General features: G+C 39.6%; 2 protein-coding genes and 1 long non-coding RNA gene across 3 annotated transcripts; 2 read left to right on the forward strand and 1 right to left on the reverse strand.

Moving 5' to 3' along the window:
* Positions 1-4,103: 4,103 nt before the first annotated feature.
* Positions 4,104-6,238, forward strand: LOC107042769. Its single transcript, XM_015263954.1, has 3 exons — positions 4,104-4,122; positions 4,273-4,471; positions 4,579-6,238. The coding sequence occupies exons 1-3, from the start codon at positions 4,104-4,106 to the stop codon at positions 6,236-6,238; spliced, it is 1,878 nt and encodes a 625-aa protein (XP_015119440.1).
* Positions 6,239-14,371: 8,133 nt separating this feature from the next.
* LOC107042775 lies at positions 14,372-18,515 on the forward strand. The gene is made up of 3 exons (XR_001461182.1): positions 14,372-14,560; positions 16,982-17,063; positions 18,126-18,515. It is a non-coding gene; the product is annotated as an uncharacterized LOC107042775 (long non-coding RNA).
* A 21,425-nt stretch (positions 18,516-39,940) lies between these two features.
* Positions 39,941-40,864, reverse strand: LOC107042770. Its single transcript, XM_015263955.1, has 2 exons — positions 40,512-40,864; positions 39,941-40,286 (listed from the first exon to the last, which is right to left on the reverse strand). The coding sequence occupies exons 1-2, from the start codon at positions 40,862-40,864 to the stop codon at positions 39,941-39,943; spliced, it is 699 nt and encodes a 232-aa protein (XP_015119441.1).
* Positions 40,865-72,089: the final 31,225 nt, after the last annotated feature.

Genomic DNA, 72,089 nt, shown 5'->3' on the forward strand with positions numbered 1-72,089 from the left:
TATTCGAGTTCTGCATATTATTGCCCCGCGTTACTCAATTCTGTGAACTGCGATAATAAATTTGTGACCCACGCTAATATTCTTGACTTTCTCAATTAACTAAAGCTAACTTTTGTATGTTTTTGACTTTTAATTAAACTGACTGAGTATGACCAACGTGTACGTATTTGATTATAGACCTTCTCACACTCCCGTAAAAATCCATTTGCATCTCGCTCATCATTCGCTCATTTCACAGATCTTAAACCTGACATTGAACATTTTAGTCCTTCGGGCCGGAGCTGTGGAATATTTTTCAGTTTTTCGCGTTTTTTAAGTGATTTTTGGGAGTGTTTGTGAACAGCGTGCATTCGGACAGTGGTGCTCAACGGCGGCTTCTCGCCATCGAGTTGACGGGAAGCGAAGTTCGACTGCAAGCGGTGCTCAACCAGTTCCTCTCACAATGCTTCAGAGATCTGTAGTACCGACCAGGCGGGGAATTGAAATTAGACAGCATTCTCTAAAGGAAAGTTTATTGTTTTTCTTCCCTTTATTGAAATTTTATTGGATTTCTCGTGCCTGCAACCATTCGGACCTGCGTCGGAGATTGATTTTTCGTAATTTCGAAATTATTCGGGATTATTTTTGGAATATTATTGTTTTTTAATCCTATCGCTTTTTGAAACCATCGAACCTGCGCCTTTCAGTCTTCAGTTGTTTTGAGCGGCTCTTTCCCGGACAATCGAGATCAATTATTAGATTTTTTGCGCGACTGTTTTTTTTGGAGTTTTGAGTTTTTTTTTGGATTGCGCTTTGCTTTTTTTTAGTGTCACTGTACTTCTCTCGTTGAAGATGACTTCTCTCGAAGCAGTTATTAACCTACAGATGTCACGTGTGATTCTCATTGAAGAAATCCTCTCGGATACGAAGAAGACGGATGCACCGCAGCTCGGGGTTTCTGCGCTTGAGTCAATACTCGAAATACTCTTTTCATATTGGAAGAAATTCGAAGTTGCTCACGAGAAGCTCATAGCAAGCGGTGGTAAAGTGGAAGGTCTTTTGGAAATTCCGTATTTCAAGTCGCAAGTTTTTGATAAAATACTTGCAACTTTTCGCTCTGCTGAAGTAGCACTCGCTCAGTTAATGGAGTTAAAAGGAGCTCCTAAACTAAACCAATCTAGGAGGGGCTTTCAGCCAGGCGCTAACTCGTCTCACGTACCGGAAATTGAACTGCCGAAGTTCTCTGGAATTTACAGAGAATGGAGGCTATGGCGTGACTTGTTCCACTCACTGGTCGGGAACAACTCTGATATTCCGGGAGTAGAGCGCATGCATTACCTACGTCTCTGTCTATCCGGTGAACGTCTTAGAGTGATTTCAAATTTGCCCGTCTCAGAGGAATCCTTTTCGATAGCTTGGGGGATCCTTACCGATTGCTACGAGAACAAGCGTTTGTTAGTTGCAGCTCATCTTGATCAACTCTTGAGTCCTTCCCCGATATCCTTTCACAACGACACGGAACTCAACCGATTGACCTCCGAAGCTCTCAGCGCGCTCAAGGCTCTGGATCAACCTACTGATCCGTGGGATCCCATGGTTGTCCATGTTATTGTTTGTGGGCTATCCAACAAGCTTCCTCAGGCATGGGAGAATAAGATCGGTGCCTCTACTAAGTATCCAACTCTCGAGCAACTCTCGAGCTTACTGAGTTTCTTCAAGGCCGTTCCAGGGCGATGGAAACTATGGATGTTGGGTCTGGGTCTCTCAACTCGAGCTCGACGAAATCCACTCAGCCCAGCGTGCAATCTCGCCCTGCGTCGAACCCCAGCAGAACGGTCAACATGACTTCCAATCGGCTAGCTCACCTGCCTTCTCAGCAGTCTCAAGGTCCAGCTCGAAAGTTACAGTCCACTCCAGCACAATCGTGGGCTGAGGCTGCCAGTATCCTGGCTCGTATTGCAAGGGGGAGCACTATATTGCCTCCTGCGATCAGCTCAGGAGTCTCTCGCCAACTGGTCGAAAGGAAGTCGTGGACCGTCTCTATCTGTGCGTTAACTGCCTGGGAAAGCACAGCATCAGGGTTTGTCAGATGATTCGCACGTGTCTCCGATGCCAAGAGAGGCATCACACCCTGCTGCACCTGGATCGTTTTCGTCGCTCAGCTAAACGTGGTTCTGCATCTCAGCAAGCTGCTTCCAGAGACTCAGAGGGTCAACAAACTGGGACTAGCTCTGCTTCACTGACCAGCGTACCTGTTGTGACCTATACTCACACAAGTGAGTCTACGCCATCTGTGTCTTCAATAGCGCCACAGCAATGAAGCCAATCTTCCCAAACGGCGATCTCTTGCTCGGCTCGCAGTTGTTCTGCGTAAACCTCTCGGCCTGGAGTCCTTCTCGCGACCAGTTCAGCTCAGCTTCGACTTTTATTGGAGCCAGGCTCCGAGCTCTCGCTCATCTCAGATAAGCTAGTTCGGAAGTTGAAATTGAAGAAGCAGCGTAGTTCCATCCACATCTCAAGAGTAGGTGAATCATCGTTTGGGACAACGTCTGGCAAAGTACATCTCACGCTTCAATCGATTCACTCGGACGAAAGCATTAATGTTTCGCATCACGTTCTTGATCAATTCACGTCTTCGCTGTCGACCTTCTCAGCAGAGGATCTCGAGTGGGACCATCTCGGGGATTTGCAACTCGCGGATTTTCATTTTCGAGTTTCTGCGCCAGTTAATCTTCTCATCGGAGCTGACGTTTTTGGACAACTCATTAAGCCCAGCGTAACTAAAGGAGGAACGCAGGCTCCAGTTGCTCAGTTAACCAGCTTTGGCTGGATCGTTTTTGGATCAACGGGATCGACTCAAGAGACCACTTGCTCTACTCATCACGTCAGCGTTTCGAATGAAGAGCTCCATGATCTTCTCAGCAAGTTCTGGGTTCAGGAGGAAATCCCTGGGAACAGGGGCTCGAGCCTCTCAGAAGTGGAATTGAAATGTGAACAGCACTTTCGTCGGACGCACTCGAGAGACAGCTGAGTTCGTTTGCCCTTTCCGCTCCAGTTTCGTCATTAGGTAGTTTATATCGTCTAGCTCTAGCTTGTTTGCATCGGATGCTCGGAAGGATCTCGAAAGATCAGCGCTTTCTCGAGCTCTACTCTGACTTTCTCAGGGAATATGCAGATCTCGACCACATGAGGCTGGTAACTCGTTCTCACTTTGCTTCTTCATCTTCGGTTCAGGCGGAGACTGCCTGTTGTTCTGACGAGATGACCTTGGCACGTGAAGCGCAAGCTTCAGGAGAGTTGAAGGTCTCCGAGGAGCCTCAGGTAGGCCCGTCTGGCATTCAGGGGAGTACCTACCTGCCTCATCATGGTGTTGTCAGAGAGAGAGCAGCGAAACGACGAAACTGAGAATAGTGTTTAGTGGATCAGCGAAGACTAGATCAGGAAAATCGCTCAATCATATTCTCCACACAGGGGCTAAGCTTCAGCGGAACATCACTGATGTACTTCTCTGGAGTAGACAGCGTAAAGTCATTTTCATGACGGATATCACCAAGATGTTCCGTCAGATCAGAGTACATGAAGATGACTGGCGCCTGCAGCAGATATTATGGACCAACTCACGTGAAGAAATCGGGACATATCAATTGATCACCGTTACTTATGGCACTAGATCAGCTCCATTTCTCGTGAATCATATTCTTCTTCAACTTGCTGAGGACGAAGGACACAGATTGCCACTGGCCGTCTCGCCCATCGTAAATGGAAGATATGTCGACGATATTTGTGGAGGCGCAGACTCTCATGACCAACTCATAGAAACCGCTCGTCAGGTTCGTGATCTCTGTGCTGCTGGAGGAATGCCTTTGGCAAAATAGCATAGTAATAGTCCAGCGCTATTTGAGTGGCTCGATTCCGATAGTACCTCTAATGACCAGCGAGTTTATGAGGATTCGGAGACCCGGATTCTTGGTTTATCGTGGCAGCATAGCTCAGATAGTTTCGTCTTCTGAAGTCGGACCAGCGATGATTCGAAAGTCTCTAAGAGGAACATCCTATAAGAGATCGCTCAGATCTATGACCCGCTCGGATTTCTATCTCATGTAGTGATCAGAGGGAAACTGCTCATGCAGGAGACCTGGATTGGTAAGCTCGGATAGGATGAGGAAGTCCCAAAACAAGTAGCTCAGCGTTGGAAAAGTTTCCGTAGTGATCTCGCTCTGCTTTCAAAGCTATCCGTGCCAAGATGGCTAGGCTTGCTCGAGAATTTATCGATCGAAATCCATGGATTCTTAGATGCTTCTACTCTCGCGACTTCAGCTGTAGTCTATCTCAAAGTCTCCAATGGAGTAGGAGAGCCTCGGATTTCTTTGGTCTGCGCGAAAACGAAAGTAGCCCCTCTCAAGCGGCTGACAATATCAAGACTAGAGCTCACAGCTGCTGTTCTTCTTGCCAAACTCGTGAAGTACGTCAAAGATCAGCTTAATCTCTCCGTGTGAGCTGCGTTCCTCCATGCAGAGTTCTGAGATAAGTCCAAGTTCCGACGTACTTATGGACCGACTCGTCAGTTTCGCTCACATGGATCAGCGTACACCCTTCCAGATGGAAGGAATTTGTTAGAAACCATGTCCAGCTCATCCAGGAGATTACGAACGTACAATGGAAACTCGTTCCTGGCAAGGGGAACCCCGCTGAGTGTGCATCTCGTGGTCTAACCACAGCTCAGCTCTCGTCGCATAAGCTCTGGTGGCAATGTCCATCGTGGCTCAAGAAAAGCTCATCGTCGTGGCCATCTCTACACGTCTCCCCAGTGGTATTAGACGACCTGGAGGAGAAGCCAGGTATCATGTTCAATGTGAAAGTCCAGAGCCCAGAAATCTGGGATCTAGTCCATCGTTACTCCTCGCTCATTAAGCTGCTCAGAGTCACAGCCATTTGTCAGCGTTTTATTGCACCGCTAAACCCTGGTGGCATCGAACAAGCTCGACTCTTCTGGATCAAGGCCAGTCAGTCAGCGTATTTTTCGACTGAGCTGACAACCTTGTCCAGAGCACAAAAACTTGGCGCATCGCATCCTCTCACTCGATTGACAGTGTTTCTTGATCACCAGGGAGTCCTTCGTGTTGGGGGAAGGCTAGATTTTGCTCAGCTCGACAGCGAAAACAAGCATCCAGTCATTGTACCGAAGGAGTCTCGGTTTGCCCAGCTTATCATTAAGGATGCTCATCTCAGAACTCTGCATGGAGGAACGCAGCTCACACTTGGCCAGCTCAGGCAATCTTACTGGATCTTCGGAGGAAGAGCTCCAGTTAGGTCGTTCATCTTGAGTTGTGTTGCCTGCGCTAGACAGCGAGGAATCGGAGCTCAACAGCTTATAGGTCAGCTCCCCATTGCCCGTCTCACCCCTGGCCACGCGTTTCTCAACACTGGAGTTGATTACGCCGGACCAGTATGGCTTCGCTCATGGAAAAGACCTGGTCATAAATCATACAAAGAATGGCTCGCAATCTTTGTTTATATGGCTACGTCCGCGGTGCATCTCGAAGTCGTCTCCGACTATACGTCTGACGGCTTTATGTCCGCGCATCGTCGTTTTGTTGCTCGGCGCGGGATCTGCAAGAACCTCTTCTCGGACTGCGGAACAACTTTCTTAGAAGCCGACAAGGAGTTGAAAAAACTCTTCCCGATGGCGTTCAAGGAATCTGGTCGTATGGCTCATCTCTTGCTCAGCGACGGAACTCGGTGGTCATTCAATCCTTCAGGTGCTCCGCACTTTGGAGGGGAGTGGGAAGCCGCGGTGAAGTCGGTGAAGTTCCACCTCAAGCGAACGATCGGCGACACTCTTTTGACCTTCGAGGAACTCACCACTTTGCTCGCACAGATCGAAGCAGTGCTCAATTCACGACCACTTGAGCCTCTTTCAGAAAATCCCGACGACATTAGTGCGCTCACTCCAGGAAATTTCTTGATTGGTCAGGCGTTGACAGCGCTATCTGAGCCTTCTCTGGACGACTTGAACATCGCTCGTTTGTTTCGCTGGCAACTCGTTCAGCAGAATGTCCAGCGCTTTTGGAAATGGTGGTCCACTAGCTATCGTCAGCATCTACAGTCGAAGTTGCACCACCACAGAAGATCGTCTCGTCCTACGTTCGCTCATCTCTACAACTGGAGTCATCTTCAACTTCATTCTCGACCAGACCTAGGCGAAGATTTACGACCTTGGTCTTCGAACCTGGCCGCTGAGTGGAGGCGGGTCTGCTGAGGTCTGTGGAATGTACGCCTCCAACGATTTTGGATGTACTTGCACCTTGACTATCGCAGATGAACTGCAGTGGTGAAGTCGCTCTTCAAGAAACTATTGTTTTCACGATTAATCTCTTTTTTGTTGTAGACCTGCGCAAAGAGGTGTCAGCGACTGCTGACGGCGGGGAAGAATGTTCGGTTTTTCACCGAATATTTATTCCTTACACACACGCAAACTCACGCACACTCTCGCATGCTTGCATGGCTTCGCACAACTGACCTGCGCAACCGCCTCAAATGACCAGTGGCCTCTCACCTCTGACACGTGAGGCGCCACTTGATGGACAGGTGTCCGGCGAACACCCCCATTTAAATTGGGGCACGTTAGGACCCTCGATGATCGACACTTGTCACCTTGCGGTCCTTTAATCGGCCTCATTTACATATCGGCCTTCGTACTGTGTACATTGTGTTCCGCGAATATCTTATTATTTCAATTGTATTCGAGTTCTGCTCGAGTTATTGCTCCGCGCTACTCAATTCTGTGAACTGCGATAATAAATTTGTGACCCGCGCTAATATTCTTGACCTTCTCAATTAACTAACGCTGGCACGTGTATTTATTTTACTTTTAATTAAACTGACTGAGTGTGACTAACGTGAACGTGTTTGATTATAGACCTTCTCATGCTCCCGGAAAAATCCATTTGCATCTCTCTCATCGCTCGCTTATTTCACCGATCTTAGACCTGGCATCGAACACACCCTTGTGATTACTCAATTCATCACTGCTATTGGATCTTTGCAATAACTACGTTTACCTCTCCCGTCTGACCCTTGTCATCATCCGACCCCCCTCAATAAATGTTGGCACAGCAATGAGGCCATGGTACCCCCCAGATTTGTGGTCATGGAAGGTGGAAGCTAACTCCTAATGGAATTAGTAGAAATGAAAAAAAAATGGCTACAACACAAGTATATAACTTAATCTTTCCCTGTTATCTCATCGAGTGCAGTGTCTTATTTAAAATGAATATTTATGCGCCCGTTGGAGATTTTGAAGAGTAGACCTTACTGTTTTCAATAAGCTATATGTCATGTCTGGGAGAGCTGTATAACTTCACAAAACAGTAGTATATACCATGGCGACCGATACGTAGCACATTAGGTATTGTGTTCTTTACGAGTTCCAACTAAGAAACAAGCAGTTGACCGCTTCTGTATTGCAGAAGGCCTGTGACTGTTACTTTATGTGTTATTTGTATTTTAATTTTTTATTTTCACCAATTCCATTGGTAGTAAGCTTCCGAATGGATCAAAAGGAATTTGCTTTTTCAATTTACAGGAAAAATTATTGTCTCACGTCACATTCCTAGCCCAATTTTTCCGCATGTTATTGTGCGAACAAAGAATTTAGGGAACACCAAAAATGTAAAATCGCTTATACGAAGTTGATTAATTGAAACTAATCTCCAAAACTTTGTATAAACGTGTACATATATTTTGATTGACATAGATAGATGACATCGAGACGAGTATTTTGAAAAACAAGTGGATATCTCGATTTTTGCACACGTTAGCGCGCGTACAAGGATTTTGATGAAAAAACAGAAAAAGGGGAATATCTCGAACACTTTGTATAAACAGGTATAGATGTTTTAATTGATCTCAGTAGAGGACATCAAGAAGAATATTTTGAAAAAAAATAGAATCGTTTGGGAAGCTTTAAAGATATTCAACATAACAGATTTTCAGAAACAGTTGAATATCACCGAAACTACTGGTGGGATTGAACCCATCTACAATACGAACCTTTGTTATCACAGGAGCAAGATTCTCTCCAAATTTCATGTCAATATCTCAATTTTTGCACACGTTAGCGCGGGAACAAGGATTTTCATAGAAAAACAGAAGGGGAAATATCTCAAAAACTTTGTATGGATGGATATATATGTTTTTGTTGATCTAGGTAGAGGACATCGAAACGAATATTTTGAATGAAAAAAAATCTAAATCGGTCCAATAATTTTAAAGATATTCGTGAAAAACCATTTAAAAATGAATCGCTTTATCTCAAAAACTACTTCATGGATCGGGCTGAAATTATGCACAGGGTTACTCCTCATTAAGTCCTATAATATGACAAAATTTAAACTATTTTCAATCATTTTAGCCACTTTATCACTCAATTTTCAAAAAATTAACTATCGGGAAGGTGGCAGTGGACATATTCACATACAGACATGGTCGTAAAAACTTCGTATTTTTACGTTTCAAACCATTCTACATCATTTCCAATAAAAATTAGAGAATGTGAAAAGCGGACGATTACAAAGCTTCCATTCGGAAGCAAAAATGGCAATATCTCGAAAATTTTGTATGAATGAGTATATATATTTTGATTGTTCTAGGTAGAAGCCGTCAAAACGAGTATTTTGAAAAAAGAAAAAATCAAATCCATTGGGTAGTTTGCAAGGTATTTAACAAAATATATTTACACAAAAAGATTGCATATTTCAGTCACCGCTGGGCCGATTGCGCTTATCCAAAATACCAACTTTCATTATTATAAAAGATGGCATTATACCAAATTTCAACTTGCTAGTTCTTTTTTTTCTCAAGTTATGATGCCTACAAACTTTTCATGAAAAACGGTAAAACGGCAATATCTACCAACTGTGTATTAAAGAGTCTATATATTATGACTGATTCGCATAGAGGCCATCGAGACGAGTATTTTAAGGGGTTAGTCGCCTTAAAAGGTTCAAAAAATCGATTTTTTTTCTAACATTTTATTTTTCCCTATTCTTTTAAAAATCTATTACAAAAAGAATTTTCGTGTAATTCACAAAAATACCCGAGATACGGGGGTTTGAAACCGAGCGCGCACAGGTAGGCAAGTGTTCCAGCGTTGCACCACTCAACAATAATAGGATCCCTCCGATGGGGCCAATAAATCCCCGAACTCAAAATCCGCCAAATTTCCCAACTTCCCCAAAATTTGTCTGAGGTAGATTTTCTTGACTAAGGCGTTAGTCTATTTTGAACTCTCAGGCGAAGTGTTGATTGTTAGTGAAATATGGATAGAAAAGGATCCCGTACAAATCGTGTCAATCCATCGAGATGGAAAAAACGATACTATCATGGAAAAAATAGTACTTCAAGCTCAAGTACAAGTTCACCAGAGAGTGCATCAGCAAAAAAAGTTGAGAAAAGGTGATGATTCTGACAATGGAGTCTCCATTTCAAATGTTGATAACTGTTTGATAAATTTCGCCATGGTGTTTACTGCGCTCAGTAATTTTGTAGTTTGTAGGGAGTGTCAGGGAAATATAGAATTTAGAAAAGGGGATCTCATTGGCTTGGGGTTTAAAATTTTGTTAGATTGCAAATGTGGCCAAAGTGCGATTCGATCCTCGCCTTACAGTAACCGAACATATGAAATAAATCGTCGCATGATTCTTGCTTTCCGACTACTGGGCATTGGTTTGAAGGGCTTCAATCTTTTCTGTAGAACAATGGATATGGGGCAGGGTGTGAGCGATAGATTATATTATCGAGGTATGAAGCTCATTTCCGAGGCATGCAAAATAATATACGATAAAGTGACACGCAAAGCAGTTCAAGAAGAACAGGAATTAGCAAAGGAAGATGAAAAAGATGAATTGACGGTATCAGGTGATGGCACTTGGAAGAAACGCCGGTTTCAGTTCTCATTTCGGAGTTTCAACTACTATTGGCAAGTTGAGTGGCAAGGTTTTTGATGTTGAAGTACAATCAAGTTTTTGTCAGGGCTGTAATCTGAATAAAAATAAATTTGACTCCCAAGAAGAACTTGATGACTGGACGGAGGAGCATAAAGAAGAATGTACTCTTACCCACACTGGTAGTGCAGGAAAAATGGAAGCTGATGCAATCATTGACATGTTGAAAAGATCTGAGGAAAAATATAACGTCAAGTATACTACCTATATTGGCGATGGTGATAGTAAAACATTCGCTGGACTCCAAAAAGCAAAGCCATATGGGGAAAGAATTAAAATTAGGAAGAAAGAATGTATAGGTCACATTGAAAAACGAAAGGATAGACGCATACGCAGTCTGAAGAAGATAGTAAAAAATCTTGGGGGGAAAGGAGTTGGAAAACTCACAGCACAAGAGTCAAAAAATCTTACGTTATATTATGGATTAGCGATCAGACGGAATCCAAATTCGGTGGAAAACATGAAAAAAGAAATATGGGTAACTTTTTACCACAAGAGTTCAACTGATGAAAATCCACAACATCACTCATGTCCTCCTGGACCTGATAGTTGGTGTAAATGGCGTGTGGCAGAACTAAATGGAACCCAGGATAATTTCAGGCATAAACCACCGCTTTCCGATGAAGTATTTACAGCTATAAAGCCAATTTATGAAGACTTGAGTGAAGATAAGTTACTAGAAAGATGTTTAGGGGCGAATACACAGAATAATAATGAAAGTTTGACTTCTTTAGTTTCGACTTTTTCTCCGAAGCACATTCATTCGGGGAAAACTGTCGTAGAAATATCGACACATCTTGTAGTCTGTAGGTTCAACGAAGGATTTGGCACTATTTTGCAGATCATGAACCAAATGGGCATTAGGATAGGTCTACAGACCAACACATTCGCTTCTAAGAGGAACCAGGAGAGAATTGAACTTTCGGAAAGGCGCGTGTCTAATGTTGCGAAAATGGCAAGAAAAGCTAGAAGTTCAGAACAATTGAAAAGGGATGAATTCTATGAAGAAGAGGTAGGCGTCTTGTATGGTGCTGGGATTGCAGATTAATAGTGAGTAATTACATATTTTCTTTACACAGCACTCCTGCAACTCAACGCACTCTTTCCCTCAGAGCGGCGAGTTTTCCTCGCCAAACACATCAAAACTTTGGGGGCGCTTTTCTCGAAGCTGCACGTAGGTTCACACGATATTTATCAAAGTTATTGACCAATTGACTTGAATTTTTTAAAAAATTCTTCACTTCATTGATCATCGCTCGAATCAACTTAAACATATAATTTCCTGTTTTTTAAGTTTACTATCAAGCAATAACTGATGAGATGAATCGTGAAAAAATCGAACGCGCTCTCCGTCGATCGATTATTATTATATACGTGAATTTATATCATTGAGCAACATTTCGACGAAGGTCACATGTCTATAGATTATATAAATGTCAAAATTTTTCATTTCAGATCGTTGAGAATATCACAGTCGTGTGAACTATGGCAGGTGCAACGGTAGGACGGTGTTAATTCAAGACCTGATCATATTTATTGTTTTGTTTATTTATCAATATAATATTTTTACTCATGTAGTGTAAACATTAATAAAGATATTGTAAAAAAAGCAAAGTTCTAAATTGATTTCTTCAATGAACAAAAAATTCTGGAAAATCAACTGTTTTTACGTCCGCTAGAGGCGAAAATCCTCTTAAGAAAAAAAATCGAAATTGGTACAGTAGTTTTTGAGGTGTTGACGAAAAACGAAATTTAAACAAGTTGTTAATATATCTCAGGAACTACTGGACCGAACGGGCTCAAACAGCGCACCAAAGTTGAACTCAATAATACCTATAATGGGCGGAAATGATAGATTGTTATGTAAAAATTCCACGGTATTTATGTTGAATGTTCTCAAATTAATCAGTAGTAATACCACGAGTGCTTCAAAATTATCGAATATTTTCCGATAGCTTCGTCGCCTAGGAACGATTGTGTCAAATCTTGCAGATTTAAGATACCGAGTGCGAAGCACGAGGGATTTTTCTGCAAAATTTGACACACTAGTTGCTAGGCAGAGAAGGTTGAGGAAAATATCCGATTAATTTTGAAGCAGGAGTGGTATTTGATGGATTATTTTTCCACTCGGATTTCCGCCAAGCAGAGTGCAGTGAACAGCATCCGGATACATTTACACAGCCATACATTTACAACCCACTTTTTTGTTTATCTGTCACACAGAATATTAAACGTGAAATGCGCTGTAAAATGAGAAACATTTGAAAAGCTAGTAGTGAATTTCCGTCGGAAATTTTTTAGAAATTTCCGAAATAAAACTGTTTGACAGCCTTAAATACTGCACTCTGATTGGCTGAAATCCGAGTCAGAAAAATAATCACCAAAAAACCATTTTATCGGATACATACATATAGGCATGACCCTAAAAACATCATTTCTTCACGTTTCATAACATTCTGAACGATTTGCAATCAAAATGAGAGAATCGAAAAATCACTCAAAAACAAGGCTTTTATTCGGAAGCAAATATAAGGGTCTCGACTCTCGAATTGTTTTCCCCATATAAAGCTTTCGCCTTGTATATGAACCCCCCATACGTACAACCCTTCGTATTCAAGTGATTCCATGTGCAAAACCCCCTTACATCTAAGCCCATATATGATCCCCTCATACATGAGACCACCAATAAATAAAAGTGTCGATAGAAACCTCCTCTCTAGTGATGCCATCGAGACTAGTCGAGAATTATTTTGAAGAGATCATCACGGTGTGGAAAAACATCGAAAGTTTTGGAATCGTCGCAATCTCGAAAGACATTGGATCGGTGCATCTCGTCACAATTCCGGGAGGATTTATCTTGCCTGGATCTCGAGATTTTCGGTTTTTCAAGTTCACGAGACGAAACGAGACAGATATGGAGACAAACATTTGAAAAACAGAAAATAATAAAACTCAGACGTGATGGATTCTTGCAAGTTCAGGGCGAGATGCACCAATCGAATGTCTTTCGAGATTCTGATATTTCCTAAACTTTCGATGTTTTTTTAGACTGTGATGATGTGTCCAAAATAATTATCGTCTAGTCTCGACGGTGTCACTATTCCTCTCCCTCTTGATAGAACCCTTCATAAAAAATCTCTACATATGAAATCCTTCATATTTGGCCACTCCTCGCCATGTATAGGGCACTTACATCCATGAAATAGGTCGGCCACGATTTTTGAGTTCAATCTAATAATTTCTAAAATGGGAAAAAATTCAGCATTGGTTTAGAAAATATTTGTTCTTGAAAACCCTCCATAAAATCGTTAGTTTTTATTGATCCACTAAGGATAAAGGATAAGAGGAGTTTCTAGAATCTAGAAACTTCTTCCTGAAGTTAATTCACTACTTCTTTCTGTGCGTCATAATGAGTTAATGATTCGTCTCCCTCATTTTCTATTGTGGGGCATCAGCAGAAAGATGAATTTAATGCGATGTGCTGCTGGAGCCCCGTAATATCATTCACATGAAATAATGTAGACAATGCTAACATGTTTATGATTTGATTCTTTGTCGATGATAATTTGATAAGTGATTCTTCGTTGCATACCACGGTTATGGTGCTAATATTTATTAATGTAGCATTAAGCGCAATGAATAAATGCAAAAATAAGAATAAGATTCAATTTGAGCAATTGATAATAAATATTAACATATCTCTCATTCCCTGAAAAGCATATAATATTATATTTTTTTTATTTGGAATGTCCAGGTGGAAGGTCATGACTATAAAACTATTCTCGAGAGGGTCCACGCGTGACACTCAGGTCTGTTTTTGTCTTCCTCTTCATTCATCTCTCATTATTATTTTCTTTTTTAACGAGTCACCTTTCTGTTGCCCCCTGACACCCACGTCGTTTCCGGTCGGATCCACCTCTTTTTCCTCTCTCTTCACAATCATCCAAAAAGGAATGACGAAGATGATGATACGAAGATTCAGAGAAGTATCATCGTAAGAGAAATAATAAGAAATATTCAAGAAAAAAAAGATTTTTTTTAGGACCACAGGGTCCGTTTTTTGATGCGCCTCGCCGGTCACTGATAATTGCCCAGTGCTCTCCAACTGTTATTATTAAGCCGATATTTTACCAAGGGGACACACGTTTGCGCATATAATTTGTGAAAGCCCTCTAATTATGGGTTAGTGGCACATACATGCGCAGAGACAGTATATAAAGAGACTTGCGGTGATACGAGGGATGGTACGTTGATATTGGAAGAGAGGATTGGTAGAGAAAAAGGAAAGAAAAGATAAGAGAACGTGGAGTGATGAACGAGGAGTGGGGAAAGAGGATAGAGAGAATGGGCGAGGCACTTGGAGGCCTCACTCGATTCGCCTACGCGTCAAACTGTGGTTCCATTCCTTCGTACTTTATTATTAGCAAGGGCTGTTTTTATTTTCTTTTCACAATTTTCTCCTCCTCTTGTACGGTCTCCATCCAACACTCGAGGGCTCCCCTCCTTCATTCTGGTGCTCCGTAGAGACTAGCCCTCTCTCGCACGAATCCTTCTTCTGGCACACGTGGAGAAAAATTGTAAGTGAGGCTAAATAATAATAATAATGTCTAGAAGATGAAATACATTGGATCGAGATACGCGATAGCATATCGGCCAAGAAAAGTTTTGACCGACTGATCAAAACATCAGGCCGAGCGCACCGCGTATCTATACACAACAGAACTTCCCCCTCCACTACTTCTAAATGATTTACATTCGGTATAATGAAAACTGGACGATAAATCGGGAAAGTATCGTTAGTTATATAAATCGCCTATGAGATTTTCAACGGAGTAACTATGGTATTTTTTGGATTAACGGTANTCGCCTATGAGCTTTTCAACGGAGTAACTATGCTATTTTTTTGATTAACAGTAAAAAAGATACGAGCATAGCAACGGGTTGATATTTACATTCTCGCGATTCACATTATAAAGTCGAAGAATCAAGTTTTGTAACGTTGGCAGCGCCGGTCCAACTGAGCCTCATATCCAACGTTGAAGTGTTGCCACCAGTGCATTTGAATGTGGGTTGTGATGTTGTTATGGAGAACGACGGGAAATTTTCTTCTTCACGTTAAATCACTTATTAGAATCGAATGGAAAATCGACTCGATGTTCTATTTTGTTTTCTTTTGTTTTTGAAAATTCGAATTTCATCCCGCCCTATCCATATTCATATGCGGACCTCGGACATAAAGGTAGTTTATGCACTGTTTGTGAGGTTGTCGGTTTATGTTTGGAATGTGACAAAAGTGAGATGTATCGAAAATATTGTGTCATAAACTATTAAATGTCCATGAATAGTTAAAGTCGAAAAGAAAATATTTATTTTTCTCCAAGTGTAACAGAAAATGTTTTCATTCCGTGGAAAAAAATTCTCTAAATTAAGTGACAGTGAAATGCGAACAATTTTGTGATTATTTAGGAAAAATTAGTAGGAGACGGTGGGATTAAATGGACACTTTGAACCCTTTTCAAAATGTTGATGTCTTATTTAAGTGTTGATGAAATAGATTTTTTTTTTAAATTAAAGTACAGTCAGCCCCTTTGTAATGAGCTTAGACTGAGCTCAATCGATAAATTTGTTCCTTGGTTATAAATATTGAAACAAGAAGTCAGAAGAGTCCATTTCACCCAATGTTTCCCTAATATTTTTAAAAACAAAGAAAACAAAAACAGATGTTTTCAAAAAGAATTCTTTGTAAACATTTTGTTCGACTATTCCTATAAGGAAATCAATTCATCTCTCCAAGAAATACAATCCACATAGGAATCATCAGAGCAAAAATTGAATGAGAAACTGAATCAAGTCAGAAAATGATTAATAGATGATTAAAAATTGAAATTCGGTGGAAACAATAAATCTGGAGTAGAACTGTTTAGTTCCCTTCAATTTTCGATTTAAAAAATGTTCTATCTTATGAAAAATTAATGANTTTTTTCAACCCCCCCCCCCCCCGAATACATCGCGAGGGAACCACGGGTTCTCAACGACAATCGTAGATCCAACGATTCGTCGGGGTTGGCCACAGGTACTATTATAATAAAACACAAAAACAAATGTTTTTGTAAAAAAACTGGGCCAAGAAAAAATTTTGTTTGATTCCTACTGGGAAGTCGAAATTTTTGAAAAATACATAGAAATAAAAGAGGAAGCCAAGTCAGGAATTTTGAATAATTGGTGATAGTGCACAATCAGGTTTCCATAACGTTCTTGGTGGGGAGTTTTTCAACTCACTGTCTGTATCAATCTAATCCTCCATCCTTTGATCCGCGCCAAGGACGTTGGTCCTGCTCCTACTGATTTTTTATTTCATGGAGAATTTTTTTAGAATACTTATTCCATTGAGAACTATTTTTCTAATAGAAACCTGATTGTACACTAACACAATTTATTCAAAATTCCTGACTTGGCTTCCTTTTTTATTTCTATGTATTTTTCAAAAATTTCGACTTCCCAGTAGGAATCAAACAAAATTTTTTCTTGGCCCAGTTTTTTTACAAAAACATTTGTTTTTGTGTTTTGGGGGGGGGGGCGTTCGAAAAAATAAAATTATGGGGAAAGTCTTTATCATGTCTATCGTTCCAAAGTGAGTTAAGAAATGATTGAATGATCAAAACAGATTTTACATTTTCCATTCAATAAAAAAATCATCTGATCTCGAGGAAAACCTATTCAAAAGTTTTTTTTTACTTCTGAGTAGTTGAGAGATTATGGTGAGAATGTAACTGAGATAGGGTGATAATGAAATTAAGAATACGAGTAGGTTCCATTATAATCACTATTGAAGAGTTTCCTGGAGTGAAGATGCCCCTTGCAATCGCGGCAGTCCATTTAAAGCTCTATCTGACACGAATATCAATGTTTGATTCTTTTTCTCCTCTTTCATTTCTCAACTGCACTCTATATTATCTTTGACGATTATAAATGATAGTCTCTGTGGTGTTTGTCCATAGGCATCTGACACAGTAGCAGGGTCCAAGCGGTGAGAGGTCCAATGGTGAAAAGTTCGGACCTTTCACTTGGAGTTTGATTGACGTGAGCATAATGACAATATTCCACTGAGTGGTTGTATCCTAAATGATGGTTGAACCTTGCCGTAAATTACGTACGCTCCAGGTTTTCAACGAGTTTTCTCTCATTTATCGTTAAAAATCACGCGGCGATCGTTTCACTCTCGAAAACGGTGAAATAATGCTGCGAAGATAAAAATGTTGGGATCGATGATTACTAAAAGTCTAAGCGCAAAAAGAGAATTATTTTTGTCATTGTTTTCCCTATTTTACTCCTGACGAAAAATGAGAGTAATTAAGGGCCATCGATAGGTATTCCTACAAAGTGGGATTGATTTCACAGAGTTCCACAAAAATTTAACCCGAAAAGAGTATTTATTAGTTCTTATGAGATAAAAATGGCCAGAATTCTATAAATGGTTTTAAGAAACACAGGATTATATATTTTTTGTTTTGATTGCATAACAAGTGAATGTGATTGCAACTTCGCAGCGTGAGATTAACAGACACCTGCGGGCGGATCAAGTCCGAGTCTGCGATAACACCACATTGCACCTGAAACGAGAATACGTGCGACTAAAATGTGCGTGGGGTTTGCCATATGTCGTTCTCTCTTTAACACCTGAAATACCATTCAAAGTACATGTCTATATGGACCACAACTTGATCAAAGAGTGGTGGCCCTCTTAAATCAGGAAACGTTGTTAGAAACACTGACAGATCGTGAATAACACTTTCACTTCAATCCGGCCAATGCTAGTCTCATTCGATTTAATGAGTTATGTTATTTCAAAAACATAATGAAAATAAATAAAAAATCATTCGACCATTCTAGTGAGGCGTCCAGGGCAATTGATAAAACTTGCACGTGGGTGTTGACCATAAAATCTATACGAGACGAAACTGTGTGAAATCAATTACGTTGCACTCATGGGTAATAGATCCAGGCGTGGTACTGACTAATAGAATCATGGTTTCCAAAGGAAAAATCACGGCTCAATATCATACCATCACTTGGGCTATTCTAAAGTTTTTAAATCTTTATTGCTGTTTCATCCTTTCCTTTTAATCGTCAAGTATTTCTCAGACATCCTCGCTCTAACTCATCATCCAAGTGTCTGAACAAAGTCTACGGGCGTTGGGTATACGGCTGAGTCCTACAACCGTACGGTCCATCAGAGAAAGGCAGAAAAGCATGGCTGCAGGGGCGAGGAGTCGAGTGAGGAAAAAAAGTAACCGAAGCGAAAAATTGACCAAGAAGATCGCCTTCGAAACTTCAATATACTGACGGTATGTTTGTTTTCTGGTGGGCGGGTCCCAGGGGCCAAGAGCGCACGCGCGGGATTCTCCGGGCCCAAGCTGCAAGTCACGAGCCAACAATACTACAAATAATAACAAACCAGAGGCCTGTGATGTTCGAAGATGAAAAAAAAAACGGCTGAAAAACAGAGAGGCATCTTCTTAACCGGCTTGTGGCTACTAGGCTACCCCCTGGTTAAGCTTTAACCACACTAAATGTCTTATTTGAATCATCAAATTCAATTGGAAAAAAATTATCCAATCTATTTCTCACTATGAACAGACCGAATAAATATACTGTCTGAATATATTTGGTTCAATTATTCCATAGAAAATCAGCTGAATCAATTTCTTCTCGTGGAAGTTTCTAGACCACTGGCTTGAGTATGTTGTATAGAAATAAGGAGTCACTGTGAACGATCCTTAAATCGAAATAGCCAGCATGCGTTGATCTTCCCCGAGCGTATTGCATTCCCATGGTGGCTACTACCGCGGTCCCCGTTGGCCACAGCACCGTGAGTACAGACTGTGGCTACTGCCGTCATTGCCAGAGCCTGCACAACGGCCCACCCACCACGCACGATCTCCACCGGGAGCGCTTTGCTACTGGTATTGAATCCGGCGTATTGTTTTTGCCCCGGTCATGAGCGCAGAAAGATTATTTGTATCTTCAGTGAACCACAACTTCTCTTTCATTTTTTTCTGGAAGAGGTAGCGTATTCCACTTGATATGAAATAAAAAGTAGAACAGAATAATGTGGATATTAATTCACGACAAAAATAAACTATGTGAGAAAAGGTAGACTATGATGAGCCGGTACAGATGAACATGAACGAGAACTAAATGAAATAAAATAAATGGACAAAGGGTAAGAAATATAGGGAGTCAGAAACAGAGGAGGAAGGTGAAAAAGTGTAAGTGTACTCCTGTATGGTCGTAATGGTACCTAATACGGCAACTTATACATATATATATATATATATATATATATATATATATATATATATATATATAAAAGTTGCTTCGGTAAAGAAGGACGTATAGTTTATAGTGATTACATGGGGTCAGGTCCTGGCAATAAACCATGGTGGACACAGCGGTCCAGCACAAACTCATCTTGCTCAACTAATACAAGCGCAGTCCCAGGTATATTCTCAGTAACACCGAATTTCCCACCACTGGCAAATGATCGGGATCTCAATGTTGCGCTTACGCTCTCTCCACTGAACTCCCCATAGGCCAGTTTAACAAAGGCAAAAAAGGCAGTAACACTCTTAGGCCAAGAACAAAAAGCAGACGCAAAGTACTCGATGCTAGATGACTCCGCACATGTGGGTACAAAACCGAGACGTGAAAAGGAGTGGAGGGAAGGAGTATCAAGTGCATGAGGATGATGGGAGATGGGAAGAGTGAGTCCGTTGGCCACAACACCAGGAGCCATCCTACTGGAATTTAAATAATAATTATAGTGTTTAGTATCATGCGAGGGAGAATATGGGTGAGTTCCATCGCTCCTTTGGCTCTTTCCCGCGTCATATTCGTAAGGGAAGATATTACTATCGAGGCATCAACAATCTCTCACCTCTACCCGTTGTACAGCAGACCATCTTCTCTTCCAGTAGCCACTTCAGATAATAGTATGGTTCATATACTACCTTTTTCTTGGGGTCTGGGATCACATCAGAATCTTTATCGAATTACCAACGACTGAATGATGATCGTATTTCTCCCAGCTGTTTGGTTATCGATTTTTTCGGTAGATTCTTATTGTAAACTAATATCGAGAATCATGCTGGGTCCCCTCTTACCTACTCCAAAATACTATCCAACAATATTCTGTGACGTCATAAGATGTAGAATGCTATATCAGTAGTGAAGTGGTAAAACGACTTAAGTCGACTCATCTTCCAGTTGAATTTTTGAGGAATAGACGGAGAGAAATTTTTTTGAAAAATTCCAGTGCTAGCACGGGAAAAGAGGCGCTAAGTAACGGCCAGGAAAAAATTCGAGTGCCGGCACTAGAAATTTTATTGGAGAAAACGTGAATTTTTCCCTGTATTTCGGTGAAAATTTCACAGAAATCCCCAGAAATTTTACCAGAAATACCAAGAAATTTTACCTTAACAGGACTAGAATTTTTCACAGTCGGCGAATTGTAATTTTTTCCAGTACTCGTACTAAAATTTTCTTGAAAATTTCTCTCCGTGTATTTTCGAATCTAAGGGAGATAGCGAAATTTTCGTAATTACATTTGTTATAGCACTAAATCGCCTCTACAAAAAAGATTTCAACAATAATTTTGCTACCTCCCTTGAATTCCGAGATATTCTTTGAAAACTGGTCAATACTCAAAATTGACTTGTACCGTTTTCCCACTTCGGTACTAATAAAAACTCCGGTCTTTTGGGGGTTTATATACCCGCGTCCCCCTTCGCCGTCTCACCCGTCAACTTTCCTCTCAAATATAGCTCGCATATTTCTTGGATATTGTATATTTTGCCGTAGACATAACGAACATATTTGAAATATATCTGCGGATATATTTTTTTCTCATGAGGGACATTTTTCTATGTTTCATGACATTTTGAGTCATTCCCATAAAAAATAACACTAAAAAAATTACGTTGACAAAACTTACATTCAAAAGTAAAAATCATAAAACTAATTTACATTCGAGTTATTTTATCATCTAGATAGAAGGGATGAAACATACTCAGTAAGGGTTGACCCACATTCTTTATTTGTTTTTCATCAATGACTTGGAGTGAAAGATTTCCTCCCGAAACCATTTCAACAAAATGCATGAACAAACTAATAATGGCAATAAAAATCGAGAGGCCATTCACAGGCGTAATCGTGGTGTCACTCGCTAATGTAATCAATTCTAATCCCAGTGAAATCAATTTAATCATTGTAATCACTGTAATTATTTGTAATCAGTGAAATCTTCTGTAGTTGCTCCTGGTGAGACCGTGAATTTTTTTTTTAATTTTCGAGCGCGGCATTTCTACCAACGGTAAGTCTCAGAGATCCCTGGATCAATTTTTCTTGAAATCCCAGATGTTTAAGGTTCAGAACCTTGCATAGCCAATGCGTTTTGCAAAAAGCATTTGTCCGTAGAAAATTGATTCAAAACAGTTGAAATTTCTTCTTATTCTGGAGAACCAATGCCTGAATTATCTCTGAATTATTTGCTGATAAGTTTCATTCTCAAACAATGGTAGATATTCAGTAAATTGATTTTGCTGATAGCACTTATAAATGCCCAAATTTTTGGATGGAGTGATGGAGACTGCATTCTTCTGCTCTAATCCCCGCCCCTCTTTCTTCATTTCTTTGCAGGTTCTAATAATTAATTATTCCATGAATTCATATTTAACGATGTTCAGGTAAAAAAATGCAGCCAATGTTTCGAAATTTTTTAAGTACATTCTTTGATATATCTCGATGCTGTGCGTAGAGTTTCAGATTGCTGAGGTTAATGGTTCAAATGGAATAAATTATTTTAAAAAACGCAATTTAACTCGTGTTCTTATGGGGAATGTGGAAAAATGCATAGACTGAATGTAAAAATGCAGCCAATGTCACGAAACTTCGTCCACGTGCAACATTTTAATGAATACATTTTCTGCAAAAGAAAACATCGGTTGGATTCGTTTTTTAGCCAAAATTGACAAAAAAACACTAAAAATCCGAATTTTTACGTGCGCAGCTGTGAGTTGCGACAACGTAGCACGTGCCGATTGTGTGGGGGTAAACGCGATAAATGCAAAGATGAATAAAGGATCGTTGTGGACATCATGATATCCGAAGATAATTTTCCCGATAATAGATATCAATGAAATTCATGAAATTTTTGCTCTTTAACAGACTTTCCCTTGAGAGAAACCATTATTTCTGCAGTAATCTCTGTTTGAGATTAAGCCGAATACAGAGACACCACTTGATACTGTCACTCATGTAAAAATCATTTGTGAGTCCTCACTTCACACAGAAATCCTGGAATTCATTCACTATTATTTTGCTCTTCGATAGTAAATTATAACGACGTGGGTGATGAATTTTTTGGATAACCGTATATCAATGGCAAAAATTGATATGTGTTTATGCATGTGACTACGTACAGCGAGAACCCTCCATAGAGTATGGCAGGCCGACCAACTCTGAGAAAAAACAACTGGCGTTGGGCCGACGTTGCCACATTTTTTACACAAATTAATTATTTTCCATTTATTATTAAAACTGCGTATAAAATTTTTTTGACGCATGTAGGATGTAGGAAAAAAATTAAATAGTTATAAAAAATATTATATGACTACAGAAGAATGTGAATATGGTCGTATTATTCAATTAAAGGGAACCGCATTTTCGTGTTCAGGAATTGGTTTTCTGCAGGAATACAATCGATTCCCTTCCGCCACACCTCCTACATTCCGTCGTCGCCTAGACATCGTTAATAAAAGGCTATTCTTTGTGATTTCAATGATTACAGATTTTTGGTAATCACAGAATGTAATCGTCGAAATCATTTGTAATCATGAAATCACATTTTGTGCTCTTGGCAATCTCGGTTATCACATAGGCAATGGTAATCAGTGTAATCAGTCCGGCAATCCTGGGTAATCGATTACATTTTGTAATCGCGGTGTCACCCAATTCGCCTGTGAATAGCCCCTCGATAAAAATTTAAAATGATCATGTAACCGTTTAAACATTACATTCATCCCTATCCACGCACATGAAGATTTCACTCCCGGATTTATGGCGCATTAATCATTTGTCTTCCATAAACGTCTAAATTTTCCTAAGAGGAAATCATGATATGATTTAAAATGAATATCCTCCCCCGAACAGGCGTGCGATCCCACAGGAATTCAGGAAGCCACCACATCACACTGGTCACTGTAGCTTGAGTACAGCAGTGAAACTCATCACCAGACTGACAGCCCCGTCTATTATCGCTCCACGTGCAGTTTAATAGTTTAGCCATTTTTATTTGAGCTCAACAGGGCCTGCCTCTTTCGCACCCAGAAGGTGAGATTCTATTGCCCCACGGCCGCAATGCCTGTATGTGATGTTACGGCCTTGCTTTACGAATGTATTAATAAAATTTATTAGCCAGCGTAAGTGTGCGGACGTACGCGTTAATGGATTTTGAACCAGCGTAGCGCAATAGCCCCATGTGAATCACCGGTAGGAACATATGCCCTTGGATGATGGTGGTGAGAAAGATAGTTTACGAAAATCGTCCATTGCATATGGCTGATCATACTGATTCGTTCTGCTTCTGCCTCCTTCTCAAGCATAAAGTATATCGGATGGTTTCCATTAAATAAAACACGGCGGCACAGTTTTTTTACTCTGCACAAATGTAATAATGATTGCTGCCAAATGGGAACCGATTCTCAATTTTTCCGGATTTTCCAATTTACATATTATAAATAAATGGAAATAGATTGTTCTTAAAATTGTGTATACATCTTTGTCAATTTAGGGAGAAAATCTTTTTTGTTTGAGAATTATAATTCTTATTAAAATGTATAAATATATAAATATATAAATATATAAATATGAGATTCAAGACTGTCTTAGCATTGAAATGGTTGTGCCTAAAATAGTTCAAACTTCATGTGTTTGAGGAACACTTCGTGTCCGTCAAACGCCGTTCACGGACATTGTGAAGAAAAATTATGTGTGTCATTTGGCCGAAAACAATTTTTCTGGCGAATACACTCTAAAAAAAGATTACTTCTGATAAGTAGGAAAACTACTTGTATTCAGTACCGAGGCGTTTCTGGAGAAAAGCTAATTTTTTTACTTGGTCCAAGTCGAAAATCGACTGAATACAAGTTTTATGCTCCAAGTACAATTAGCACTGGTGACAAGTACCAACTGTACTCATCATCAGTACTGAAAGTACTTGTACTGAGTACCGAGCTGTACTTCTCAAAAGTAAAAAAAAAAATTGAGACAAGTAGTAATAGTACTCAAATCCAGTACCAATGAATTTTCGCGGAATATTACAGTAAGATTCATCATACAATGGAGATCGTTGAAAAACGAAGAATTAATGCAAATCAAATTATGGTTTATTGTTCGTTTGCCCCTCAAATGCTTGAAAATTGAAATGTACTGGACTACAGTCCAGTGTAATAAATTCTCGAGCTACAGAGATTTTTTTTTCAAAATTTTTCAAAAGATGTGTAGAATAACAATTACCAATTAAGTTTTCCAAATTTAATTTCCAAATAGTCCTTTTTTTTAATAACAAAAAAGGTAATATTTATGCGAAATAGCCAGCAAAATAATTCTCAAAATAATTGTTATATTTTATATTGAACAAAAAAATTGAAGTATTAATCTTTTGAGCTATCTTGTGTGAAAATTGCAATTTCATTATGCGACAAAGAATGAAATTGCCTATTTAGAAGTCGAATTTTGAAAAAAAGTAGCTCGTAACCGTTATTCTAGACATCTTTTGAAAAATTTACAAAAGGAAACCCCTGTAGCTCAAAAATTGAGTACACTGTGCTATTTTTCTTCATTTTCAAGGTCTTGGGGGCAAATAAACAATAAATAATCGTTTTTTTTCCCACTTATTCTTCGTCTTTCAACATATATAAATAATCAATCATCAATGTGTGATAAATCTTACTGCAATATCTCGCGATTTTTAAACTCATCGTAACCTCCCCTCGATGAAATTTGGTCATTGTCATCTGAGAATGATAATGATAATGATAATGAGAACGATAATGAGAATGATAATTAATGATATGAAATTCCCCAACAAAATAACCAACCAAAAGTACTGGAATCAAGTCATAAAAGTACTCGCGAGAAGTAGAAAAATTACTTGCTCCAAGCATTAAAAGTACTTGTGAGAAGTAAGAAAAATGCTGACAGGAAGTAATAAAAGTACTTCCTCCTAGTACTTTTCCTACTTGCTTAGCAAATATTGTACTTCACCCAAGGACATGAAAAGTACTTGGGACAAGTAGTTTCCCAACTTTTCACAAGAAAACTTCTCCCAAGTAGAATTCAGTACTGGTGAGTAGTAACTTTTTTTTAGAGTGTATGTGGTTGAAGGACGGACCTAAGGGGAGGTCTATATTTTTTGTTACAACGTTCGTGAGCGGCTTTTCAACAACGCAGCTTGCGTGAAACAAGGCTTCACGAAGGCTTGACGAAATAGTATATTTCGTCATTAGGCTGCAAAACACCGAGCCGAAGCCGAGGGTTGCAATCATATGAGCTAGAAAACTTTGTTTAGGTCGTATGTCGAATGATATTTTTTGCCATAACGGGCATAGGCGGCAACTTACGAATGCGTAGCATTCGTAAAGCGCTACCTTACGGCCGGAATGACGAAAAAAGTTATTTCCTATCTCATATTGAGCATATATAATACATGCCAATGAGTCCATTTACGTGCTTTCGACGGGCTACTCATGATAAAATCTTCACATACTCTGAATTAATTACACATATTGAGTGAATTAACTGCCCTCCCTCCTCTCTATTTTTACTATGACAGAATGAGAGAAAAGTATTATCCAATTTCGAAAAATCCAAAACTTCACAGCTCCTCTCCTTTTCTTGTCATTTGAAATTTCGCAATAGCTTTACATTTGTTTTTCACTAGGAGATCTCCAGAATTATTCGATATTGTCCGAAGGCTTCTTTGCAAACAAATGAAAGTATCATTGAGCTTGAGAGAAATGTTTTCAACTCGAGTGTTGTCGAGATGACTAAGTTGAATAAGGTACGTTGTAAGAGTGTTATTGTTCATTTTGCGTCAGTGATAAAATATCTTTTATCGAGTTTACATAGTGTCATTCACTATGGTGTATTCAGCTAATGAATGCGTGGATATTTTACTCATATTGGCTGAGTGGGGAGAAATGTATTGGAGAGCGATACGATTGTATGCACAACGCTATCCAAATTCACCACGATATCCTTCTGCTGCAGTCATTCGCTAAATCGAACAAAATTGTCGGCACACTGACAGGAAGGATTAGTTATTATTAACGAATGGTTTTGGTTGGAGACGAGGGTCTATTCGGTCTCACCAAATGTTCATTCGTTAATAGTTAGCAAATGCCCATTTGAGAAGGCTTATTTGACTCGATNTTTTAGAGTGTATGTGGTTGAAGGACGGACCTAAGGGGAGGTCTATATTTTTTGTTACAACGTTCGTGAGCGGCTTTTCAACAACGCAGCTTGCGTGAAACAAGGCTTCACGAAGGCTTGACGAAATAGTATATTTCGTCATTAGGCTGCAAAACACCGAGCCGAAGCCGAGGGTTGCAATCATATGAGCTAGAAAACTTTGTTTAGGTCGTATGTCGAATGATATTTTTTGCCATAACGGGCATAGGCGGCAACTTACGAATGCGTAGCATTCGTAAAGCGCTACCTTACGGCCGGAATGACGAAAAAAGTTATTTCCTATCTCATATTGAGCATATATAATACATGCCAATGAGTCCATTTACGTGCTTTCGACGGGCTACTCATGATAAAATCTTCACATACTCTGAATTAATTACACATATTGAGTGAATTAACTGCCCTCCCTCCTCTCTATTTTTACTATGACAGAATGAGAGAAAAGTATTATCCAATTTCGAAAAATCCAAAACTTCACAGCTCCTCTCCTTTTCTTGTCATTTGAAATTTCGCAATAGCTTTACATTTGTTTTTCACTAGGAGATCTCCAGAATTATTCGATATTGTCCGAAGGCTTCTTTGCAAACAAATGAAAGTATCATTGAGCTTGAGAGAAATGTTTTCAACTCGAGTGTTGTCGAGATGACTAAGTTGAATAAGGTACGTTGTAAGAGTGTTATTGTTCATTTTGCGTCAGTGATAAAATATCTTTTATCGAGTTTACATAGTGTCATTCACTATGGTGTATTCAGCTAATGAATGCGTGGATATTTTACTCATATTGGCTGAGTGGGGAGAAATGTATTGGAGAGCGATACGATTGTATGCACAACGCTATCCAAATTCACCACGATATCCTTCTGCTGCAGTCATTCGCTAAATCGAACAAAATTGTCGGCACACTGACAGGAAGGATTAGTTATTATTAACGAATGGTTTTGGTTGGAGACGAGGGTCTATTCGGTCTCACCAAATGTTCATTCGTTAATAGTTAGCAAATGCCCATTTGAGAAGGCTTATTTGACTCGATGTTCACCTTTCAAGTGAACCATTCGTTAACTATTAACGAATATTCATTTGGTTATATTGAACTCTACCATTCGTTAATAGTTAATGAATCTCGTTTGGAATAAATGAATGAGTATATCAGTGCAGGGAAGAATTTGGCAATGAAGACGCCAGCAAGGGATGAATCCTGACGATTCACGTAGCATTGCTGTTTTACCAATGATACACATCAATCATTACATTAGTTTACGGGGCATTGGACGTGATTTAGGAGTACCACGTAGGACGACCCACAGATTCTTGAGAAATTAATAATATCATCCTTACCATATCACACGGACACAAGTATTATCTCTCCAAGATATGAAGAACCGCATCAACTTCTGTTGCTGGACTTTAGGAAGATTTTATGAAAGAATTTGTTGATGGTCAAGTGATTGGATCCTATTTCTTTGGAACTGTTAATTTCGATCAAACTGTTAACGTCATGAGATATCGACTATTTTTGGAAAATTAATTATCAGCTCTCATGCAAAATAAGCATTTAGCACCAAGACAGCGGGCATTGTTCCTGCGCGGTGCACCGCCGCATTTCTCTGGATCTTCGAGAGATCGAAAGTATGAAAGATGGAGTGTACACCAATCGATCGATAACCCATGCCGATTTGCAAGGACGGATGAGACATGCAATCACGAATATTCCACACAGGGATTGGCATAATTGTAAATTATAATTTATATTACGTAATTATTCGGATAATCCATAAGTCGAAGAGATGATTTTTCAATTAATTAAGCAATGAATAATCTGGTCCAAAAATTACCAATTATTTTACTAATCGACAATTGGTATCAATACTGACTCATTTTTTGATGAATGAATAATGACCCATTAACCATTATCAATTAATTAGTCAATTATTGATAAAAATAAAAAATTAACCGATTAATGAATAAAATGTTAAACCTGTTTGATCTTTTCTCCATTATTTAAAAAGGAATTAATTGAATTTGGAAACTTATGATTAACTTCGACGGTGATTAATTAGCATTCCGAAAAAGACAATTATTCATTCAATGAGTAATTTTTATGGAGAGATTATCCATTATTTACCTAATATTTAATTAGAATCAATAATTATCCAATATTCTGATTAATTGTCAATCAGACCAAGACAACTTTTGATACTTGAATCAATTCGTGAACGAAACGAAGTGGACGTTCCTTAGGTAATTGGCGTGATGAATTTTTTTATTATTTCATCAATAGATAATTATTGCTGCATATTATTCAACTATTCAATGAATCGTCAATGATTCTCCAATATTATCCAATAGTTCAATCAGTGTAAGAATTTAACAATTCTTGATCGTGGGAAAACTACTAGGAAACCACGGCAGCAATTTATTTCAGTTATATTCTGATATTGTTAATGGTAATTACATAATTCATTCATGAAAAATCCTTTTCTTAGCAATTTTCAATTTATTCTCCAGGAAATTTCGAGAAAACTAGTGGAGCGATTCGCTTCAAAATCTAATCAGTTCTAAATTACACGAAGACCTTCCGATTACGTCATCGATCATCTGGAACGCACAATTCATTCGGAAGAACTCGTCACACTCACACACATAGACATTTTGTTCAAATGTGTTCTAATCATGTTTAAACTCCTTAAAACATGGAGAAATGGTGACAATAGATCGGGTAGTTGATTGGAAATGTTTAATTTTAATGGACGAATTTCAATGAATTAACTGGATAAACAAATAATCCGTGGTTAAAATTATCCATTGATCAGTTTAGTGGATCGATATTCATACTCATTGATGACTAATCATAATAGTAAACTAGCAAACGGGCATCGCGCGCCTGTTGCTAGATTAGTTTATGCTATATTATTTCATTTAATTTTTTCGTCTATTGCGTCTTCACGATTAGATTAAGTTAATTTGATTCATTCTTATACTTATTATATACAGGGTATCCCAAGTTGATTTGTACGGCTAAATAAGTAGCGAAAAAGTAGTTGAACGCGAAAATGTTTCAAACCAAAGTTATCCACGTACGAGCGCCACCCCGGCCGCAAGCGGGCGCTTTCCTGTCAGATTCAATATTCCTTTTTTCAATTTATTGTTCATAATCATTCTAATGGCAAAAAGCAACGCAACCGATGGAAATAATATGTCCCAATTTATTAGCTTTAAATATTGTTAATTTTTCATATTGCAATAAATGAGTTGCGCATGTGCTGTTTGCTATGCTCACTGAATAAAAGTTCGATGATAATTATAATCCACTTTCCTCTCGAACGTAAGCCAGAGAGTAGATTTCTGGTGAACACTCTTACAAATTTTGATAATTAGTTCACTCTTGAATTCAATTAATCCGTTGTTCATATCATCAATATAATTCCACGCTTAGAATATCATCACCTAATATTTTCAGCGCCAAATTAAAAATTAAAGTTTTAAATGATTGTTTGACTTCTGCTCTATCCTTTTTTGAGAGTTTGAAATTCACATTAATGATTCAGATAATATTACATGACTAGGGGGCTTCGCCCCCTGCTCGCTTCGCTCGCCAACCCCGGGGGGCTTCGCCCCCCCGCTTGCTCCCCCCCAATCCAACTGTCAGCCCCCCCACCGCGTTTGANTCGCCTGAATTGTCTTAAATTTTGCCCTTATGTTTTTATTATATAGAGAGAAATATATATAAAATCACCCTGTGACCTGTCAGGATTGGATTGGCTTGAGTCACATCAGGTCACGTCAGGTCGGTTGGGGTCACGTCGGCTCGGGTCACGTCGGGTCGACTCGGATCATGTCAGGTCGGCCCCAGGACCACATCTGTGTCGCCCCAGGGCCGCCTCTGTCGCCACAGGGCCGCATCTGTCGCCACAGGGCAGAATCAAGCGTCGCCTGAATTTTGAGCGTCGCCTGAATTTTTGGGCTTATTTTTTTATTATATAGAGAGATTATCATCATTTTTATTATTTGCAGTTCTGAAATATTGAGGAAAACCTTTTTTTGTTTCATCATATCAGAAATTTTTAATATAAATATTTTTACTATTTGTTCAAAGTGAAACAATCGATTATCATTTTTCACTATGTTGCATTCAGATTCTTCTATACTTAAGATAAAAAATGTCAGAATCTCTCATAATTCTAACTATTGATTCTAATTAACTCTGAAGGAAACCCCAGTAAACGCACCATTGGGGAAGTTGAATCATTTTATTTTCCTGTGGCCTAAATGATTTGGGCAATTATAATTTGTTTATCAATCGAAATACAGAGTGATTTGGTACAGAATATTCATCGTTTAAATGAGAATTCAAGTAACTTGGAAAGTTCTCCGCTTCACATATGCTAGTTAAAAGTGTTGAATTTCATTAAATTTGCAGTGAAATTTGAAATTTCACGACTTTTTCCTCTCAAACTGAAGTAAATGTCTCTTGCCTGAAAATTACTATACGTATGAAAAAATGCTATAGGATTTCCTATAGAAAATCCTATGGAGAATTCGCACATTTCCTATAGGATTTTTCTGATAGGATTTCCTATCGGATTGCCCACAGGATTTCCTATAGGATTTCCTATAGGATTCCCTGTAGAATTTCCTATCAGATTTGTGACCCTAATCCTGACCCTTGTGACCGATTGGTTTCGAGTCTCAATTTTGTATGTTACTTTCTATAGAAAACCCTATAGTGAATTCTATAGGGAATCCTATGGAGAATTCGAACATTTCCTATAGGAAACTATATAGGATTTTTTCATACGTGTACTGAACTGTCCATAACATTTAAAAAAATTTTCCAACACTATAATTACTACTAACTCATAATTATTACGGAACATTTTTTAGTATATTAGAGTACAAGGGCACAAATTTCATTTTCAACAAATGTGTAGTTTACAGGCCGAGCCGAAGGCGAGGTCTGTACACACATTCGTTGAAAACGAAATTTATTACCGAGTGCTCTATAATATTTTATGTCAAGTCGTGCAGAAGTCGAGTTTTGAGCAAGCTGCGCGAAGCGCTTCTGCACGACTTGACATAAAATATTATAGAGCACTAGGTAATAAATCTCGTTTTCAACGAATGTGTGTACAGACCTCGCCTTCGGCTCGGCCTGTAAACTACACATTCGTTGAAAACGAAATTTGTGCTCTTGTACTCTAATGTACTATTCAAAAAAAAAATAGAAAGTCGACTGTGCTGAGTATGGTCGAAAAATTGCGATTTTCGGAGACCACGACTTTTTTGCTTCCGAATGGAAGCTTTGCAATCATGATTTTTTTCGATTTCTGAATTTTGAATGGAAATGCCTAGAAATATCACGAAACTACTAATAAAATTTGGTAAAAATGAAAATAGGGAAGATATACGTGCAGAGTAGCAGTCATATGTAATCTGTCAAATGGCTTCTGTCGCATTGCCTGTTTATTTAACTAATTCAATAATAATATATTTTTCACTTTAAAAATAATCGTTTCTGAATTGTAACGAATTTTTCCCCTTTCAAAATTTCACCAAAATTTAATTGGATGCCTAAAAATTATCTTCTGAAAGTTTGAGCCATTTCCATTATTCATTCCTAAGAATGTTGGAAAAAAGCAATTATTTGTAGAATCTCGTTCGAAAGACGCTGATTATCCATGCTTTATTTTTAAACTTTTCCTAGCCAATTCGATGAAGAAATTGGACCATTGAAAATCTGTAAATCTGTAAAGTATTTCGACGTTTTCACTTAACGGATAAAATTCGTCAGTTTTGGTATATACCTAAGTCGTGGTTTCATTAAACATAACCTCGATAAACAAAAAATGATTTGGAAAACTAGGAGATTAATTTTGCTGATTCCACCCTTGGCATTCAAGTTAATCTAATTATCAATCACTTCCATTAGTTTGTCAGTTCTTAGCACTTATCACTGACAAATAACTTCTGATTCAACTCATTATAAACAAATACATGTGTAGGAAACATGCTCTGATGTACTTTATGCGTGCCCGGTGTTTGTTTCCTATTTGGGGCTAGAAGTCCGCTTTTAAATTCGCGCGCATTTTCTTGAAACATTAAGGTATCATCTCAATTTCTCCTTCTCATTTCTCCGTAACCTTGCACTAATCAACTGATGCGCTTTTTATATAGGATGACAAAAACGTATAGAAAATTTCTATACGGATTACGTATAGAAATTCTATAGGATTTCCGTATACGATATTTGGATACTTCTATACGAATATTTTCTGTACGAATTATTTCTGTTTATAAATTTTTACATAAATTTTTGTTTTCGTACGAAAGATGTGTAAAGGCTCCAGACAAAAACGTAGAGAAATACCGCAACTCCATACGAAATGTTTCTATATATGTGGGAGTGGATCGTATAGGATCAAATCTATAGAAATCGCATAGCAATGAGTTGCATGAAAAATATCCGTATAGTAATATCCCACCCTGTGAAGTTAGCAGGCCAGGGTCATCAGATCGGGTCTCCACATATCTAAAAAATACGGGCTTTTTACGGGATTTTTTTGTGCAGAAAAATTAAATTTTCTGGTTAAATATTTTGGCCAAAAAATCGATTTTTGTGTTCGGGGTGTTAAGTTAGCAAACCAATGGGGTCGAATCGGGATAATTCGCGCACAATGACATGAAATAAATTACGGGCTAATTTTCTACAGGAAAATAATTTTATTTTTCCGCAATTTTCCTCGAATTTTCAAGGGCGTCAAATGGGGGTCAAATGAGGATAGGGGCAAAACGGGTTCCTCGGATCCTAGCAACGCTGGACATATTCGGGGAAATATGAGCTCCTATTTGAAGTCCATTAAATATTTTCTTCTTAAATATTTTGGCCCAAAAATACGATTTTTGAATTTGGGGTGTTAAGCTAACAGACCACTGGCGTCGAATCGGAATAATTCGGCCACAGTGGCATAAAATGAATTATGGGCTGATTTTCTGCAAGAAAATAATTTTATTTTCCCGGAATTTTCCCCGGATTTTCAAGGGCGTCAAATGGGGGTCAAATGAGGGTAGGGGCAAAATGGGTTCCTCGGACCCTCGCATCGCTGTACATGTTCGGGAAAATATGGGCTCCTATTTGAAGTCCATTCAAAATTTTCTGCTTAAATATTTTGCCTAAAAAAATCGCTGTTTGAATTTGGGGTGTGAAGCTATTCAGCCATAGTGTCAGAATTATCCCGATTCGACCCCATTGGGCTGCTAACTTAACACCCCAAACACAAAAATTGATTTTTTGGCCAAATATTTCAGCAGAAAATTTTGAATGGAGTTCAAATAGGAGCCCATATTTCCCCGAACATGCGATGCTAGGATTCGAGGAACCCGTTTTGCCCCTACACTCATTTGACCCCCATTTGACGCCCTTGAAAAGTCGGGGAAAATTCCGGAAAAATAAAATTATTTTCTTGGAGAAAATTAGCCCCTCATTCATTTTATGCCATTGTACCCGAATTATCCCGATTCGACTCCATTGGTCTGCTAGCTTAACACCCCAAATTCATAAATTGATTTTTTTGGCCAAAATATTTACGAAGAAAATTTTGAATGTACTTCAAATAGGAGCCCATATTTCCCCGAACATGTCTAGCGATGCTAGGGTCCGAGGAACCGGTTTTGTCCCTACCCCAATTTAACCCCCATTTAACGCCCTTGAAAATTCAGGGAAAATTCCGGAAAAATAAAATTATTTTCTGGCAGAAAATTAGCACTTAATTCATTTTATGCCATTGTGCCAGAGTTATCCCGATTCGACCCCATTGGGCTGCTAACTTAATACCCCAAACACAAAAATCGATTTTTGGCCAAAATATTTCAGCAGAAAATTTTGAATAGACTTCAAATAGGAGCCCATATTTCCCCGAACATGCTGTTATGTCGGGAATGATGAAACCTCGACTATAGCATTGGTTGTCATGTGAAAACGACATGAAAAGTATGAAAACTTTTGAAATAAATTTTAATTGGCAAATATTAGAAAACACATCACTAGAGAGTTGAATAATAAGGTCCCCTTGAATTGAAGTTAATTATTCCCCAGTATTATCAATGGGAATGTGTCTTGGCTGGAAACACAAGGCGTTAGTTTTAAATAAAAGAATTTTAAATCTGAACAATTATATTCTGAAATTTTGGTGAGTTTACAATTATAATGATGGTCGTACAACTTACGTGACCTTCTTCTCGTTGTGCTTGTACAGGTTTGTCGTTTCCTAATTCTAAAGTTATTTGTTTACAATAATTTCGTTTTAATTACTTTGAATGAATGAATAATAATTATTTGAGTTCCAAGATGTTAATTGAGTTCCGATATTTTCAGTTGGCAATATAAATTATCAAAGAATCAGGAAAGATTCTGTTCATTGACCAAAAGTCGTAGAATATTTTAAACAAGTAAAGTTACGAAAAACTCTACATTTGATTGTTACTTCAAAATTACGTGGGTCCCCACTTTAGGACTGAATCAATTTATCTAACTCAGAGAACGGGCGTCTCTGCTGATTCTAAACTTGTGACTATCGCACTTGTAGAATCGATGAAAGTAGCCAACTGAAGGGTTGATGCAGAACTGGAACGTGTAGTGGAACTGACTTTTTCCGCGTCGCGGCTCCCTTTTTATATTGAATCGAAAGTGTGTCATCAGGGGTGGAAGGTTCTAGAAGCTTCCCCCTGTTTTTACCATTGTCTTCTGCAGGTATCCGCCTAATTATTGGATTTCTTTGGATATTATTCGGGGATTGGTGGTGACGTTTCTCCTATCCTTTCATGGAGCTCGTTGATTGGTGATCAGGTGACATTAGGCCTCCTCATTTTCCGTTTGGACTTGCGTAGTTTTTCCAAATTTTGTGAAGGGAATAGTCGACCATCTGCTTCCCCTAATTGACATATCATAACTTGTGGTTATTTTTAGGCGTTTTTCCCCTAATTGAGTCATAGCATCATACTTCCGCTATATGGTCACTGTCCAGCTTAGTCACCCGCGAAACCTCTTAGACGGTGAGGTTCCGGGTTAGCCCCAAAACGTAGGTTTCACCCCATTCACAATCTCATACATTTTCAGAGGTGTTATTGATTTTTCTATTGCCAACCGGTAATGAGATGCACAGACATCTCATACCTTTCTAATTTGTTAAATTGTAATATTTGATAGTTTCCACAATTTTAAAACAAGAAATCATTAATTCATGCATTCATGATTTAATTCTACATGCATAATTTTTATGGGTGTCGTCTCTACATTTGATTGGGTTATCCTTTCCAATCTATTATTCCACCTTCTCTAGTCCTACAAGGAACCTTTGAGATCTTCGCATTTGACTCTCTTTACAGATAGGCGTTCATAAAAATTATGAAATAATGGTTACGCAATAGAGAAAATTATTTACGAAAAATGGATTATAATGCATTTTTCGACGGATGTCACAATGCGATGCTAGGGTCCGAGGAACCCGTTTTGCCCCTACCCTCATTTGACCCCCATTTGACGCCCTTGAAAATTCGAGGAAAATTCCGGAAAAATGAAATTATTTTCTTGCAGAAAATTAGTCCGTAATTCATTTTATGCCATTATGCCCGAATTATCCCGATTCGACCCCATTGCTCTGCTAGCTTAATACCCCAAATTCAAAAATCTATTTTTTTGGCCAAAATATTCAAGCAGAAAATTTTGAACAGACTTCAAACAGGAGCCCATATTTCCCCGAACATGTCCAGCGATGCTGGGGTCCGAGGAACCCGTTTTGCCCCTACCCTCATTTGACGCTCATTTGACGCCCTTGAAAAGTCGGGGAAAATTCCGGAAAAATAAGATTATTTTTTTGCAGAAAATTATCCCGTAATTCATTTTATACCAATGTTCCCGAGTTATTCCAATTCGACCCCATTGGTCTGCTAACTACACGGGGCTGTAATATCCAAATATCACATACGAAAATCCTATAGAAATGGTATACGCAATTCGTATAGAAAATTTCTATACGATTTTTTCATACGTGTAGAGCTTCAAGGGGGGAAAATAATGAGAAGCGTATTTTGAGCATAAGTGTTTGTTTGTATGCTACAAGCATAAGTTCATGTTTTTAAATGGAACCAACAATTTCCGTCTTACCAAAGTTGTTGCACTCGGTGAGACGAATACAATGGTATCACACATGAAGTATTTTTTTATGTTTTTGGACTAATATTACAACAAATCGATAACAATGGAACAAAATTCCAAATTAAACATTTCTGTTTACGTGCGCGTGGGCGCACGTGCATGTGTATGTATGTTTGTGTATGTGTGTCTATGAATGTGTATGCGTATTTGTATGTGTGTTTTTCATTTTTTTTTTGGGTTCATGAACGGAAAAATGCTCTTTACGCACTAACACACTTCAGACGGGTGGTGTCTGAAGTGTAGTGTCCGAGTCGGTCAGGTCTAGATGGTAGCGACCACGAGCAAGTATCTGCTCGGCGAATGTGCAACCCATACGGACTAAAAAACCGAACATGACCCTAGTAATCTTTGACCTTTCCTTCCCCTCGCGGCACCACCGTTAAGTATTACTTCGCGAGGGAAGTCTCAGCTGTTTGCTCTTCCTCATTTCAACCTTATGTACGTCCTCCTAGTCTACGAAGATGTTGGGTGTAGATAGAAGGTTCCAATAGGTTTTCCGCCTGTGTTGCAGCCTTGCACTCGCGTTCCTCTTTCCTGAGCTCTTTTATGACTACAGCCGCAAAGTGACTCGTTGCATCCCAAGCTGCCTGCGAAGCTAGTAGAACATCCATTAGGTTTTCAGGCAGTACTTCCATTTTCAGTGTAGACACCCAGATATGTCTGGTCTCGATGAAACGCGGGCATGCGAAGAACACATGCTTCGCATCTTCATCCACTTCCGGACAGGTCAAATTCCAGTTAAATGTCCAGTAAAATGTCGTTACCTGATGAACAGAATAACATGTTGAGTTTTAAAAATTATAAGTATAAAGAGATGGTCCCCTTTGTTATCTATGGTGATCTTGAATGTATTCTTGCCTCAACGGAAAATGAAGCAATGTATCAGAAACATATTCTTCATAGTGTAGCTTTTTATTTGGATTGTTTTTTCGATGAGAATCGATCAGAATTCAAAATTAAACGAGGAATAGACTGTATGATTGGTTCATGGATGAGTTGCAAAGAATATCTCGTCAAGTTGAGATCTCTCTAAAGACAATCATTCCCATGGAACCATTGACATCTGAACAAGCATTCGAGTATGCTAGAGTACAAATATGTCATATTTGTGAGAAACCATTCGTTGAAACTGATTCAAAATTTCACGATCATTGTCATTTTACGGGTAGATATAGAGGCTCGGCACATCGCGAATGTAATCTGAATTATAAGAACTCTCATGTAATTCCAGTAGTATTTCACAATCTCTCCGGTTATGATGCACAGCTTTTGATCAAAGCTTTCGCAACTCGATTCGAAGGAAGATAAACTTGCTTCCAATCAACAAAGAGAAATATCTTTCATTCACAAAAAAGTTGAAGGTACGATGGTTGAACTGAGGTTTATTGATTCATGGCAAGCAGTTTAGAAAACTTAGCGTCATATCTGAATGATACCGATAAATCTATCACACGTAAATATTGTGGTAATGATCAGAGGAAATTTGAATTGTTAACGAGAAAAGGAGTATTCCCTTATGAATACGTAGATTCGTGGGAAAAACTTGATGACCAAAAATTACCAGCAAGAGAACAATTTTATTCCACACTGTGTGGAATACATTCAATATCAAATCATTAGGAGAATATTCTGATTTGTATCTCACTAGCGATGTTTTACTTCTAGCTGATATCTTTCAAAATTTTCGTCTTACCTGTTCATCTGTCTATAAACTTGATCCCTTGCATTATTATACAGCGCCTGGATTGGCATTTGATGCAATGTTGAAATGTACAAATGTAAATCTCGAACTTTTAACTGATATTGAAATGCATTTATTCATTGAGAAAGGTATCCGTGGAGGCGTTGCTCAGTGTTCTAATCCACACGCTCGTGCTAATAATAAATATATGGGTTACGATTTCAATTCGAGAGAAAAAACATCCTATCTAATGTATTTTGACGTTAACAATCTGTACGGTGCAGCTATGTCAGAGTATTTACCTTATGGATCTTTCGAATGGGTAGAGCCATCTACTGGTGACATTACTCATATCCCGAATGATTCGAATGAAGGGAATATTCTTGAGGTTGACTTGGAGTATCCCCACCATCTCTTTGAAACACATAAAGATTTACCTGTTTGTCCAGAACATTTCATTCCTCCCAATAGAAAAATGTCCAAATTGGTCTGCACACTACTTCCGAAAAAAAAACTATGTTATACACTATACGAATTTGAAACAATGGCTAAATTTAAGTTGATCGAAATTCATCGTATATTAAAATTTAATAGTGCCCCATGGTTGAAACCGTACATCGATTTAAATACCGAATTACGAAAACAATCGAACAATGAATTTCAGAAGAACTTCTTCAAGTTAATAAATAATGCCGTTTTTGAGAAAACCATGGAAAATGTGAGGAAACAAAGAGATGTGAAACTAATTACAAAATGGGAAGGAAGATACGGAGCTAAAGCCCTCATCGCTAAACCAAATTTTCATAGTTGCGCTATATTCGATGAAATCAATGATCTAGTAATTATTCAATCAAACCGCACCAGAATGTATTTTAACAAACCGATTTATGTTGGATTCTCCATCTTGAATCTCTCTAAAATATTCATTTATGATTTTCATTATGAATATGTGAAAAAAATATTCGTTGATAGAGCGAAATTGATGTACACTGACACCGATAGTTTGTTGTATGAGTTCAGAGTCCCGGATATATATGAATATATCAAACGTGACATTCAGAAATTCGACATATCTGATTATCTCGAAGATAATATCTACGGTATTCCACTTGTTAATAAGAAAAAGTTAGAACTCATGAAAGATGAATGCAACGGGAGAATCATCAGCGAGTTTATAGGCCTTCGAGCTAAATTGTATACTTTTAGAATTTACGGAGATGTAAGGGAGAAAAAACGTGCGAAAGGTGTCAAGAGTTCTGCTTTGAAAACCATCACATTCGATGATTATTGTAAGATTGTCTTGAATATTGTGAGGATTTTGTAACATCGGAGTATTTGATCAGAAGTAATAATCATGAAGTCCATACCATTCACCAAAAAAAATCTGCTCTGAGTTGGCAAGATGACAAAAGAATAATCTGTACGAATCTAATTGATACTGTACCATATGGTTATTTCGTTGAATAAACAGCACATTTTTTGACACAACTGATATTATCATCTTTATTCCTTTGAATAGAATACTACATTTATGAGACTTTACAAATCATCCTTATCTATCCAACTGTTGTGAGAACTATCAAAACCTAACCACTTAACAAAAACTCTGTTTCCACGTCTTCGAAGTATTTTTTCTACAAGATAAACATCAGGATAAGTCACTCTCGTTAATTCCTCTTGATAAAATCCACCTTCCACGGGTTTTTCTTCATAATCAACGAGTTTGTATATCACAGGATTGGTGTTCACAACGTGGCTGATCGTGAATATCTCCGTTGTCCAGTTGGGTGTGTAACCTTTCTCAAAAACATTCTTGTACTTGCTGATGCGCACCTTATCTCCAACTTTGAACTTGATTTTTCGCGTTCGATGAGCTTTCAGTTTCCTATAAACATGCCGTAAGAGATACTTCTCATGTGCAGTAGTGGCATCTTTGGGTTTCATCTAGATCGTCCGGTATTTGGTGTCGTTATAAGACTGAACAAGGGTCTTAACTATGGGAATCCACGTGTATGTTCCTTGTAAGCTGAATTGTTTCCACATTTTCTCTTTGAGTGTACGATTAAATCGCTCACAAATGGACGCTTTAAGGTTACTAAATGTTGAGTACATTGTGATCCGGTAATCTTTCATGAGCTTCTTGATTTCACTGTTGTAGAACTCCTTGCTACGATCCACATGTAATTTTTGCGGTACACGACCTTGTTGCAGCATAGACCCTATAGCATCAGTCACATCTTTTTCATTTTTCGTTTTCGTTGGTACCGCCCACGCATATTTCGAGAAAATATCGATGATTATTAGGAGGTATGTGTAATCTTTGTTTTCACTACTGTAGGCAGTGAGATCAACAAGATCTGCCTGCCAAGTTTCATCCAGTCCGCGCACATGAACATGTCTTCGTGGATAACTTCTTCTAGCTGGTCTATGAAGTTCCTCAACGACTGCTGCTTTTTTGTTCATTCTCCAATGTAATTAAACGTTTATCTAAGTTGCCAATTATTTCAGAATTACGCAATGCTAGATCTTGATTTGTATCTTCTTGAATTTTTTCCAATTGGTTTGTACTCATTGATTGAAGACCAGCAAGAATTGACTGGATCTCACGTGAGACAGATTCTTTCAATGTTGTTAGTTCGTCGCTCAAATGGTTAATGATCTTCGAATGATCTATCAAACGTTCTTGTACTTCCTCTTGATCAATACGTTTGTCTCATAGTGTTCATAAAATTTTCCTGAAATGATTGTATCATTATCTGAATTTCATCCAGTCTACCACCCACAGGCCCCGTGACATTATATATAAGACGCATCTCTTCTCTCATCATATTGCGCATTATTTTCAAAGAAACCGCATCATTCTCATCTACAGAGTCAACTAAATTACACAGTCTACGATAGTGCATATCATATTGTCCATCGTAAGTAACTTTGAAACCTTCTCCTGGAGGACCACGACTACCGGAAGTCCTCACAGCACTTTTGGTATTACTCAATTGGCATCCAAATACATCAACACTCGTGTTTCAAATGATGAACTCTCATCCTAACAGTCTAATAAATAATCTCAGCCTCACGCAATTCTTCCATTATTGACATAATTTCATTAGTGTGATTCATATTTCCAGCCGATTGTGACGCCATGAGCAGTCGAAGTCGATAGACTTATCTACTAGCTCATTATGATCATCCTAGTACACATAGTCCATTTTTCTTGGTTTTATTGATGCAACCATATGCCGAGGGAGAGCTGTTCCAGTTTTCTCAGATTTGATAAGATTTGCGATTATGTTGCGATATTTCATGGTATTACTCGTTCGAAGAGCTGCCTTGGGTTTATAGTACATTCGATGGGCATTTGTACTCCGTAGAATATTAACGATCATATTAGGCGCCTTCTTGAAGATCAATTCAATGAGATCAGGAGTTAATATATATTCCTCATCCTTGAGGGTCATCAAGTCCCTATTAAAAGTAACTAAAGAATCACCAATTTTCATTCCGCTTTGTAGGAAACTTTGTACTCCGAATTCAGTATCCAAATCTCTTTTTTCACGCTCAGTATTGTATCGATCCAAATACGTTTGAAGGAACTTTTGTGAGGCTATAGGGGATTCCTGCTGAATTGATGGTGGACAATCAGTTGGGGTCATAGCTGGTATTGGGGATATATTTTTCATAGGAGTACTTGGAGGTGCCGTTTCTAAGTTTGATGAGAGATCTTCTAGAGATTCATATTGAGAACTCTCATCATCATCATCATCATCATCCATATCCTGCTGCATTCAAATGGGTGTACCAGCAATCTTTTTCTTTCCTCGTTTTGAATCTGAAGATTTCTTCTTGAGCGAATGATCCACCAATTTCTTGAAAGGAGTTATTACGGGTTTGAATACTTCACTCATAGCTTTCTCCGTGGTTTCTCTACCTATTTTTATCATTTTATGCTTGCGGCGAATGGCATCACTCGCTTCAGTGATATTCCGCAAGTTGTTTGTTTCCTTCATGAAATTATTGCTCTACATGTTAACACTTGTGCAGTCACGCAACAACTATTCTCAGTTCTTTCGAATAGTGCGTATTTATCTTTTCATGAAGCAATCGAATCCTTTTCGATATGGACCCTTATTGATTTTACTATCTTTGTCAATTACAATGAAACTATATTTACCTTCATTCCAACACTTCGCACACAAGTTTTTGAATTCTGTGAAGGACATATCAGTATTCACATGATCCTCATAAACATGCTTCAAATTCATTTCATCTTGACGAAAAAGTATCAGTAGATTTGTATTGTCTCGCACAAGATGTTTTGGAATACGGGCATATGTTTGACAAAGGTAAAAACTATCACCATCTCTATGACGTCCTATGCAGAAAAATGCTCGCATGTTATCCTGTTTTTCACATGCCACATCATCGAAAAACATGATGGAATTTGGTAGAGCATTCTCGGGTCTCATGACTTCATCATGCTCACTGTATGCAAAATATTCTATTCCTTTACGCGTGAGAGTAAACGTTTGAGAAACTGATATTTCGATTGATTTAGAGATTTTGAATAGACATAAATATTTTCGAATCTCAAACCATTAGGATGAACTAGGAGAGTCAACAGGGCGTTCGTCTTCCTACAATTTGAGGGTCCACAAATAACTGCTCGCATACTACTAGGTAATAGAGATCCGTGACGCTTTTCCTCGCCTTTTTTCTTTTGCGTCAGTTCGTCAAAATTCATTATTGGAAGTTTTGCAGTCTGCTTTTCGTACTTCATGGTTAATGACTGATCAGAGAGTTATAAATATCGCTCATTTATAGGAACCTGTACCATTCATTCATCAGCAGTTGATGCTGAATCATCATCACAGTTGCCCAGTTCTCAAGGCATACACATGCCCAATCATATTTGAACGAATCATCGAGTTCCATACCCCTCCATGATCTAGCGATAACTGACACAAAGACTTATAAATATGCGCTATTTATCCCATTACAAGTCAGTTCATATTTGGATATGAAAGGGAACATACCCAAGAAAGGGCGTCAAGGTAGAGGTTTAGTGAATAGTATCATCAACAAACTTCCTGTTGAATTGAATATACCAGGCTACCAGTATTGTGGTCCAGAGACCAAATTGCAAAAACGATTGAAGCGAGGTGATCCTGGCATAAATCCACTCCACGCAGCCTGCAAAGAGCATGATATAGCTTATTCAAAAAATCGAGATAATTTAACTGCACATCATGAAGCTGATAAAATTCTTACAGAAAGAGCTTGGAAACGAGTTTTAACGAAGGACGCAACCCTACGCGAAAAAGCTGCAGCTTGGGGTATAGCTAATACAATTAAGGCAAAAACCTCGCTCGGAATGGGTATGAAAAAAATTCATGGCAAAGGTGTTTCGAAGAGGAGAAAATCAAAAAGGAGGAAACGTGGTGGCGCTGTAAAGAAGAAGAAGAAAGTCTCCTTGAGACGAATCATTCGACCTTCTAAGACTTCTATGCGTCCGGGAACCGACGCTATCAAATCGGCTCTCAAAGGGGCACGTGAAGCAGTTAACGAAATTTGTGGTAGAAGGTGAGTGCAATCACCTCGTATCTTACCTGTACCAGCCAAAATTGGAGGTGTACTATCCTTCCTCATCCCTCTTCCTGCTGGTTTGAGCGCTACTGGAGCACTGGCCGGTGGCGCTGCTGGCATTGCCAAAGCCATTAATGATGCTAATGCGGCTAACAAAGCATTACAAGAGAGTATGAGACATAACCAAACAATGGAGGCAATTGCATTGGGCAAGGGCTTATACTTGAAATCTTATAACAAAGGTTTAGGTCTTCATTTAAAAAACGCATAAGGCTACCACACCGCGCCTTCACCGACGTTGATTTGTTAAAATACGTCAAAGCCATGAAAATTCCACACTTTCGTGGAGTATACATGAGAAACGAAATGCCCAAGACTGGTCCATACAAATACGAATCAGCCATAATTAATCTTGATGATAAAGATGGACCTGGTACCCATTGGGTTGCATACAAAAAGCGAAAAACTAAAATTCTCTATTTCGACAGCTTTGGTAATCTTCAACCTCCCCAAGATGTGATGAATTATTTCGGTGTTGGTAGCATTGTACAATATAATCATGAACGATATCAAGAGTATAATACAGTGATATGTGGGCATTTATGTCTGAAATTTCTCGATGGAAAATTGATATAAAATCTGAACACATCGCTTCATAGACATCAGTGAATGTTAACGATGATGAGTGAATCTTTCACCTTAACGCTGTCAAGCACTTCCTCAGTGCTGGAGGCTCATTATTTTCCTCCTATCGAATTATCACCATTGAAGAGTTACACTCTGGGACTCGCTGAACTACTAACTTTCAATTCGATTTCCAACATCGACATTGAAAACAATAAATTCTATGTCAGTGACAAAGTCAGTGAGATACCTGCAGGAAGCTATAAAATTGAAGATATCAAAAATTACTTGGTGGAGAAACTTGCTGAATATGGCATATCGAATAGCCTTAAGCCTAACAATAATACTTTTAAAAGTATCATCAAATGTAGCCATCCGATAGATTTTGAAAAAGGAGATTCTATTGGTCACTTACTGGGCTTTACACCAAGAATTCTTATACCTCATGTCACTCATGAATCCGATTTGCCAGTGGCAATTCTCAAGGTCAACTCACTGCTAGTTAAATGCAACATAACCACTGGAGCATACATCACTGAGCAAAGAGTACACACCATACATGAATTTTTTTCCACGATCCCACCAGGTTATAAGATCATTGAAGTACCATCAAACATCATCTACCTTCCAATCGCTGCACAAACAATAGATCATCTCCAACTGAAAATTCTCGATCAAGAAGGTCAACTGGTTAATTTCAAAGAAGTTACAACGATAAGATTACACATAAAAAGTTGATATGCGTATTGTTTTCAATACCAGGTCAGGAGGCAGTTATAAAAGCGAGTCATCATTCCCAATCGGAAACAGTCATCGAAAACCTCTCAAGGTGTTAACACCGCAAAATATTAAATTCCTAAAGAGTTTAGGTCTCAAACTTCGAAAAAGAAGAAGACAGTAAGGAAAAAAATTGGTACATTCTTCTGTTGTTGCATCATCAACTGCAATAAGCCATGGAAGAAATCCTGAAAAACCAAAAACCCATCATTTTTTATGAATCTATTGCGCATTATGAAATTCATGCGCACCAACCATCTGCATCAGCAACTTTCAACAACAATGATGAAATTCGCATCGCTGTTCAACATCAAGATTTATGCTTGCTGCCGAGTAAGAGTTCACTCCGTATACATGGACGTTTGACTCAACCAAATGGACGAACTGTTACTCACACGAGATTAGTGAACAGTGCTATCCTTCATTTGTTTGAGGAGATACGTTATGAACTCAATGCTATTGAGATTGATAAGAGTAAGAACGTTGGTATCACATCATTTATGAAAAATTATATATCACAAACTCCAAGTCAAGCTGCTTCAATGGAAAATGCTGGTTGGATACTCAAGGACGATTAATCTACACTCGTTGATAATAATGGCTATTTTGATATATCGATTCCATTGAGTATGGTATTGGGATTCGCTGAAGACTATGGACGAATCATTGTGAACGCTAAGCATGAGTTAATCCTAACACGAGGAAATACGGACGTCAATTCAGTTATCCAGCACCCAGCAGATGAAGTTGTAGCTGAAACATTTAAACTCTCTCTCTCGATAAGATAGAGTGGATGATTCCCTATATAATAGTAGTTGATTCTAGGAAGATCAATTTGCTGAATTACATTTCTAAGAATGCATCTATTCCGATCAGTTTTCGAGCTTGGGAATTATATGAGTACCCACTTTTACCAGCTACCTCTAAACATGTCTGCATGGTAAAGTGTTCAACATAACTGGAGAAACCTCGATATGTCATCGTGGGATTCCAAACTAACCGCAAAAATCAAGCTAAGAAAAATGCTAGCCGTTTTGATCATTGCAATATGCGTAATATTAAGTTATTCCTCAATCCACAAAGTTACCATTATGGTAATTTGAATCTTGATATCCCTCATAATCAATACGCCTTGCTTTATGACAAGTACACTAATTTCCAAAATTCTTAGTATGATAAAGAGGCGGAGCCACTTTTGAGTAGAGCCGATTTTCTTATATTTGTCCCACTCATTGTTATTGATTGTTCAAAACAGAATGAATATCTCAAATCTGGACCAGTAGATATTCGTCTTGAATTCGAATCAGCTAATAATTTTCCTGCACAAACGACTGCTTATTGTTTGATTTCGCATGTTCGTATAATTGAGTACAATCCAGTTAGTGGAGGAGTGAAAAAATTAATTTAGACACATACAATAATTATTGATACTAATTTGTTTATTGTATAATATAAAAATGATCAACAAAGAACAAAAAAATATTTATGTGCATGATTATTTATACAGGATTTTTTTTTATTTTTAAATTTTTCTGATCCGTATGGTTGTTGTTGCAGTCAATAGTGCCATCTTCGTCTCTTTTTTACTCGCCTATGCTCTTCACGAGATCGTTTCTCGCTTATCGTTTCTAACTTATCACCATCGTTGATATCCGATGAAGTACTATGTACTGGTTCGTTCTCCTCTTGTGTCGAATAATTGATTTTGATTTTTTCTTCAACTCCCTCTTGTCTACGACGTTGAACAAATTTGAAATTTCCCGCAAACGTTTTCAAAATTATATTCAATGTTTCTCCTCGTAGTGATCTTCTCGTCCTCATTCTCCTATCCTTCTCCTGGCCGCACTCTCCTCGCCCCTCGCCCCTGGCCCTGCTCCGACAATGTTTTTCTGATTCTTATGACCGTCGCTCATCCCCCTACCGGAAACTTTTAGAACATTCTACCATACTCAACTCATGTACCTATAACTGCTTGACTCTCATGAATCATAATTAGTTCTAAAACATTCGAAAAAAAAATGTATAGCAAACTTTTCCAAACCTGCAATATTTAATTACCGCGTTCACCTCGCCCCTTCCCTCGCGGCGGNGAATCTTCTAGAACATTCTACCACTTCCCTCCCCGCACCAGACCCTACCCGAACCTTCTAGCACCCCCCTCTCCCCTCCCCGCACCTGCCTCTAGCCGAACCTTTGAAAACATTCTACCACCCCCTTCCCCCCTCCCCGCAGCAGCCCCTAGCCAAAACTTCTAGAACATTCTACCCCCCCCCTCCCCCTGTAGGAATTGATGTTGTTGAGGGATGTAACAATTCACTAGCAAATGTAATTAGTATTTAAATTACAGTTTAATCAAGACGTTTAGAATATATATACAAAAGAGAAAGAATAATCAAAGTCATCTGATCGGAGGTCAGTGTTAGACTCTACTGACTATAATAAATTGCGTAAGACGGGAATTTGGATACGCGTGAAAGTAGGTGCGAGCGAGAGGTATTTTATACTGGGCGCGTGACAGAGCGCGATGATGTCACCGATGTCCAGTCGTCTCTCAGCTTTGTCGTCTCCGTGCGTGTGTTACGCGTTGGTGCATGTGTAGCGAGACGCTACATGACTCCCCTGCTTAAGTGAAAAAAGGTAGTTTTTCAGCACTGCAACGGAAAAAGATTAATCTCGGAACAGGTGAAATGTAATAAGCAGGTGAAAAAAAATGTTGATGAGGAAATTTAGACAGCATAGACATGGATTGTCGGTCTGTTCGTGAAGTTTACGCGTCTCTTCGGCCTCTGAGTCCTATTCGCCGTGCTCGTGCTCGGCTGCGGCTGATTCTGTTGTTGTTGAGGTTCTTCTGGTACGTCTAGCGGTGGAGGCTGTCCTTGGACCTGGTCCATGTCCTCCGGCAATACGTACGCTGGTTTCAGTCGGTCGATGGAGATCGGTGTATTCTTGTAGTTACCCAATCCTGCGGACTTGTACCAAATGACGAAGTATTTTTCATGACGACTGATTACGCGGTATGGGCCGATGTATGGTGATCGGAATGCCATTCGCACGTGGTCGTTGCGGACAAAAACATGTGTACACGTCGCTAGATCCTTGAAGATGAATGTTGAACGTGTACCGTGACATGCAGCGGGAGTCGGTGCGATCCTGCGGAAATGCTCGCGTAGATTTCTCGCGGAATATGATTAGTAATTCCGGGAAATTTGAAATCAGTGACCAGGCTCTGAAGTTTGCGTGATTTCAGCCTGCTAAAAGGTTGAGAGATAAAGGGTGAAGTTGACTTTTCACGCGGCCTTTTATCCCCTCTTGTCCAGTAGTTCATAATTCTAACGTCCTTGAGATTTTCTGGGCACTTCAAAAGGCTCTCCGCCTTCGATTTCCTTCCTCTTCGGTTTCCACCTTTGGGGGTAGGGTTAATACACTCCCTAACAGTGGATTCCGCCAACGAATTGTTTAAGCTAGAAGAGCTGTCAAATTTGGAGAATCCCCGCGATTGACCGGGTGATTGCAGTGACAGCAACCGAGGATTCTTACTAGGAGAGACGGGTTTTGGAGTAGATGCACGTAGGAGGAAAGATCCAGCAATCGGCGATGAATGACGAACCGCACCAGGACTCACTGAGTGGCCAGTTTCTTTTCTCAGCGGGTTGATGTGACGAGGGTTGTTGACTATGTCACTATATTGGATTCGATGTTGACGGGCGTTGAGGTTATGTCACTATATTGGCCAGAAACACACTTTGTTTTTGAGTTCTTAGACATACCCCCAACGTATTGACTCCACTTCACATTGTCCTGCTGTCATTGAGGCAATTACCCCGTTGATGCTGACCCAAAAAACGAGAAAAAGTAAAAAGTCTATTCCAACCAAAAAGCAAAAAAGCCGACAACACGTGGACGACTGAGATCGCCCGGTATAACCTCAACGCAGGATTGGTTGAGCGGCGAAATTACTTTAAACGCGATACTTTTAACGGATTGAGCTGAACTATGTTTTAAAAAATACTTGTTAATTGCTTTTTATTATTGCGAAATCGTTTTTCGGATAGTTCCCTTTGGATAACCAAGATAATAGACAAAACAGCAAGAGCAAAATGAAAACAATGCACACAGTACTAGAGACGTCACGTGTAATCAGATTATTATAAGAAAAACATTTCTCAATAGAAAAAGAGATAGAAAGAAAGACAGATAGAAGATCTAGATAGAAAGAAAGAACAGAAAGATTGAAAGTAACATTATCCATAAAATAACAAATTAGTAGGTATAGGACCACCGCGGAGTTTTTCAACTCACTGTCTGTATCAATCTATTCCTCCATCTTCTGATCCGCGTTAAGGCAAGAGTTCTAAATTAAAACTCTACAAATTCTAATGGACACATTATGGAGCGTATATGAAATTCAAGCTACACTATTTTTGGAATTATTAAGTTTTGAACAGAATCAACAGTTTTCGCTTCGACCCATATACGAATATGGACCCCATACTTGGGGGGCTTATTGACCCTTAACTGTAAATAGGCGACCTACAGGTTGCGTGTGATTTGGCGGGGATTCCCTCATGAGGCGACCACGTAAGGGTTAAACCTGCGGCTATTTTGACAAGTCTGAGATTTTTCGATAAATTGTTATAAATCTACAAAGGAAAAGAAGTGAAGTTGAGGCCAAAAATAGAAAATTGTATCTTATAATTGGTATTGTTTTGGAGCAATTCCGAACAAAATTTCAGCTTAATCAGTCCGGTATTTTTTGGAATATATAAATTTCTCAGAAATATTTTTCCCTCCATATCTCAAAAACTACACGATTGAATTGATTTTTTTTACGTCAAAATATTCGTTGTAACAATATGTAGCAAATCAAGGCACAATATCCCTATCTAACTAAGAAGAGCTTGATAATAATCGACGTTGTTCCTTTTCATGATAAAATCGTTACGTCCATAATAACTTTTGAAAACATTAAAATAAGAAGTTGAAATTTGGTAGAATTGTAGCTATAAAGGTATTATAGAATGGGATTGTTGATGGGCCGATTGGGATGAGTAGTTTAGACGATATTACTGGAAACCACAATTCCCATAGAAATTTTGCAAAAAATAAACAAATAAAAATCAAAGCCAAGTCAAGTAATGTCCAATGGATCATGGAATGTGGTATCAGATTATTATGGGGAGGATAACTCTGAATAGAAGGATTTTCAAAAAAATCTTCATAAAATAAAAAATTCAGTAGGGACAGGATTCAAAGTTCTTGGCGCGGATCAGAAGATACAGATTGATACGAGACGATGAGTTGGAAAACTTCGCGCCAAGAACTTTGAATCCTGTCTCTACTGATTTTCTTATTTTATGAAGATTTTTTTGAAAATCCTTCTATTCAGAGTTAACCTCCCCATAATAATCTGATAGCACATTCCATGATCCATTGGACATCACTTGACTTGGCTTTGATTGTTATTTGTTTATTTTTTGCTAAATTTCTATGGGAATTGTGGTTTCCAGAAAAAAATGTTTCCAGAAACGACCCCACAAAACTTTTTCTTGGCGCAATTTTTTTGCAAAAACATTTGTTTTTGTTTTTTTGGGAGATTTCAGTCATTTTTCCAAAACGAGCACACGATCATTTTCGTATGAATCGATTTGATTTTTTTCCGCGCAACAGAAACTATTTTCAATCACTTCTGCTCTAAGAAAAAGAGGTATTTCTTTCCTACATTTATTTATAATTCATGCTCCGATTCGATTTGAGAATTTCATAAGAAAATCGAACGTGTAAATTACCCGGGTAAAATAACCTCAGAAATAAACTCGCCCACATTTTATTCACGGACTGAGTTGAAAATCTAAATTAATCGAGGATAGGGGGAAAATTTCTATGCAATATACAGAGCTATATGACCTGGTTCATCAATTTTTCATTAATTTTTACAATAAGTCGATGATGAGTGTAAAAAATGCAAATCAGTAGAATTCAAGGAGGAGAGAGAAAGAGTAATGCGCTATTCAAACCTCCCGCCTCTGCGCGTGAGGTTGGAGCGCACTGCTACCAACTTCGAAAACGAAATCTCACACTGCTCAGAGATAATGTGAAATGCGAGAATGTGGATATGATCCCGTTGCTATGCGCGTAATTTCCTTAATATTAAGTCGAAAAAGAAAATAGTGATATCAATGGAAAGCTCATGGCCGATTTATGTGATGTAATTAAGGCAATTTTTTTCGTAGGGTATCACGTTTTCATTTTATTCAATAAATGTGTTTCGGTGGTAGTGGAGGGGGTAGTTGCTTCGTGTATAGATACGCGGTGCGTTCGGCCTGATGTTTTGCTCAGTCGGTCAAAACTTTTCTTGGCCGATACGCTATCGCGTATCTCGATTCAACTTTTTGTGAAAAACTCTTTTGCTCAGTCTTTCTCGAACTAATTGTTGGACTTTTCTGAATTTTTTTGATTCCTTGTCTTATTGACTTTTACCGAAATTAATCAAAATATGAATATATTCATACAAAATTATTGAAATGTTTGTGGTTTTATAATTTTTTCACCTGAGAGTTTACTTGACGTCTATGATACACATAAAAGTTAGTATAAACATCCGAAATTTTGGCTACTATAGTGAGCATTATCGAGTCACACTTATGTGCGTAATTTTGTATCCAGCGATTCAGTGCAACATGGCATAGAGCCATTCATGTAAAAATCTTTTCTTCCAAGAAATGATACATCGTTACGTTACCAATGATTTTCGCATTTGTATAACTTAGAAAGTCATCAAACAGAAATTCACGTTTTTTAATGTATTTTACCAATATTCGCAAATACATGCTGGATGCATCGTGCAAATATTTCATATATATAAATAACATACATTTTAAAATATATTTCTTCTATAGTGAGAATATATTTCGCATACCGTTTTTTTTACCGCTTTTATATGACATAGGGTTGAAATATATGTGAAATATATTTTGACGTATATTTTTCTTTTGCGCGGGAATTGCTGGCTTTCCGCTTAGGACGATCTCCCCCGAAACAGCCTACTTTTAGTTTAAGAATTTTAGGACGGCTTATTTTATGCTAGTATCTGAACTTTTAGCCCCGTTAAGCGAATTACTATTTTAATAAAAAGCAAAATTATTGATTAAAATTTCTCACATACCATCCCGTTTTTTCCATGAAAATTCGCAATCTGTTTCCTTTAAAATGGAATCAAGTCCATTCCCTGCCATTCCTTCTCGATAACCCGTCACTATAAAAAATTTCATGGTTTCTTTTAATAAAATCGAGTGCTTCAAAATAAACAACGACCGAATGAAAGACACTAAACCCCATATTACTGAGGAAATGACGTGCAAGAGAGCGAGACACAGCAGGAGAGGAGGTCCAATTTAAGCCGTGCCCACAGTATGGAAAAATGCTTCCAGAAGTATCGGCCCTAAAGTGGCCCGGGCCTCCGGTTCATTAACTGGAAACCCAATAGCGGTTGTTTGCGTTGCCAGACGGCGACGCTACGCACTGTTCGCGTCCGGGAGTCACGAAATTGCGCGAGCCATATTGCATACGGTCGTAGTTGGTACATCCATGGTCAAATAGCGCGTCTGGCACAGCCTTTGCGCGCTCGTTATGGTTGACGAGAGTAAACCGATTGATGTCGAACGGGTTCAATGCCTTTATTATTAGCAATCTCAGACAAATTTATTATTTTACTACTGGAAGATTTTTTCATGAAATTCCTCTAGCAAAATGGAAAATGAACATCATCAAACAAACTTAATTGTTCTTGAAATTCAGACTCGTATTTTCCATTCGAGAATAATTTTTCTAGTTTCAGAGTTTAATGCAGAGTTTGGCCATTTTCGGCCCTGAATTCAAGAACATTATGCTCCAGTGGTTTCTAAGATAAAGACGAGAAACTTTCTATTTGATAAAATAAATTTTTGCAATAACTCGAAAAATACGAAGGCATAACAGGTTGTCTGGTTTTAAATCTACGATGAAACTTCCTTCTTATATCTATGACACCGCTTATGTTGTCCAACCTCTTCAAGTTTTCAAAATTATTTTGAAAAGATTGTAGTCTTGCAAAAGTTATTTTTCTCAGTTGGTTCACATTATGAAACGATTCCAATAACAACATTCAGTTGAAAAAAAAAAGAAATATAGCACATGCTATCTAGTCTAATTTTCGTTGTTATCCTTCCTATATAAAACGTCAATACAATTGGACGCATTGCCGAGTCTCTGACGTACTTAAAACACAATTACCATGAGTCAGTGATAGGCAAGTGAGAGAGAAGTGTATGCGGAGTGGCATGGCAGACCGCGGGCGTACCGCGCTGTCAAAATAGATAACGTTCAGGGTAAGTCATCCCCCTCAAGTTAAAATTCACCCCTCTCTCTGCGGTATGTGCTACGCGCGTTATATGGGTCCATTCATTTTGACTTAGTGTCGACAAAGGGGTTGTCTGTGCATTGGTGGGGTTATGCTACGGTATTGGAAAGAAAAAAAGGGTAGTTTCAGCGTGAGGATATGCAATTTTGGGACGCTAACATTTACCAAGAAGTAGGTGATTCGTCACAATCGAAAAAATCTTTGGATCCGTGAAAAACAACTAAATAATTTAGAAAAAAAAACATTTTTTCAATTCTTCCATGACGTACCAATTACAATGCGATCACTCGTTGGCCCTCACCAAACTTATATCCACCCTCTCACAAGGGCTGGTCTTTATAATACCCCTGCGTGTGAGGTTCGCATGCGCCTAGGCGCCAACCCTTTTATGACGGTACCGCGTGACGGTAACTATCTAACGTGATGACATTAGCGTTACCTCGTGACTCGTATATTATTATATTGTACAACCGCGATGGGACATATAACAATGAAAGCCACATGGATAAGACAAAGAGATGAACGGTAAATGCGGATTATAAGTGTACATTGAAGCAGCAGGGGGAAAATGCCGAATACTCATTAACCGTTTTGGTCACACTGTGGGCGTCTAACGAACCCATGGATATTACCCCTCCAACAATGTACAATAGATAAAGTGCCGAATAACTAGAGAGTACTTGTAAAAAATACAGGATTCTTGTCGTAAACAGTGTTCAAATTCATTCGTATTGCATTGCATTGTAGTGTCTAAATAATCTTAAGCTTTTTCTGGAGCACCTTTTGATGACTTTATACGTTTCGGTAAACGACTGCCGGGTAAAAAGAAATGATCTTTGAGGATATTACTGATATTTCTTTCTCCCACGAAGATCAATACCTTCTTCTCCTTTTTGCCTTTTGCTGTCTTAATAAATCACTTAGTTGCTAGTCTTGTCAATTTGAGTTGATGATTGATGATATAAATTTATTTATGATTTATAATGATAATTTATAGTTCATGAGAATAAACAAGGAATAAAGTTATTTACAGAAATATTCATAAAATAAATACTTATCCCCTGCTTGCGCTAGTCTTCAAGTTTGTGAAAACCATTTCGATATGTGTTGTTCGCTGTCTTGGCCAAGATTCTTTTCTCCCTCAATCGTTGATCGTAGTCTCTATCGAAAATTCGTTCCAAATCTCTTGTTACAACTCCACCAAGCCGACGTTTGCTTCTAGGATCCCAACCTACCACTTTATCGAAATCATTCAAATTAGAATTAAAATTGATTTCTGACTCTTTTTCTTTGTTTTCCACAGTGTTTTTTCTTAGGCCTTTTTATATAAAAGTGAAGCAAAAACACCATCAGTCACGATATAGCAATCGAAATTGGCATTAAAGTTCCTGGGAATTTTTACAAAGCTATCTGGGCGAAGTTGCTTTGATCCATTGTTCTCACCTATATAGATGTCGTGTTTCCTGGGTACTGACCTGGGTGAACTTTGTTGTGCAGTTCTCACAGTATCACGTTGGTATAATGGATGTGCTTCACTTCGGTTTTCAAGAAGGGACTCAGTGTAATACTCTTCATTTCTCATTGAAGCTCTAAGAAACAAGAGACGAATTTCCACCAATTGTATTCCAGTTGAGTAAATGAAATTTATTTATAGTTCATGAAATTTATCGATATTCTTCAAGCTTTTTAGTAATCTGTAACTCTTGACTCAAATCGCGTACAAATACTTTAATCTTTTTCATAGTTTTTCTAAAAGTTTGTATGACACAAGTAAAATTGGGTCCTTAATATTGACTCCTCTTCGCCCTGACTTTTGGTAGTCTACGAATAAGATGATTCAACATCGTTCCATTTTCATCTGTTTTTCCAAACTTGACAAGTATCGAAGTCAAAATCAGAATTTGAGACATTACATGAACTTCATTTAACAGTATTCTGTATGGAGTCCTTTCCATTTTGAGTCGTCTCAGGGTCATCATGACTGAATATCGCTTAGTTGGGAAACTTTGACCCGATTTCAGAACAACAAAATGTCAAAACTATCTCAGCATGGAAAAATTAGACATACCGAAAGTGATAAGATGCTCTCAGTATTGCAGTAACAGATACAATTGTATTATTGTTGTTGTCGGGAGAAGTGTTGACAGGAAAATGAAAGGAAGGGTTATCTTTTTTTTCTCAAAAAAACTCCACTGGAAGGAAACTGAGGGGGAGGGAATATGACAGCTGAATACGTCAATTGTCCGTTCCTAAATACTCTATGTTGAACAAAACATAAATACAACGTTGATAAATTATCTCTAATTAACAACGCCATCGTTTTACACTTGACCATGAACAACTTTCAATTCTAAATATTTTCACTAATGCTATAATGTTTGATTCCCATATGAAGACGAAATTGTACATTCAAAATTTTCAACTGCCTTTTTCTTCCTTCGGCCGAGGAAAATTAAAAGTATTCCAGAAAATTGAGATAATTTTTATTATTAATATATCTAGGAAAAATTTACTTCGAGGTAACAACTCGTTGGCACACGCTTGAAATGGATGAGAAGGAATCGTAGGGGAGAAGGGAATCGAAGAGTGAAGGCAAGTATTAGTTGGATGCTTCAGTTGTCCGTTTTCAGTCTACTGCAATAAATAAATGGAACAAAGAAAGAATGTTAAATTCTATTCTAATTCATTTCTAATTCATTCGTTAATATTTACAGGAGTGGAGAGTTAGCCGTAAGAAGACTTGTCCTCTCTGTCGATGTGTTGTCCAGTGGTTGAGTGATGAGTGAGTGTCGAGTGAATGATTGATTGATGATTAGTGTGGAAAGTGTGCGGTATTTAAGGAGAGTGCAAGGATGTGATTGGTAGAAAATTTGAAGAAGGGATGAGTAAAATCCTGGCTTCCGATTGGTTCGGCGCTATAAGTTCCCGCCGGTGAGCTGTGATGGGCTCGGGGGTCCCGGCGGGGAAATTTCCGTCGTGACGTCACGCGCGCCGGTCAGGCGGACGAGGGATTATGGACCCCAGGTGATGATGAGCGATTAGGACGCATGGAGAATTATGGCAATAAACGGGTCATGAGGTTTATGATACGGAAATGGATTTTTAATGTCGGAATTGGCCCAATGTCTCGAGAGGAAAATTGAGGAATTGGCCCAATGTCTCGACAGGAAAATTGGGGAATTGGCCCAATGTCTAAAGAGGAAAATTGAGTGTGTGTATGTGTGTGCGTGTGTGAATGACAGAGATGTAGTAGAGACACAGTCACCACAAATTTAACCATTTTATTTTTTATTTAATTAACGCATGCGAACAGAGGGTTGGGGGTAGCTCAGATAGATTCTGCAACCCCCTCACCCTATAGGGTAAAGTTTTCAACCTTCCCCTATCATGCATCCCCCCTCCACCCCCTCTCGAAGTCACAGTTTTCGATAATTTTTTTTTTTTTTATTTAACATTTGACGTAATTTCCTGAAGTTCACGGAACCCTCGATCTACTACGTAGCCCTTCGACGCACGACAACACTGAAACAACAAATAAGTCGAGCGCCAGGTCATTATTACCAGAACGACCACTGGAACGAAACGAACAACCAAAACCAGAATTTCCAGAATAATCTAAAGCTTCGAAACGGTCTCCCGCTAACTCAGACCGAAGAACGGCGTGAAGGTCACTGGTGAAGCTTAGATTAAAGTGTGACTAGGTATTGACCGAATAAATAAATTTAACTCAAAATTGCGGGGGAAAATCACAATATTTAATCAGGCTTAGATGACTCGATACAATAAAAAAAAACAATTTATTTTCTTGAAAACCCCCGTTGGTTATTTCGATCAATCAACGATCACGAGGCTTCGATAGTTACTAAATCTACAATTATCAACGGAATAAAGAATTCTGATAGAAAAATAAGGAAGTAAAATATCCAGTCAATTTAGTCAAAAAAGATCCCGATAGTTAAATTGAAAGATCTAACCATTCCAAAAAGTCAGAAACAAATAATGTCAAAGAGGAAAATGAAAATCAGAATCAAAACATTGTCAATAATAATCATATACAGTGAATAACACTGAACGATCGAAACCCAAGAATTCGTCCACGTGACAAGTAAAGCTGGCTGTCCGAAACAAATACGAAACCCCAAGACGATGGGCCAGCAAAAGGAAGCAAGGTCACGAGCCACAAAAAAAACTCCGTTCAATGTCTTTCACTGAATATTAACCGACAGCGAGAGTGTTCGTCCAACACAAATTCACTCAAACGCAACACTAATTAATTTTCCAAGTATCATTTCAAAAGAAAATATTCATAAAATAATTGTCACTCACAACATGAAACACGAGAGCCCGAAATTCTACGAAATAAATCAATGACGCGAGACAACCGAAATCGAATGATCAAACACATTAATTCCAAATGCGCACGAGAGAGAGACAAAAGAGACCAAATAATCCATTACCGATCAGAGTAATTAGGACTCTTTCTGGCAATTATTCCGAGACTCTAAAAGTCCTATGGGACTAAGATGCACAAGACATCTGTTCAAAACTCTAAAATTGGCCAGAGTCCTACTCACGATGAATTCACACAGAAATATCATACGAAGTTGTAGCCACCCCGCTCACCCAGCAGTCCACCTCGGTGTCTCCGGAAAACGTCTCCACAACTCCGAAATTAACCCCAATAAACGATCACCAAAATCGATCGAACGATGTATGGCGAAGACCACCAAAGGGGAAGTGAGGTTGGTTTCCCCAGCGACACCATACTAGACCGTGAAAACGCGGTAACGACCCTCATTGGCTGCCNCAAAACTCTAAAATTGGCCAGAGTCCTACTCACGATGAATTCACACAGAAATATCATACGAAGTTGTAGCCACCCCGCTCACCCAGCAGTCCACCTCGGTGTCTCCGGAAAACGTCTCCACAACTCCGAAATTAACCCCAATAAACGATCACCAAAATCGATCGAACGATGTATGGCGAAGACCACCAAAGGGGAAGTGAGGTTGGTTTCCCCAGCGACACCATACTAGACCGTGAAAACGCGGTAACGACCCTCATTGGCTGCCCGTTCCGTTCACTCCTCCAATCATTTTCCAAACAACTAGAATCTGTCGCTCACATGGCCGAACCAAGTCCGTCGGCGCATGTGCAGTGACTTCTCCAACATTATTTATTCCAAAATAACTTATCAAAAATACTAAATAAATCCGAACGTCCTCTGACATCCTTCCAAATCATGCTCCAGACCATTCTGTCCCCAAAAGACGATCCAACTCAACCTCCGTTTGATTTTGGTGAAATCCTCCACTCCCCCTTCCGTATTGAACCAGTCGGACTCGTACGTCACTTTTTCCCTAGAGTTGCCCGAGAGCTGGCGACCTCTGGAAATCCGAAGACCCATGAGGCTCGCATCTCGAACTCGAAGTGTCCCGAAGTCTCTCGACGATTCCCGGAGACGTTGCCACCTCAGTCCCACGATGTCGGCGCCAGATTCGATTCAAACAGTACAAGAGGAAATACAAAATAAAATAATTAACAAAATACACTAAACCTCTCTCGTCACTCTCGCTGTCGGTTGGTGACTTCCCGTCTGGTGATTTTGAAATTAGCAACCCACACGCGAAGCGGTCGGATAACTAACTACTATTTGTGACGGAAAATAACACGTCACAAACAATTACATTTTTTTATTTAATTAACGCATGCGAACGGAGGGATGGTGGTGGCTCAGATAGACTCTGCAACCCCCTCCCCTTGTCGGGTAAAATTTTCAACCCTCCTCTATTATGCATCCCCCCTACACCCCCTCTCGAAGTCACAATTTTATAAATTTTTATTTAAATTTATCAATTTTATTTTTCATTCAAATAATGTATGCATATGGAGGGGTGAGGGTGTGTTAAATATATTTTGTTATGTTCCTTAAATATTTATAAAAATTAGGGGTAAAAAAGTTGACCCCCGTCCGCGGTCCCTTTGGAGCCTCCAAAAGTTGTGGATATCGTTCGCCAGAATCGTTTGCCAGTTTCAGGCTCATCGTCCTCATCACATCACATCTTCCCGACTGAAAAAAGCAGTTGAGTTGAATGGGTCTCAACTGCGCCTATTTTTGTTGGTTCTCGTCGTGTTGATATTCAATTTTTTTCAGCGTGTCCGTGCATGTGTCCGGCGACACACGGCTGTGGGCTTTGGGGGGAAGGGGGACGGGCCTCCCTGAATTCGCAGAATCGCTCAATGTATTTTTCTCATCGCTGGTGCGATTTGTATTTGTCGAAGAAAGATCTGTTTTCCTGACATCTGGGCGTTAAAACAAATTTACGTACCTGTGAAATGCATACACTTTTTTCACCTCGAATCGTACGTCATGCTTACAATTCATCGACGTGAGACATTGAGTCAATTGCCTTAGACTTCAATTTTGATTCGTAAAAATCAAGAGCGTGAGGAACTTTAAATCAAAGTTTCCTACCCTTGAACAATTCGCGTCAACATTGAACTGAATCCCGGCGACATTGAATTAAGAGCGCGGCTTTTTGACGGCGGAAAATACGATCTCAAGCGCCGAAAATTATGAATCAACGGTGCCGCCCTCGCTTCAAGAGAGCGACTTTGAAACAAAGTCGGCGGTTTTCAATTTTTTTCGATGTTGAGCGCGACTTTGAAATAGCATCCGGATTTTTCTCAGTGTGGACCGATATCGCTCAGCCAAACTACCAACCTTTGGTATTATGGGAGCTACAATGATACCAAATTTCAACTTTTGAACTCAATTTCTTGTCGAGTTATCGCGCGTACAAGGAATGTTGGAAAAAAAATGTAAAATCGGAAATATCTTGAAAACTTTGTATGCACGAGTATATATATTGTGATTGATCTAGATGGAAGATATTGAGATGAGTATTTAAAAAAAAAATGAAATCGGTCAAGTAGTTTTTGAGCTATTGACCAATATAGTTTTATACAAAAAGTTGAATATCTCAGGAACTACTGGACCGATCGGACTGAAATTGTGCACCAAACTTGAGCAATAGTAACTAGTATGGGTTACTATGTTACGTCTATATCAATGAATTTTTCCGTATTAATGTTATATTTTCTAAAAAGTGATAACCCACAAACGGAACTATCAGACCCGGACATGCAGACATTTTCTAAAAACACCATTTCTTCACGGTTCATACCATTCTACATCATTTTCAGGCAAAATTGGAGAATTTTAAAATCCGACGAATACCATTTTTCCATTCGGAAGCAAAAAGGATCGGGCCCCGAGCCACCAAACACCAGGCGCCAGGCACCAGTCACGAGACCCCAGCCACCAGATACCGCATACAACAGCTTACTCTGACGGCAAAAAGTGACACCATACGCCAGACATCAGATACAAGACGCCAGAGATGTAATTTCTGTTGATGGACTCTGAAGTTTAGAAACACCAGTCACCACAAACCAGCCCCAACATCGCGTTCCATAATTCAAAAAGGTTCGATCCACTAGCCACCAGAAAGCAGACACCAGACAACAGTTTTTGTGACAGCCAACAGTGCTATGGCAGCCGACACAACGTAATAAACACCAGACCCTACCTATGAGAAATGAGAGGGGTAATCTTTGCCTACAAGCCTCGAGGCTTGGAGGCACCAGCCGCCAAGCAGCAGATACTAGATACCGGGCACAATCCATCAGCCACCACACACAATATTGGTTCCTATACGTCAAACGGGTTTAGACCACCAGCCAGACACTAGGCACAAGCCAGCAGACTCCAGCCACCAGGCAGTAGACACAACTGCTTACTCTGATAGCAAACAGTGTCAAGACGCCAGACACCATACATGAGATACTAGACACCAGACACAACATTCCTTCTCATAACCCAAAATACTTCGAGACACCAACCACCAGGCACCAGATACCGGGCAGATCATTGCTTCCCATAGACAAAAATGTTTCGAGACACCACCCACCTAGCACCAGGCACCGGACAGAGTATTGCTTCCCATAGATCAAAATGCTTCGAGACACCAGTCACCAAGCACCAAGCACCACACACAACATTGCTTTCCATTGTGATGTAATTTCTGAGGCTCACAGAAACCTCCGTCCACTACGCAGCGCTCTGACACCCGAACAACCCTGAAACGAATAATTGATAGGCCCCAGGTCGTTATTACCAGAACGTCCACTGGAAACGAAATTCGAAAATCCTCTGACTCATCCCCAAACTCCAACACGGTCTCCCACTAGCTCGAAACGAAGAACTGCGTGAAGGTCACTAGTGGAGTATAAACCAAAATGTGACTAGGTAATGAAAATAATCAATGAACGCGATATTTGTTGGGGAGTTCACAATATTCAATTAATTTCCAAGATAAAACTCGATACAAAATAAAATTAAATAATTTCTCAACACTTTTTGATCAATCGAATCGTTCAACCATTTCCAATAAAACGGTTATTTATAAGGCAAGATTTACATTCGTCATATGGACTAATACTTGACAATAAATTGTAAAAAAATGAATAATTAAATAGACTACATATAATTAAGAAAATTCCAAAAGTCACAATGAGTCAAATAATTCGAAAAGTCATAAATAACAAATAATACAAAGTCAGAACTGTTATGAGTTATTATTCATTTATTTGGTCCATATATATACCCTCTCGGGTTTTTACATTTCTTCCCTTCCTTTTGTCCCATAAAATATATAATATAGTTCAATACAAACATGTTACATGTTAAAGCGCGACAATGCATATACGTTTTTACATTTTACATTTTTATATTTTTATATCTTGTAGTTTCATATATCCTAATAATCAGCTAGTAAAGCCCCTTAAAAAGAAAAACAAAATTAACCACTGCTGAGATCTAGTTTTACTTTAATTTTAATTTCAACTTTAACTTTACCTTTTATCATATTATGTTCCTAGTAGAACGTTACCCTAGCTCGAAGCCTTTTTCCTTCTATTGAGGTCCAGGGACTTGAAAAAGTGAAGAGGGGTTGCGTCCATTTTCAGGCGCTTTCCACAGCCTCACCAAAAAGAATCGAAGATAAGCGAGCGTCATTATCTCGTTGTCAATTCGACTGTTAGAGAGTACTCCTAATCATCAAGAGCTCACTTAAGTTTCCCCTCCCTATTCCCCCGCATACCAAATCCCGGCCCAGTACAAGTGAACAGGTATAGGGAGGGCGCTCCCAGGGCAGAAGAGTAGGTACAATCAGAAGACTCCACCATCCCGTCTCATTCCCTGCACCAACTTCTCCCACTCCCTGACCAGCTTGCAGAGTTCCGTGATCGGCGTCCCACCTAGTAACTCAACAATTGACTCAGTTTTCCCTAACTCGTTCCCTTTCCTCCACCATGTCTCAAGCTCCCCCCCTTCAACTTCCGTACATTCCGGTACGTGTTCCAGGTTCTCCTCAGCTCCCCCGCATAGCCTAAAGCTTGTGTCTGCAAAGCCCTTATTTCTTGCACGTCCTATGTTCCCACATCGCATTCGTGACCACATTGTCTTGTCCCCCCACGTTACCCCGTTTAACCCCCAGTATCCTTCCTTCGTGTCCGATCTATTCAAATTCTTATATAGCGGATTAAATATGGAATTACGTATCTTCCGGTTATCCATGTCTCGCTCCTTCTCGTCGCCCCTCTCCAAATATTCTTTCAACTTCTTGTGAAACTCCGTCCATTCTACCTCTCCGCTCTTTAGAATCTCTATAAATTCCCCTCCCTCCCAATTCTTCAAAGCATCTCCCAACTCCCTACCCCATACAGACGGATTACCGTTACCCAGAGCCCTAAGTTCCTGCTGCAGGCAGTCTCTGACTAGTCTCTCTTCTTCAGTCTACTCACCACGCCTGGAAAGGACATTGCTCTTCTCCTAGTTTCCCTCGTCTATTCTCTCCTACCACTCTCTGCTCTCCATAGGTACCCTGGGGTAATTCTGGAAACCCCCATCCCCATTTTCACTACCCTTCCCTGCGCCCTTTTCAACATTTCTCTCGAAGTTAATCCCCATATTTTTGTCCGATACAGAGCCCTGATTTGCCTAGCATGTTCATAACGTACAGACGGCTGTTCAGGTTACTCAGCCCCGCCCTTGTAGTTATCCCCCAAGCTGCGTTAACTGCTCTTGTACTCTTTCCCGCCATCTTACGAATGTGTTCCCTGTACGTGTTCCTCGTTGAGAACCAATACCCTAAATATTTGAAAGTGTTCACCATTTTCACCTCTTTCCCAGTCTATTTAGAATAAAAATTTGTTCCCTCGTACCCCTCCTTCTGCGAAAGCCCCCTTGACTTTCCCTAAATTTTCTCTCTTTCTCTAAATATCTACTCAGCCTCTCTGCCATGATGCTAGTCAGTAACTTATACCCCAGGTTTAGCAGCGAGATTCCCCTATAATTTCCTACGTCATTCTCGTCCCCCTCTTTATGGATAGGAAAAATTCTGGCCACCTACCACCCTTCCCTTAGCGTACTGTTCTTTTAACCCCCCTGAACCACCTCCCACTATTCCCTGCTCCACTTCTCCGGGAGGTATTTCAGGAATTGCCCCGGTATTGCATCTTTCCTAGCCGTCTTCCATTCTTAAGCCCCCTCAATGCGCTACAAAACTCGCTGTAGGTTATGTCTTCATCTAGCTCCTCTACCTCAAACCATTCCTCCCAGGTTTCCCACTCCCGTCCTCGTTCCTAGTTACATCGTTCCCCCCTAACAAGTTCTTCATGTGTTTAACCCATTCCTCCGCCGCAATGGACCCCCCTTTTTCTCCACTCTTGCTCTGCAACCGTTCAGTGCCTTCCAGAGTTCCCCGTGTCCCTACTTTTCCTCACAGTCTTTTTTCTCCCTTGCAATCTCGTTTCGTTTTTCTTTCTCCATTTTTCTTAGAGCTGCTCCTTCCTCCTGATAAATTGTCCTTTCATTATTTCCCTGATGAAGTAGAAAACGTTTCAAGGAGCTTCTTTTGATAGTCTTCTAATCGCTCCGACTTCCAGGTTAGCTTAATTCCCCCTTCTTGCGGTCTTACCCCCTTAGTTCCGCCCCTCCTCTTTGTTGGATTCCCTCTTTGACCTCCCTGCCCTCGCTCGGGTCCTAGTATCGCTAATGCCACCCCCATATGGTCTGAGTCAATTGTTGGCCATATGCTAACCTCTTTTAAAACATTTGGGTCTCCTTCATGTAGCACCAAATCAAGAACTGATTCATGTACCACCTGTTGAATGCCCATAAATGTAATAGCCTCCTCCCAATTCTCTTTAATGGCTCCATTCGCCACTACTAAGCCCTCTATATCCCAGAATTCAATTAATTTCTTCCCCTCCCTCCTTACTTTTTCCATGTCTCTATCCCTGGACCTCCTGCTAAAATGTTCTTCTCCGTCCCCCGCCTGCAGCTCCACAATTCGGGCATTAAAATCTCCCACTACTACAATAGCCTCCACTTTTTCTCTACCTTCTTCTATTTTATTCGCAACTTCTTTTAGAATTTTATCTATTCATACGTTATTGTAGCCTGTAACGAACATGTGGGGATGTTCGTTAGGACACGATGCTGCCATAAAAACAACTAACCCCCCGTGACATAGGAAGGCGACCCGTGAGTAAAAAGTAGCGAGAGAGAGCGTTTCACTTTTCCACTCCGGGGTGGTCAGAAGTCCAATCCTCGTGACGACCATGAGGTTTGGGGATTTCCACGCCATGATGTGGCTAAATTTGTGTCTTAATTCCATAGTATTTAGTTTAATCTCAAGACCGGTATAATTACGCGTTTTTGAGGGCCCATGGGATCATCGCGAAGGGCCAAGTTATGAGTCATCCGATAATTCTTATGGGAGCCACCCTATTGTTAATCCTACGGCAAATCGATTAGGTCCGGCTGAAATGCCGGCGCTCCAAATTATAACGGATTTTACGGTGGTTAAATGGTTACGTTTTAGATTTTCGGTGGAAGGTCACGAGGAACAAGTGCAACCCTTTTATCCCGTGAATTGCCAGGTTGCTTAGAGTTTTGAAAAATTAGGAGAATTAGTAGTATCGGTCTTTTAACCCCGTGAATCCAGGAGAACCGACCCGTAGGAGGCGCCAAAAACCCTTAGTAATTTTCCGAACGCCCACCAGTTCGGTCCAGGTAATCATTAGTCAATTTTATAAAGTTACGTATAAAGAAATTCGAATTGAGTATTTGTCGCGGTTGAATTCCCCAAAAGCCTTTGGTGGCGCCAACAAAGCCAACGCTTGATGTGCCGAAAATCTCCGCCAATCAGAGCCCGTCTCTGTTGGCCGGAATTCGCGCTACGGTTAGTACCCGTGACACTGACCCAGGGCAGTTAGTTCCGCGTTGACCGTCGTCGATCGTTAGTCACGTGCGAAATTTTGAGTGTACCCACGCAACGTAATTGTGCCACGTGGATTAATATACCTTTTGGAGGAGCCCTACCGATCCAGGATGGTCCGAAAAGGGAAGAGGACCTCTAAACACAGGAAGATCGTGAGTTTTTAGTTCGGACATGTAATTTTCCGAATTCATTTCGGCTTTTCGTTATTCGACTACGGGGTCTTCAGCCCCGTACGTCGCATTTTATTCCGGTAAAACGGTGATTGTGACCCTTAATCCAAATTGTGAGGTGCCGATTTTCCCCCCTTTTTCACTCATGATTGGGTGGTTTTCGTTATTTTTGATGGGTTATTCAAGGGGATAATTACTCCCGTTTAATTGCCAGAGTGCGTCCATCCCCGTTATACGTGGGCTTTTGCGCGTAAGAAATTCCACTCGTATTTGAATTGAGTTGGTTCGCGTAGATAGTTAATTAAAATTAAAGTTTGTGGGTCAATGTGTTCGGGGGGCTTCCCTGAGTAATTTATCTCAGGGTTTCCGCAAATTCGCTCTGCCGATTTCCGGATATTCAATTTTTGGTCCTTATAGATTTCCAGCCCATTCTCGCTGGCGTGTACGCCGTGTTTCTCGAGGGGGAATTCCCCCCGACTCTCGACTCCCCCTCAGATACTCATCCACGTTTACACGTGGCTATTCTCGCTTCACGCGAGCCTTTTAGCGTTTAGAATTCCGCTCGGGGATTAATGAACCTGGGGCGGCTAATTGTTAAGAAAAAATTATTTTTTTGGTATTGTTGTCTTCGGCAGACTCTCCCGGACATTTTGTCTCAGGGTCCGTAATTTTTGACTCTGCCATTTTTGAGGTATGGCAAGTTGAGTTTTACGGAATTTCAACCGTTTTGGCTGGTAGAAAAATCGATGATTGAATACGTTCTCCTCTCTCTCGCTCCCATTGTCGCTCGCATACCTTTCCCCCCAATTCTCGGAATTCTCGAGTATTTAGGGATTAGCGTGTATTTCTACTCTCCCCAAATGTTTATTTCGGGATATTTGAGGTATTTATCGGTGATATTAATTTCTTCGAATCTTTTTGTTAGATTAGACTAATTCCTATCAGAGTGCGGAATTAATATTATGATTATTATTATTATCAGTATTGTTAGCTATTAATTGTAGATTTTTTTCCTTTTTTTATATATATATATTTTTTTTTTGAGAGAATTGAAATGTCTTTTTTTGAAAAATTGGGGATTGACTAATTTCAATAGTGAAACAAGTAAGGACAATACCGATTTCTTCTCTTTTTTTGGTAGTTTTAACCACCCAATACCCGTCTCCACCTGAAATCCACCCCTCTCTCCACAACCTAGCACACTGAGCGAACCAGGGACCTTTCCTCAAAAATCTAGTTTCCTCCTTTTTTTTTGTACGTTTTAGTTTTTCGAGTTAGTAGAGTTGATTTTGTGGATTCGTCCGGTTTGGTAATTCCGGTTAAAAATTACCTGGCGCCCATGGATTTTTTTTGCATTTTGAGTTTAACTAGATGAAGGGGAAGAAGGGCAAACGTAATAGACATTTTTGACTCCCATACGAAAATGTCACGTTACAAGCCTGCGCTATTTCTTCCCTTCCTGCGCCCCCCTCTTAGCTTAATTCCTGATATCACCGCTCCGTTGAGCCAGGTACTAACTTCAATCTCCCCCTTCAAATTTTTCTTTACTCCTACTAATATACCCCACATGGACCTCCCCTTTTTGAACCTCTTAATCGCTGGTTGATGAGCCCATGCAAATTCATTAGTAATACTCTTAAGTCTTTTTATCAGGCCTTCCTGCTGGTGTTTCTGCATATGTGTCTCTAGCAAAATTATGACATCAAAGCTCTCAATATTCCCCTATATTCTCTTAATTCCCCCCCACCCCTTTAGACCCAGAACATTCCAGCAGGTAGCCCTGATTCTGCTCTCATTCCCCTCCGCTTCATTTAGTTTAAATGATTCCCGTCGATATGACTAGCATCCCCAGACTTACCTCTATCTCTCGGACCGCCGCTGCTTCGTTTCCTCCTGTTGTGGAACAGCTCCCCCGGTGTCATCAACCTCCCCCTTATCTCGTCCCAGCCAAATTTGACATCCTCAATCCAGATACACTGCAGAAAGCTTTGCACTGTTGCCCTCCTGCCTAATTCTCTTGCACGACCAGCTAGCGCTTCCAGGTTCTCCACCACCTCGACTTGCCTAGGCGTCAGGTCCTCCAACACCTCCACTCCTACATCTCTGAATGCCCATTGGGGCCTCCAGCCCATCAACGTTCTCTTCTCCCTCCGACTATGAAGTTTGACGAGAAGTTCTCCAGTTGGGAGTTTCGCGCACTCCCCCAGCTTGGTTTCCACTCAGCCCATGTCCGTGGCGAACGCTTTGAAGCTCCACTCCTCTCGTCCAGCCACCGTCCTCAATCCTTTCACTACTACGTTGTTTTCTCGGTTATCCCTCTCCTTTTTCTCGTACCATCACTCTCCCTTTGTCATCCCGTCAGGAGCCCCCTGCCTCGTTGCTAGTCCATCCAGTAGCTCCTCGCGTAGCCACCTCTTCTCCCGCTATTCCTCCTGCGGGGGGTCGTTCTCTGTTTCCCTCTGCTGGGTCCCTTCTCCTTCCCCCGCCTTCTCCAGAGCCGATTCTTCCTCAACTGGTGGGTTTGTGGAGGGTGGCGGCGAGGGGAAACTGAAGTATTCCGCTCCGAAACTGGCATCACTATCATAGCTTCCATTGTTAATATCACTGCCCGTAATATCCTCCTCGGGGCCATTCTTTTCTCTTGGTCTACAACCCTCCTCATTCCTTTCGTCTGTCAACTGTTCCCCCCTCCCCTGTTCTCATGATCCACCTGAGGTCTCCTCGAGTTTAGTCCCCAAGGTGATTGTTCCACTTTTTATTTTAGCAGGTCCAGGTCCATGGTTCCCATCCACCTTCTCATAGTCTGCATTTCATTCTTAAGTTCATCCACCCCTATTGCGATTTTGTTCAGGACCTCCAACACGCGAAGCTCCACTCTTTCTGTCTCCTCCCTCGTCGCTCTGTTCCTTTCTCCACACAATCGGCATGTGTGACCACCTCCTTCCGGATCTGTGTTTACATCCGCGTCCTTCCTCTCAGGTTGGGCTTCAGGCATTACGTGAGATGCCTCACTCGACCTCTCCAATTCCCCTATTGCCTCCTTCTCTTTCTCTCACCTGATATCTCCCGGCCTTTCACTCGCACTCGATTCAGTGTGAGCGCCGCTCTGTTCCAATTCCTCTCTCACTCTTCTCACCACATCTCTCTTTACAACGTCTTCTCCCCCTCCCTGCATCCCTTCACTAGCTGATTTCCTTAGTGTCTCAAAGTTCTGCTCTTCTGGCTCTCCAATTGGTTCGAGTTCGTCCTCATTCTCCACGAGCCTTTCCCCCCTCCTCGTGGTCTCCTTCCTGCTTAATGAGATACACCTGCTTCTTATTCCCTTTGTGGGTGTGCGAGGAATTGCCTGTCCTGAAGGGATGACATTTCCTTTTGCATCCTTGAGCAAGTAATCCTCTATTGGACCCTTTCCTTCCTTTGCGACTTTCTTAGGTCGTCCTCTCCTCTTCTTTTCTTGTTTCTCCATCTCATTTGTCCCTGTTTCCTCCTGTGATCCCAGCCTCGGACAGGCAACACTGTCGCCATTTCCACTCGTCCTCTGAATGTTGTCTGTCATGGCGTCCTCTCGTTCTTCCCGCTCAAAGTCACCTCCTGCTTCCCCTTCGCCGCCAAGTCGGCACTTCTCCACTTCAACCTCAACTCTCTCCGTTCACCCAAGCATCGGACCAGAACTCGCCCAAAAACCTGTTTCACCCTTCACCTTCATTTCTACAGGTGTCCCAGGTAGTCCTGAGTCGACTCCACTCCCTCTCCCTTTCAAACTCTCCAAAAACTCTCGAATAAATTGCAAAATTCGCGGACCCACGCAGATGCACAACTATTCGGCGGTCGTAGCGCCCTCAGAACAGTTACGAAAATATTCATGTGAATTTAGATCGAACACAGAACGATTGGAATCGAATTTGTCTACGTAACAAATAAAGCTGGCGATCTGAAATGAATCCTACCATCAACACACAGAATAAAAGCCAGTGAAACTACCCGAGGTCATGACACACCAAAATTCGATAATTCAATGTCTTTTATACGTTACCGTTTGCAAGAGTTTTCATATAACAAATCCCCATTATACGCAACAAGAAAACCATTACTATTGATCCCAAAATCCACAAGTAATTTATATGCTGAATTTCAAAATTAAATCTCCGAGACTCTTGTAATATTCGATGTCACGAGACAAAATATTTATGATCAAACACACGCGCGACATATGATCAAGAGACGAACGAAAGATTAATGAAAGAGAACCAAAATTAGCGACGAATAAATGATCGGAGTGGCCAGGGCTCAGTCCAGCCATTAACATACAAACTCTAATAATCCTTCAAGGATCAATGATGCCAAATATATCAATGCAATTCCTCGAGCACTGTTTTAAGCCCTACCCATGACACATAAAATAAATTACAGAAAATCAGCCACCACGTTCACCGATGAGTTGAACAAATTTCCCCGTGAGTCTTCAGATTTTTATCCCCCATCCTCCCGATTAAGCCAGGTGCAGGAACAGTCCCACCGATAATTTAATGAGTCGACCAGTCCAACGAATTCCTCAAAATGATGAGCGATCTTACGAAATAGATTAATGACTGTTGCCCTATGAACCATCAAACGGAATGTGAAGGTCATCCGCATGGCAATCACGACGCAGAGATGGAAAACGCGGCAACGAATATCATTGGCTCTCATCCCGCAACAATTCTCCAATACAATCTTACTAGCTTCTCACGAGCATTTCCCTAGCACATGGCCGAGCCCATCACGACTGCGCATACGTAATAACTGCATCATATGTTAAGGGGGGGGGGGTTTCGCTACTTTTTTCAAGTCCCAGAAATATTTGACGGAAAATTTTGTCAATTTTTTTTTATACTTTTTTTTAGGTATGAAAAAAGTAGAAGCATGAGTCATCACATTATCTCAATTTTATGACACTATTTGTTTATTTTCTCCTATAAGGAGATGAGCAAATCCGAATCTCATGCGATTGATTTCGCCGGAGATCATATCGAGTATTTCGAAAAAAAAAGTTCGAAAAAATCAAAAAATGTAGGGAGAGAAACAATTTTTCGAATTTCAAAAATGGCCATTTCCAATAGCAAAAAACGAAAAAATGCTTGGAACATATTTATCTTTCAGAAAACAGTCATAATGTGATTAAAAAGTCAGCATTCCCCTGTTTGTTGGTTGTTTCTCCTTTTTTTCTTTATTGCTCTTCAACTTAGGAGGTGAAAACAAACAGGTGAACGATATTGGTGAGCAGGGAGGGAGGAGGGGGAAATCTGATTGAATTCATGACTTTGGTGATTAAATTGGCTCTTATTCAGAACGTCGAACCGTCAACATTTAGGTTTTACGTGAATCCCAAACATTGAATGGTCATCAAACCTCAGTCGTTTACAGTATTTGAACCGTGTAAGTTATTTGAGATAGTGTGTTGAAAAGAATTGAGCAGTATTACTGGAGTACTCGACGGAAAAAATGCCCAAACTTCCAAAGATGTTTTTTTTTTTTAAATTAGCGAAGAAGCGTTTGAAGAAAACTGAGGGATTGAACCATTTGGATGTTGCTGATAATTACTGCGAAGATATTGATTGTGATCCACCAAATGGTGATTCTGTTCAAGAAAATGTTTCAAGTGATTTTTGTTGTGAAGATAATGGACCTCAACCATCTAGCAGTAATAATAACGCTGAACGGAATGGTACAAGTGGTAATGATCAGATAATCTTGCCCGAACGAATAAAAAATATTGATGATTGTGTGAATGCGTAGATTGCTTCAGAGCA

This window comes from Diachasma alloeum, unplaced genomic scaffold (assembly GCF_001412515.2).
Source record: "Diachasma alloeum isolate Michigan unplaced genomic scaffold, Dall2.0 Dall_scaffold_00518, whole genome shotgun sequence".
Taxonomy (NCBI): Eukaryota; Metazoa; Arthropoda; class Insecta; order Hymenoptera; family Braconidae; genus Diachasma; species Diachasma alloeum.

Coding starts and splice junctions, on each gene's coding strand:
- LOC107042769 (XM_015263954.1), top strand. Junction 4,472..4,578: donor GATCAGCTTAATCTCTCCGT/GTGAGCTGCGTT, acceptor ACACCCTTCCAG/ATGGAAGGAATTTGTTAGAA.
- LOC107042770 (XM_015263955.1), bottom strand. CDS start 40,864: ATGAACAAAAAAGCAGCAGTCGTTGAGGAACTTCATAGACCAGCTAGA. Junction 40,287..40,511: donor AAAGATTACCGGATCACAAT/GTACTCAACATT, acceptor GCATGTTTATAG/GAAACTGAAAGCTCATCGAA.